This window comes from Tasmannia lanceolata, unplaced genomic scaffold (assembly GCF_043159265.1).
Source record: "Tasmannia lanceolata isolate RefF3 unplaced genomic scaffold, GAP_Taslan_0.1 ptg000037l, whole genome shotgun sequence".
NCBI lineage: Eukaryota > Viridiplantae > Streptophyta > Magnoliopsida > Canellales > Winteraceae > Tasmannia > Tasmannia lanceolata.
Genome location: NW_027518714.1, coordinates 16,774,060 through 16,831,029, shown reverse-complemented (window position 1 = coordinate 16,831,029; position 56,970 = coordinate 16,774,060). Strand labels below are relative to the sequence as shown.

Genomic DNA, 56,970 nt, shown 5'->3' with positions numbered 1-56,970 from the left:
CTCTTTAATAACACTACGAAAAGATGAATGAGTCAAAGACTCTCCGATAGCACTACTAAGCAAGATAACCGAGTCAAAGACTCCCTACTAAGGACAAATGAGTCAGAGACTCTCTAATAACCACCTAAAGACAACTGAGTCAAAGACTCTTTAACAACACTACCTTAAAGAAGGAACGAGTCAAAGACTCTCTAAAAGGAGCTGCTCTAATATAAGGCTGGGTAAGCCTCCTAAAGAACGAAACCCTCTAAATGAGACAAGGCCTGTCTCCAAATAGGGGCTCCACAAATGAGGCAAGGCATGCCTCCTAGGGATACACTATCCATCAAAATCAAGGCAACCTCCCTGAGGGTAGGCTCTAAGCGAGGCATGTCTCCAAAGGAGCACGGCCTAATGAGACATAGCATGTCTCCTAGTAGGGGTCTAATTTCTATCGGTGTCTAAAAGACTATTAAAGTCTACTATACAAAGGAGGGGAGCCATACTTGGACGAGCAAGTCCCCTAAGGATGGGCTTGGGCTATCACCTTCATCGCCCATCAAGGAAGGAAACACAGGCAAAGTCATGCAAATAACCAATATGGTTATATTGATTTCAAATAGAATTGAGAGCTGGAAACAAGCCCAAGAACAAGAGATGAGATAATGAAAACCGGCTGGGCTTCTATATCTACCAAACACAGTTGTATTGAAATTATTCTTAAGAGAATTAACAAAGAATGAATATCCTCAACAACAAATAAAAGGAAAATATGATCTACCTTTTAACAACTCAATCATTGGAAAAAATGAATTCCTATGTATCCAAATGAATAGCAAATTACATTCGGTGTCAAAACAAAGAGAGTGGGCATTGATAAGCTACTGTATAGCTAAAAGATCAAATAAAACGACCGAACACTGTTAAAGCTCTGGTTTGACATGTCAACAATAACCAAAGGCTCTCATGGTAAGAACCACCTGTACTAAACCACTTGGTATGTATAATGGCAAAATCAAGTATTAATCACTAGATTACCCCCATCCACAGATTATATAAACAAACCCAATTGAAATCCATTTGCAGGCACAGGACATGAACATCAAAATCAATATATGAGATCAAATCGTTACCCAATGGATTTGTAAAAAAAATAAAATCAGAGTGAAGCTAGAATTCGAATCAGAAACAAACCCATAGGCCACACGCCATTCAATCAAGAGGACAATCCATGCAAAGTAAAACAATTATACAAAGCGGAAAAATGTTAGAAAATATTACCTGAAGCTTTGTCCAAAGAGAATTCAAGATAGAGAAATTATTTTTCCTGTTCGGAATAAAGAGATTGATTGAAAGGAATCAACAACTTTCTTCTTCTTCCTCGAAGAGATTATTCCGAGATTCACTTGTGATCTTTGGAATAATCCAACCCTCTTCTGCAATTTTTTTAAGCTAAAACCCAACAGATCTGAAGTCCTAGCTTAGATTTTAGGGTTCCATTTTTGGGGAAAAGAAGGATTTAAGGCAATAAAGGAGAGAAACGATGAAAAAAAATCAAAAAAATAAGATTGCAGAGATGTCGGCCGGAAAAATTGATCGGAGATCTGCTCAGAGAATATATCGAAAATGAGGAAATAATGGAGATGATCAAAAATTTCACCCAAGAACAATATTAAATTTTAGATCTGTGAGGATTTGAATCGAATATTAACAGATCTAACGCTTATAAAGCTAATTTCAAGTTATTGAGGAATCATCGGATTCTAATGAGATTAGGTGCAGATCTAAAGAACAAGAGAAGAATCTAAACTGATTATTATATAAAAAAAATGAAAGAAAAGAAGATCTAAGGAAATAAGAAGGGAACACAGACATATTCGCAGTGAAGCGACCGGAGCTCCGGCAATTCAACCAGAGAGGATGATCAGAGGAATATATCTGGAAACTTCCTTCTCTCTCCCTCTCTCTCTCTCTCTGTTACGAAAATTGAAAAACCCCTCTCTCTCTCTCTTGCTCTCTCTCTCTCTCTTTCTCCCTCTCTTCTTAGATCTGAGATCTCAGATCTGAGATTTCTCTGCTGGTGTAGACACCCCATTTTGACCTGACCCAAATTTCCCCAAAAATTGAATAAATCCCGAATTTCGAGTCCTGAAGCCGAATTCAAGGTCCCCAGAATCAAGCTTCAAGTTCCCGAAACCAGTTCCAACATGTCCGGAATCAATTTTGAAATTCTCGAAACCGAGCAATGAGTGCGAAAGAACCTGAGAGACCCAGGAGTGCACATTTGCAGTCCATTTCCGAAATACTCTGAAAGCCCCAATATCCATAAACCCCATTGATATCATCCGTTCCACCGCCCCGACCTTCCCTTTTATTTTTTCGGAATTTACAAAAATTGCAAAATACCCTGAGTTCTGGTATTGGCACCCCTCTACACGAACCTCCCAAGTGCAGATGATGCTGACACAATCTCGCTTTGATATTTTCACTAACTTACCTTGTCTTTTAGTGTTTAAATCATGATTAAATGATCATTACATTTTCATGAGTTTAAATAAGAAAAGACGGGCGAGTTGGTGTCGTTATCAAAATACGAATGTGTCAATATCATTTCCCTAAGAAAAGATACCAGAAAAAGAAGTAATTCACTCTTCCCCTTTTGTTGCTCAAACCACCCCTATAGCTAGAAAATATGCTAAAGAGGGCTGTCCGAGGAAAAGGGGAGGTGTATATATTTTCCCTTGTTAGAAGAGGGGAGCGAAACAACCAAGTAGGAGGGTGCCCATTGATAGGAGGAAAAGGCAAGTAGAGTCTAAGGGTAGGAGGGTGTAAAATCACGTTGTCCTAGGGGTATTTTAATAAAATGAGTGTTGCTTCCTTTGCAAGCAATAAACATGGGCTTTAGGATCTAAAAAATGAAGTGTAGGGCTTGGATTAGATTATAGGCTTGTAGATTTTTAGGGTTTCTAAAATTACCTTAGGGCAAAGACAAGGATCAAGGGCTAGGGGTAATCAAGAAGAATAGGATACCAAATGGAGGGTAGGGATTGAATAAAAAAAACAAAAAAGAATATAAAACCAGTAGAGAGAGAGAGAGAGGGAGAGGAGGAAAAGAAAAGAAAAAACAAAAGCCGCCATCTTCGTCTGCTCCAGCCGAACCCGGCAAACCCATTTTCCCCACCTCCGGCAAGGCGACTCCCCGGCGGCCACCACTACCAAACCCCTCAACCAGCCACCTCTCCACCGGCATCCCCATCTCCTTCATCCACCACCACCACCACACCATAAAAACCTGCAAACCAACCACCATCTCCGGCCGGCCTTCACCCAACCACCATTAAACCCATCTCTCAAACCCACATCAACAGCCGCCATCACCTCTGCAACCTCGCCATCACCATCTTCTCCGGTGAGGCCACCTCCACCCCATCTCTGCAATTTCCAACGAAACCCCCTTTTCCCATCAAAACCCAAACCGCAAACCCATTCTCTGCAACAAACCCCATATTCCATCACCAAACCCATTTCATTTTTCCCATCTCCTCTTCTCCGACCACCTTCAAGCACCTTCCCGCCGGCCACCGACCGTACCTTCACCATCTTCCCCATCTGTAGACACCACCATTAAATAAATAAAAAAACAGGGGAGAGTAACAGACAGAGAGAGAGAGAGAGAGAGAGAGAGAGAGAGAGAGAGAGGAAGGAGGAGACCGGCCGAACCACCATCGCCGCTCGACCCCACCTTATCTCCGAACATCCCCTTCTCTTTTCCCCCTTGAAACCCACATTAGCTAGCCGCCTCCCTTGAAACCATCTCTGCGCCAACCGGCCACCACCACCTTCGCCCAACCACCTCTAGCCACCACCACTTCGAAAACCCAAGCCGCCTCCACCTCCTCCATTACCGCCGGCTATTAAACCCAAAACCCAAACCCTCTTCTCCAAATCCCCACTCCATTACCGTCGGCCATTAAACCCAAACCCAAACCCTCTTCTCCAAATCCCCATTCTCTCCACCATCATTAAACCCATTTCACCCTCACCTCTGCATTTCTTCTTCCACCAACAGCCACCTCCAACAACCGAAATCCATCGCCACCCCAAACCCACTTCGAAAATCCTCTTAAACCCTCACCGTTTCTACCATCAACCAAACCCATCTGATTTTGCTATTAACCCATACCCCAATCTATCCTCAACGAGACTCATTTTCGGTGAAAAAAATAAGAAAAACAGAGTAAGGGAGAGAGCGAGAGCGAGAGAAGAAGCTTGAGGTCCATCCCACCACCATCTTCTTCTTTCATTTCCCCTTTCTTTTTTATGTCACCCATACTACTGCCCTCATTTCCTCCTCCATACCTAACTTCCATCTAGGCCTCTGGCCTTCATCTCGTCCGGACACCTCCACAAGATCCGCACCATTATCGACGCCAATCTGCGGTCAAAGCAAATCCAAACTGCCAAGAAAAAGAACAAGGAAGAAAAAAAAAGAGAAAAGATCTGAAGCCTTGAATTTTTACTTCAGCGGGTAATTTCTAGTTCCTTCTCTTCATTCATGTAGTCTGGCACTTCCATAGTTCTTAGATCCTTTGAATGTTTCTATCCTATTGATGTGCTAGGCTTAGAATTACCAGTTGTGCTCGATTGTCATTTTTAACAGAGTTTGGTTTTTCCGCAAACCTTGATTTACCAATCTTGAATTTTCATTCCTTTTCATTGATTAAGTATCGTTAATTTTAAGGATGAAATGAGCTTCGGATTTTGGTACCCAGTAGCATTTTGTAGATTACAGGTTTCTGATCCGATGTTTTCTCTGAACCCCATTTCTTATAATCCTTGGATTATTGGGAGAATTCAACTTTGACTAGTGACACTCTCATAATCATGTAATGATGATGGTACTGCTCTGTGTTGCCTCCTACTTTGAAAATCTGGGAATACGGATCATTCTCCCGGCGATGACGGGATATTTCTTGAGCCAACCCCTTGCCCTTCCTATCATTTTCTCCGTCTTAGAGTCTTCACAGGGTTCGAGGGGTTTTCTTTCTTACCTTCTTTCGGGACTATTCTCTTCACGTTCCTGGGAATACTCTTTGCATCTCGGGATTCCATCGATTTTGGGAATCTCCTCTCAAATTCAGGCTATGACGGACGGCAACCTCTTGAGCCAAAACCCCCTTTCAATCAAAAGGGATAAAAATACATAAAAATCCAAAAACATCAAAAAACACTCGAAGCGTATTTCGAAAAGCTGTTTCGAACTACGTTGGCTTGATCCCTTTTCACAGGGTACGTAGGCAGCTTGGGATCGTCATCCCAAGTTCATTCAAACTTTTCAATAAAATCATTTAAATCCTTGAAAAAAATCATTTCAGCATCCAAAAATATCTTTCAAGCTTTCTCAAAAATACAAAAACCAAAATGGGCAAGGATGGTGATTGCCAGGTCACTCGGAGCCTTCTTTTCATTTCATTTCCGATTTTGATCATGGTTTGCTGGTTTTATCGGCTTTCCGACGTTTTATCGGGTTTTGGGACGGGCAATGACGTAGCGTGGCCCCTTTACAGGGATTGTCCTCGCTGAGCCCAACGATAGGTCATGACGATCGCGAGACTTGTCCGATCTTCAGCAGATTAGGATCGCTGGGCTTGATTCCTTTTGAATCGCCCTCTGAGCCTATCGTGTGTTCTATTTTCTTTTCCCTGGCATTCTCGGTCCTCATGTACCGTTGATTTTCCGATTCATTTCTTTCCCTGTATCTTTTAGTTCATTGTGTGTTTATCTTCGACTCCTTATGTGTTACTTTAGCTTGCTTACTTTTCTAGCACGAGATTGATTATTATTTTCTTAGCATTATCTCTTACATAGGCTCGCATGCTAGTGTGTTTATTCTATTGCTTTGGTAGTTTACTGCTGTGCTTATCTGTCCTCTCACCTGCTTAGTTGTAGCATTTATTCACCTTATCTTGATTATCTGCTTAGCTGTAGTTGTGCGTGCGGATGTTATTGCTTTCCTAGATGTGATGGGTTAGGATTAGATGCGGTGAGTTAGGATTTGGATGTTTATTTTCTTTTGCCCATCCCCGGGTCATGCATGCTTAGATAGACGTTTCTTCGGGGATACTCGTTCCCTTTTCACATGATTTTAGCCCAAAATTCTTCAAAATTAATTAAAAATGACATAAGAGACCAGGTGCTTGCACTTGGGCGAATTGGGGGCGCTTAATACCTTCCCCATTCGTCATCAGGCACGGACTTTTGTATCTCTGGTTATCCGTTACAACAGAGTATTTCATGGGATCCAGGGCCTACTTCCCTGGATGGCGACTCTTCTTTGTTATAGGTACATCTTGGTTCCGGGCTAGTCCTTGAATCGAGAGGTATCTCATTTGTATCGCCACCCATGCTGTGAGTGGCACCATTTCGAGAGTTCCTTGGTGGAGCTCTCCTTCACATGGTGGAGGTCTCAGAGGATTGAGAGGGGGATCACGCGTCCCTCGCTCACTGTCCTCTCGGGATCGGGGTCCACAGGCTGGCGACTCTGCTGGGGAGTTCTTGAAACATTGCCTAACTCTGTTAAAATGCCATTTTTATTAACTTTGGTGAAATTTGAGCTAAATTCATTTTAAATGGGAATTCTATCGTTAGAATCCAGGGGCACCAGACAGGTGCGTAATTAAAACAAGGGATTCACACACTGCATAGTATGCATTGTCATATTTTTTATTTCTTTCATTGTCTCTCATTGTTTTTCATTATTGGCTCCACGGGATAGATTCAATGCGTGCCCGACTGGGATGTTATTACACCCTGATGGTATTGTTGAATCTATTTCCAAGCTATGCGCCGGTGCTGCAGCCGTAGACATTGGGCGTACTTTTGTCTACAGCAGCCGATGAGCAATGAAGCATACTGTGTATAACATTGGGCGTACTTTTGTTATACATATTAAGTATGATTCATATGCATAGTGCCCGATAGATTGAGTCCGGAGCTCTACTTTGTTCTATATATTATGTATATACTTACTGACTTAGTGAAACCCAACCAGGAAGTACCCGTGTTTATATATATTGCATTCATACGAGGACGAACATGTGTTGCTTACACATGTGAAGCCTAGAGTTAGGAACCTTGTCCCATTTGTAGACTAGGGTAGCTCACCTTGCGTGGCTACAACACGGTCCTAGTACACTCATCAGTCTGTCATCAGTCGAGACCTCCTTGACTCTGTTAGAGCAGACTAGGCTGGTGCCCCTGGTTAGGATGTATATATATGTGTGTATTGATTTTTAGATTAGGGTATATTTTTTTTTACATTAGGTTTTTCTTCCTAACCTAATCTGCTATCCCTATCTATCCGTCTTTCAGATTATGATCAGATCATTGGTTTCATTTCATCATCTTTCTAGCCTGATCTATCTTCTATGAGCCTGATCCTTTGTTTGATCCTCATCAAATCCCATTCCACATGTCGATTGTGAGTCTATCTTGCCATTATCGCTACCAGAGTGTGTGTTCTTGTTGAGAGCCCTGCTTTATATTGACCATGACGGCGTACTCTTCATGTTTAGTTGCTGAGACCCTCCTAGTACAGTCGTTATGCTGCCGGATTTTCGTAAAAAACCTTGGAGTCATCATTATTTTTTATTTTTTTATTATTTTTAGGTTTGTTGACAAACCATGTGCTTACCATACCGCATCTCCTAGTATGGCCGTCATGCTGCCGAATTTTCTCTGAATACCTTGAGTGTGGTCATCATCCTTTCAGGTTTGTTAACAAATCATGTGCTTACGTTACCCTGTCTCCATGTACTGACGTTATGCTGCCGGATTTTAGCTAAAAACTTTGAGGGTAATCACTATCCTTTGGAGTATTGATAAACCATGAGTTGACCATGCCATGACCCTTTTGTAAGACCGTTATGCTGTCAGATTTTTCTTTTTATCCGACACACCTTGAGTGTAATGGCAATTCTTTTAGGTGTGATAGGCCGTCGTGACCCTTCTCACGATTGCTATGCTGGTGGTTTTACCCAGGGAAAGGATGCATCTGTATAAGCTTTTGTTTCAATTTGCATGAAATATTGTCATATTATTACCTCTTATTAAAACCTAGTGTTTGTGCTGTCCATAGCAGGAGTCTTGCCCGATCGTTCAAACATCGCTCCCCGAAAGGTTACCGATTCTAAGCCGGTTTGGTCTCGTCAAACATCGAGACTAAGTCGTTATTCTGCTTCACCAGTATCTTCTAATCCTGACCTAATGGCTGAGTCTACTGAGAGCAGTTTCATGATTGAAATGAGAGAAATGATGATGAACCTTACCAGACATATGTCAACCCTTACTGAAAAGGTGACACGTCTGGAGGGTCAAGCAAATGAGAAGTCTTCAACCTCGAAGGACCCTGTAGTCCAGAATCCTTCAACTGGAGTCCATATCCCAGTCAGATCCATGCAAGTTCCTGCCTTTGATTACGATGATGAGCAGTACCCTGAGGAAAATCTTCCGCCATCTCCTGCTAGAGCCGGAAAAGAGAAGGAGTTATCTGAGAAAGTAGACCAGTTGGCTCTCGAGCTTCTGAATTTGAAAAATCACAATCCAAGGAAAATAGACATGTCTGAATTCTCAATCTTCCCTGGCGTCACTCTCCCTCCCAAATTCAAAATCCCTGACTTTGCCAAGTATGACGGATCTGGGAGTCCTAGAAGTCATCTGAAGATGTACATCAATGCGCTTGAGCAGTACGGTCTGAATTCTCAGCAGATGGCTAAATTGTTCCAAATGTCTCTATCTGGCGTGGCGTGTAAGTGGTTTCTGACTTTGGATTCAGCTTATACCAAGACTTGGGAGGACATTGTTGAAAAGTTTATTGAACAATTCTCTTATGATGACGGGGTTGAGGTCACTCGTCGAGATCTGAAAATGCTCAAGCAGCAGATCCATGAGCCGTTCAGTACCTTTGTTAAGAAGTGGAGGAGAAAGGCAGCTCAGATGACTAACCGCCCATTTGAAGAAGACCAGCTCAGCATTATTGTCAAAAATCTCTCCAGCCCTTATGCGCAGTATATGGCTACTCAGTACTATCCGGATTTTAAGCATTTCATCCACACCGGGAACATGACAGAAGATGCTTTAGCACAGGGTGTAGTTCTGAAGCATTACGTGAATCTGAAGGAGGGTAAAAGACCTATCACTGCTCCCAAAGAAGTGAATCAACTGGGGACTTCTCGCCCGCCTCCAAGAAATATAGTAATGGGAGGAGAAAAACCCATTCAAAGGCCAAAGAAAGAGTTCACTCCGTTGCCTTACACCCCATCATCCATCATGAGAAATCTTGTCAGAGATGGCGTAATTGAACTCTTGCCACCAAGACCTCCCCCAGACCCTCTTCCCAGAGGTTTCAGAGAAGACCAGTTCTGTCAGTACCACCAAGGTCCTGGGCACCATACTGATCGTTGTATAGCCCTGAGATACAGAATCGAAAAATTGCTAGCAGTGGGTGACCTTGTTCTACCTGAACCTAACGTCACTCGAAATCCCTTACCCAGACATACCGCTCCCCCTCCACCTGAGATAGGAGCCATCTCTGATGACAAACCCTTTGTTGATCCAACCTCTCTTATTTGTGCCATAACTCCTTCTTCCTCTCTATCTCGAATTTCTCTGTGAAGGAAAACAAATGAAAATTTTCTTCTCTTCTAATTTTTCGATCTTTTATCTGAAAATGGAACCGTTGATATTGGCACTACAATACTGATGAGTGCACAAAATCTGCTAAGCGCACGAATATGCTGCGATGAAAACGGGCTAATTCACCCCCCTTGCACGCCTTATATTCAATGGCCTGGTAAAGACACCCCCTAGTGCAGATAATTCATCCCCCTTTTCAAACACATTTCCATTCTTACTCGGTGTGCTTGCTAGGTGCAAGCGCTCAGACCTCGACGAAACTTCGCAAGGATCCTGGTGGGATCCTAACTTGGTGATTGGATGGGGCTTCGCACAAACACGGCGAACTTGGGTCCGGTCAAAATGGGGTGTCTACAGGCTGGAACAGAAATCATCCCCGTACCACCAGCGGAGCAGGGTCCTTCAACCGCCAAACCACTCTGGGAAGTGCACGTGGACGGATCTTCGAACAAAGTTGGCTGCGGAGCCGGTCTGATTCTAACCGGGCCGGACAGCTTCACTCTAGACTACGCCTTGAGGTTCGGATTCCGCACATCTAACAATGAGGCTGAATATGAAGCCCTTCTCGCCGGAATGAATCTTGCAGTCCAAACTGGCGCCCAAAGATTGAAAGCCTACTGTGATTCCCAGTTGGTTGCAAACCAGATTCAAGGAATATACGAAGCCCGTGACGAGCGTATGATCAAATACCTCTCCCACGTCCGGCAGTTATCCACCAAGTTCAAAAGTTTTGAGTTCGTCAGAATCCCCAGAACTGAAAACACGAAAGTAGACGTGCTGTCTAAGCTAGCCGCATCCGGGTATACGACTCTCGGAAACATATGTATGGAGTTTCTACAGAAATCCAGTATCGAAAGAAAGGCCGTTGAAGTCATGCAGGTGGAGCACGAGTCCTGCTGGATGGACGAGATCATCGACTACCTGCATAGTGGGAAACTGCCCGAGGCCAAGAAAGAAGCCCGCAAAGTGACGCAAAGAGCAGCCCGGTTTTCACTCGACGGTGAGAACCTGTATAAAAGCTCCTACACCCTCCCATACTTGAAGTGTCTCCAGCCCAGCGATGCCGCGTACGCCCTGCAAGAGACTCATGAAGGAACTTGTGGGGAACATTTGGGGGGCAAGGCCCTGGCGATCAAAGTTTTGCTGAGAGGTCTGTACTGGCCGACATTGAGACAAGACGCACTGACCCTGGTCAAGAAGTGTGAGAGATGCCAGAAATTTTCCCCCACCATTCATCAGCCCGCTGTATCTATGGCTCCAATCATCAGCCTACTACCCTTCGCGATTTGGGGGATGGACATCTTGGGCCCCTTCCCGCCGGCCTCCAGAAGGCGCACCTTCGTAATAGTGGCCATCGATTATTTTACCAAGTGGGTAGAGGATGAACCTCTAGCCCAGATTACCGAGCAGAACGTGCAAAACTTCTTTTGGAAGTCAGTGGTCTGCAGCTTCGGGATCCCTCGTGTCTTGATAACAGATAACGGTAAACAGTTCGACTGCCGGAACTTTCGGAAGTTTTGCTCCGACTTGAAAATTGAGCAGAGGTTCACCTCAGTGGCGCACCCACAGACCAATGGACAGACGGAAGTGACGAACCGAATCTTGCTGCAAGGGATAAAGAAAAGGCTGGACGAGAAAGCGGGCCGATGGGCAGATGAGCTTTATCACGTCCTATGGGCGTATCGTACCACCCCGCGCGCACCAACGGGTGAATCACCATTCAACTTGTCCTTTGGAACAGAGGCAGTAATACCGGTCGATGTAGGCACCCCGTTCCCCAGAGTCACCAACTTCAATGAACAGCTCAATGGTGACGGGCTCCGCGCAAATCTCGACTTATTGGAGGAAGCCAGAGAAGAATCCCGAATAAGAGTCGCCGCCTACAAGCAGAAAGTGTCCCGCTATCATGACTCCAGAGTACGCCCCAGAGAATTCCGAGTAGGGGATCTGGTCTTAAGGAAAGCTGCTATCTCCCAACCCAAGAAGGTTGGAAAACTCTCCCCAACCTGGGAGGGTCCCTACCGAGTAAAAGAGGTGGTTCGTCCGGGGAGTTATAAACTGGAAACGCTCGGGGAACAGCTACTACCCCATGCCTGGAACTCAAAGAACCTTCGCAAATACCACCAGTAGCGAGCTACCCGGCGCAAAAAGGACTTTGTAAATATATACTGAATATGAATGAAAGAAGCCATTTTGCAAATCTCTTCGTACTCATCAAATTGGAAACCCAGTTCACTAAAACTAGGGTACTTGATGCTTGGTTCACGGCTCATCTCCGCAAAGATCGGGAGCCCACTCCTGGTCCGGAACCAGCCCGGATGCAAAAACCAAAGCTCCTTGGAAACCCAGTTCACTAAAACTAGGGTACTTGAGGCTTGGTTCGCCACGGCTCATCTCCGCAAAGACTGGGAGCCCACTCCTGGTCCGGAACCAGCCCGGATGCAAAAACCAAAGCTCCTTGGAAACCCAGTTCACTAAAACTAGGGTACTTGAGGCTTGGTTCACCACGGCTCGTCTCCGCAAAGACTGGGAGCCCACTCCTGGTCCGGAACCAGCCCGGATGCAAAAACCAAAGCTCTTTGGAAATTTAGTTCACTAAAACTAGGGTACTTGAGGCTTGGTTCGCCACGACTCGTCTCCGCAAAGACTGGGAGCCCACTCCTGGTCCGGAACCAGCCCGGATGCAAAAACCAAAGCTCATTGGAAACCCAGTTCACTAAAACTAGGGTACTTGACGCTTGGTTCGCCACGGCTCGTCTCCGCAAAGACCGGGAGCCCACTCTTGGTCCGGAACCAACCCGGATGCAAAAAACCAAAGTTCCTTGGAAACCCAGTTCACTAAAACTAGGGTACTGGACGCCTGGTTCACCGCGACTCGTCTCCGTAAAGACTGGGAGCCCACTCCTGGTCCGGAGCCAGTCTGGATTGTGAAACCAAAGCTCCTTAGAAGCCCGGTCTGCTATTATCAACCTAAGGCCAGGGCGCCTGTCTGGAGCAATATCAACACAGTATACGGCCAAACGGTATAAAACAGAGACAGACAAGCGAAAAGGAGGTAGACAATAAAAGTTTACTTTCCATTCATGAGTTAAGGCCTCGAAGGACCATTACAAGATTAATGCCTCAAAAGGCTGTTACAAAAAGTTGGGCCTCCAAGGGGCCATTACAAAAAAAAATCGCTCAAAATAGAAGGAAGAAGGGGGGATCAAGACGCCTCCTTGCTACCCTCCGGCGCTGAATCAATCTCCGGGACCACGGGTGCTTCCGTGGTGGCCGGCTCATCACCACCAATCGTCGGTGGGTCGGGGAGGACCATTCCCGTCAGGACAACGCCCGGATTTGATTCCTTAACCTGCTCAAGGCAGTCAAAGAACCCAATTTTGTATGCCTCACTAGATAGGGTGACGAGTTCGTCCTCCTTTCTTTGAACGGCCGCTTCTTGGCTCTCTCGGGCTCTCTCCCTCTGGACGTTGAGGGCTTCCACCGCTTTCTCCTTCTGCGCAGTCAGCTGAGCTGCAAAATCTTCTTTAAGCCGCTTGTTTTCCTCAGCCGATTTTTCAATAGTCCTCTGAAGCCCTTCTGCCTCTCGGATCAGCTTCCCATTCTCCTCCTCGGACTTCGTTATCGCCTCCGCAAATTTCTGACTCTTCTGATTGAAGTCATTATAGTATAACAAAATCTGCAGGCAAATCGGCCAGTGTTAGCACAGAAAAGCGAGGAATAGAGCAAAAATAAATAAACACTTGAAAGCCATCTCACCTGGTAAGCTGACGAAAAAATAGCCTCTTCAGCCACGGCAGGAGGTTCGTTGAGAACCTGGAGCTTGTCACTACTAAGAAGGACTTTACTAAGGAGCTCCTTAGCCACCCGGGTCTCACCCAGGCCGGTGTCGTTCTTCTGGACGGCCCAGTTGGGCCGAAAAACATTGTCTCTGGTCCTCACCGCGGGAGGACGGGCTCCAGCTGATACCCCTCCCGACTTGGAAGACTCCATGCCACGGCTATGGGCGCCCACCAACTTAACTATTGTCTTGGCTTTAGCAGGCGGTGCCGTGGCCTGGGATGGCGCCGGACTCGCCATTTCTACGTTCTTTCTTTTCTGGCCCTGTTGGGCCTTCCCGAACACCCCTTTCCTCATTTTGTCTATCAAAGACTGTTGCTGCATCTCTGAAAATCGACACACACAAGCAAAACAAGTCAAAAGCAAGGAAAAGAGGAGAGATAAGTCTTAAACAAGACTAGCCACGTACGTGCCCGGGTCGCAGTACTAAGGCCCAACCCAACCAGAACCTCTTCCCCTTGGAAGTCCGAACAATCAGTAGGTCCCTCACGGTCCAGCACCTCCCGAAGTAAAGCAAGCGTCCTCGCATCCTCACTCTCAAGAAACGGCTTGCGACTCATCGCGACTGTATCCGGGGTGCCCCATTTCAAAGGAACCGGCCAGGGCTCGCTGGACTCCCTGTCCTCGACATAAAAGAACATGTTTCTCCACAAGTGTATCGAGGAAGGAATGCCAGTGATCATTTTCACCTCCGGGCGCTGGCTAATGTAAATCCAACCCCCGCCCTTGTGCCTCTTCAATTGCGCACACACGCGGAACAACGGCACTGACAAGTTCCTCCGAAGCTGGCCCTGAACGAGGTATACGAACCCTCTCAGCAGCCTCCATGAGTTGGGCGCTACCTGAGCTGGAGCCAGCCCGTAGTATTGAAGCACCGAGGCGAAGAACGGGTGCAGAGGAAACCTGAGTCCGGCCCTCAACGACTCATCATATATGCAAACATCAGAGCTTTCGTTACAAGCCCTATCTCCCTCCATCGCCTCCCTCAGCCCAAACCTGGATGGAATGCAGTATTTATCCCTAATCACCGCCATCGCGGACTCATCCAGGTAATTTCCCTCGTTGAGTGCCTGTATGTTGTATTTAGGATTGGCATCCATCCGGGCCCTCGCAACGACCTCAACGGCCCGGCCAGGGAGAAACGTTGTGGACGCCTCGCCGGCGTCACTACCAACACTCCCCTTCACTGGGACACAACTATCCGTCAGAAGCGGAATGGTGTTCAAGTCCAATATCACTTCGTCCTCCACCACTTCCTCATCGCTACCTATGATATCCACACTGACCTCTGGACTTGCCATTTTCGGGGCGGGTGACCAAGTCTGCCTATCCTGGGTCCTTATCGACGATCTAGACCCTGGACTACTAGAAGACGACTCCCCCGAATTGGACTCGGAACTAGAGCTACTACTTGACATGAAAGCAGGAAAAGAAACGAATGAGACGCGCTCAAGAAAATTACCAGTCAGGACTGAAATCCCACGGTACCGAACTGAAGGCTCCCGAATCCACCGCCGTTCACAACCACAAACTATACGAGCCGAACTGGCCTTAGCCGAACTAGCAGAGCTAAAGACAGAGAAAAGAAGGAGGAGGAGAAGTAAAAAGTGAAAAAAAGTGAAGGGTGAAAACCCCCTTCTTATAGGTTTACTTAAGGCGGTGTGCATTAAATGAAGGGCACGCATTTCGAGGGCGTTTGACGATGCCACGTGTCTTTCACTGTGGAGGATAACTCTCAAAACAGATTCGAGTCCGGCGACAAAAAGCAGTCCGGCCCAAGCCGGACTGGATATGACGCGTCTCGCTAAACGATAAAAAGCAGTCCGGCCCAAGCTGGACTGGATATAACGCGTCTGGCTAAACGACAAAAAGCAGTCCGGCCCAAGCCGGACTGGATATGACGCGTCTCGCTAAACGACAAAAAGCAGTCCGGCCCAAGCCGGACTGGATATGATGCGTCTTGCTACGCGACAAAAAGTAGTCCGGCCCAAGCCGGATTAGATATGACGCGTCTCGCTACGCGACAAAAAGCAGTCCGGCCCAAGCCGGACTGACAATTTCCGGACTGATAATTTCCGGACTGCTCCAATTTCCGGACTGGTAATTTCTGGACCGCTCCAATTTCCGGACTGATAATTTCCGGACTGTTCCAATTTCCGGACTGATGATCTCCGGATTGGTAGTTTACGGGCTGCCCCAATCTCCGGACTGGTAGTTTTCGTACTGCTCCAACTTCCGGACTGGTAATTTCCGGACTGCTCCAATCTCCGAACTGGTAGTTTACGGGCTGCCCCAATGTTCGGACTGCTCCAATTTTCGGACTGCTCCAATCTCCGGACTGGTAGTTTACGGGCTGCCCCGATCTCCGGACTGGTAGTTTCCGGACTGCTCTAATCTCCGGACTGCTCCAATTTCCGGACTGATGATTTCCGGATTGCTCCAATTTCCGGACTGCTCCAATCTCCGGACTGGTAGTTTACGGGCTGCCCCAATTTTCGGACTGCTCCAATTTCCAGACTGCTCCAATCTCCGGACTGGTAGTTTACGGGCTGCCCCGATCTCTGGACTGGTAGTTTCCGGACTGCTCTAATCTCCAGACTGATAATTTCCGGACTGCTCCGATCTCCGGACTGCTCCAGCCACCGGACTGATAGTTTCCGGACCACCCCCAATCAGAGATGTACTCACCACATTTCCCCAAGTCATCATAATAACTTGAAGAACTGGGGGGCAACTGATGGGGTGTAAAAAGACCAGCCTATCAACCGCCGACACGTGTCCCGGGGAGGGCCCGCCACAGACACCACAGACCAGCCTATTAGCAGTCGACACGTGTCTCGAGGGGGCCAGCGCAGACCCCGCGTCAGCAGGGGTAGTTTGGTAATTACAGCAGAGTAGGTGAGCTTGAACCTATAGCTGGTCGGCACCTGTCTTGGAGCATTAACTCCCCAACTACCCCATTTTTCCTCTATAAAAGGGCTCCCAAAGCTCATAAACAGGGTAATAACTTCTTCACCCACCACTCTAAAACTAGCTCTGCACTCTTGCTCATACTGACTTGAGTGTCGAAGGGCCTGTCCGGAGTAACACTCCGGTTGGTCATTCTGACCTCGTTTGCTTCTGTGCAGAACGCAGAACGCAGCGGAACTCAGTTCCACAAGACTCATTCCCTTCACTTCGGCTCCTCGAGTCCTCCAGCTCGGCTCTTACGTCACTGTCATATCTGTTACCGATTTTAGGCCTAACAATTCTATCAGTGGGTTTTAGAAGAAGGGTACAGTGATCGGCGCTGTAGCTCTTGGAAAGAGAACTTCTTCTGATATACTCATCAAATTCCCTTTTAATTAAGAAAATTCTGGTTTAATTGGGCAATTCTCATTTGATTCAAAATATTCTAGACGTTTAATTGGTTGAGATTTTTTAAAGTTTAAATCAGGGAATAAAAAATTCAAGATTTTTCAATAATTCCTAATTTGTTTGGAGAATTTTGTAAGATGACACTTCGGCTCTGTTTGTAGTTACCTTGTAGATTAGTGGTATAAGAAGTCAATAAGGAAGAGACAAACATTTGATTTACCTAGAATTTACCCTGTAAAATAGTGATAATTAGTGTTTGGTTGCCAACCTAATATACAAAAGAGAAGAGAAGAAAGGGAAGAGAGAGAGAAAAGGCAAAATTTTCCAACCCAATTTCCACCTTTTTTGAGAAATTTGGCATCAAGGGTATAAGGAGGGAACATGGATGCCACGCCGACATGGAATAATTACTATTATTTTCGTAGGTAAGCTGGGATTGAGCCTCCGACCTCTAGGTTGTAAAGCAAAGCCTTTACCATTGAGCTAGAGGCTCAATCCCTGCAATAGTTACTTATGAATGTTGTATGGTAGCCTGCAGGGATTGTGATGCTAAATTGGCAACCAAACACCATAAAGCTAGAGGCTCAATCCCTACAATAATTACTTAAGGATGCTTTGTTCATTTCTATCTCTATATTCTTACCAGAAAAAATTCTATTTCTATACTGTAGAGCTTCATCCCTAGTGCACTATTTATGGCCACCGCTGTTTGAAGCTTTCTTGCTGGCTGAAATAAATGCGGAGAAGAAGAAGAAGTAGAGGAAGAGATTATCTCAATTAGGACCATCTCTACAAATACGATTACATTTATAAAATATTTATTGGCTACAACAAAATTTGCATTTATGAGGTTTTAAATAATGTGGGGCATGTTATGGCTACCCAAAAGTTGTGCATCTATTCTATACATCGCTCAACTCGTGAGTCGACACAAATGTTGTTATAGGTCCCATCCTGAAAGGACATCACATTTGTAAATTAGGGACTAATTAAGAAAATCAACGGTTTAGGCCTTGTTTTTAAGTCCAATAAAGCCTATTTGTTTAAGATTATGATGACCGATTGTAAGTGCTTAACTAATTATTGGACTCAAATTTAAATGTAATTTTGTGTTCAATAATCGGTTTAGCACTCACAATCAGTTGTCATGATCTTTTAACGATCCGAGCGAGCCTGAATGTGACTTCATGAATCAAGGGCATAGGATCATCTGATCAAGGTGCTCTCAATGTCAATGGCATTACCCTAAAGAGGGTTGCTAGCAGGTTTAATCACGTAAATGAGGCAGAAGTGGAGCCTAACAAGTGTCTTTCTGGAGGGATCGTAAAAGTAACTTTCTTTTTAGCATTTTATTTTTAATGAGTATGCTTGAGTCGCTTGTTCATCAAACTAGTGCACGATAACCATGAGGTGGCCATTTTCTTTTCTTTATTATTGTTGATTTAGTTATCCCTCCCACTTCTAATTAATAATCAAGTTATTAAAAGATATATACCTTATTTTCACTTGATGAATCAACTAAAAACATTAGCAGTTTAATCTAATGTTAGTATTGCTTGATTTTTTTAATGGTAGTAGATTTCATAAAGAACAAGAGAAAGGACCGAGATGGTTGATACAAAGATAGAAAAAGAAAAAGAAAAAATGTAGAGACGAAGCGTAGGAAAAAGAAAGGATTAGGTAATGATTCTCTCCTAGACGTGGAACTCGATGAAAAAGATAAAATTTCAAATTTCAAATTAATATCATGACTCTCCTCCAACAATGTATTGGCTTGGCGAAGTCTTGCTTGTAGATTGTACCATACAATGATCCAAACGGTTCATTTACCTAGCATCCTATGAACGTATTACAGCCTATTTACGTTGTGGCCCAAAAAATAAACGGTTCGGATCATCAAATGAAGTGGGCCCCTCAATAGTTTTTAAAAAATATTGTACTTCAGGCCCACACAACATATTAAATCTCCTTAGGCATTTCCTTGGAAAATGATTGAGTCCAACCGAGACCAACCTCTTTGGTGCCATTTCTTGTTCATACTTCACGGTTTCACCCACTAAACATACATACATGTGGATCTTTCCCTCTCCTCAACCATTCACCCTTCCTTTCATGCGCTACATAAAATATGGTTACAAGTTTCACATGGTCTTGTAGCGTGGGAAAAGTAACCCACATGTGTTTAATTATTACCTAATAAATCGTGTGAATCTCGTGCTTTTGGTTTGAACCAGGGGAAATGTACGTAGACGTATATTGCTATTGCCAATCTCCGAATTGGCAGTGGACCCCACGCACAGAACCTTGATTTGTTGCTGACACGTGGATGGCTAAAATGACCAAACAGCCCACGTTCACCATCGAATGCCTTCCAAAATAGGAATATCTTCTTTAGTTTGCCAAAAGATGCTTCCACGACAACAAAATGTTCACCAGCTATAGGATGATTCAAATCCTTGTTTGACGCTTTTTGACGTCAATTCACATCCAGAGTGGTGCGAATCATCCTACAGGGGATGCGAATTTATGATCTCCCAAAAAAGAAATGCTGTCTACATTTGAGCATTCTATTATTTTAACTGCAATATAATGACGTATTTCTCGTGTCCTAAATTCTAGAACCCTTGTCTTTGGTTGTTTTTCTCGTTGCCCTCCATAAAAAAAACCCCTTTATATTTCCCAAAATCTCGGCATCTGAATCGACACAGATTAGCCCTCTTTTCCCTCAATCTCTTCTTCTTCAGCTTCTAAAGATTCAAGGTAAGCTTTCGATTGAATCTAATATTTTTCTTCCAATTCGAATTCGCTACAGATTTTCCGTTTTTGTGTGTGTTTTTTTTTCTCTGCTTACATACTCGAATCTGTGGTGGATTTTTTGTTTTTTGAGCTTTGCAAAACATACTATGTGAAATCTTTACTGTGAGTGAACTGTTTTTTTTTTTTTTTAAAACCTTTCAACCGATTTTGACAGATTGAGGGTTTTTTTGGGAGCTTTTAGGGTTAGCAGTTACTGATTTCATGGATTCGTAATGGATTTTGTACTTTTTGGGAGATTTTTAGAAGCTTCTATGGTTAGACTTATCATATGTTGGGAACTCGTGACGGATTATTACCTTTTCAATGCTTTTTGAAAGGGGTTGAGATCGTCTTCAATAAAAATTTTGGTCCATGAGTCTAAGAGATAGTGAGATTTCCATTAATGAAAGATGTAAATCCATTTGAAAATAAAAAAAGAAACCTTATATCTCGGACGAAAAGAGGTTATTTTGAGGTCCATGGTTTAAAATTTCGGTTTCGGTAACCGTTTCAGACCCCACCGAAAACTGAAATTTCGGTGAAATCCGAAATTTGGTAATTTGGTTCGAAATTCCGGCCGAAATTTTGTAACACTTTTAAAAAATAAATAAATAATGGCATTTAACCGAAATTTCAGACCGAAATTACCGAAATTTCGGTCTGAAATTCGGTAAATGGTGAAAAATGAAATTTCGGTTTCGGTCCCCCGAAATCCGAAATTTTGGACCAGTTCGAAATTTAAAACCATGTTGAGGTCCTTAGTTACACAGTGTCTATTTTTTCTTTGATAAAATAAGGGTATTTTTATGGTATTTTTTTAAATTATTTTTAAAGCGGACTTTGGAAATGGTCTAGCTTGTGAATTTTTATTCAGAATAATTAATAGTGAATTGATAGTAGTATCTTTTGAAGCTTTAGCTTGTTTAACTGGGTTTAGTTCCATTGCTACTTGTAGAACTATAAAGGTGAGGTTGAGATTTTGGGGGAATGGCTACCACGATGCTCCCTACTTCGTTTTCTGCTCCGAAGGGTGCAGATTGTTGTTTAGGGTTTGGGAAAAGCGTTGATTTTGTGAAGGTTAGATGCTTGCCTGATTTACAGAGGATCAAGTCTAGGACGACGAAGATCTCATCAATAAGGAATTCGACCCCTGGTCCAGAGATTGTTGAATTGCAGCCTGCTTCAGAAGGAAGCCCTCTCTTAGGTATAACTCCAACATTTACTTTGTTTTTTAAACATATAGTTTGATTGGTTACACATTGGTTGAAGGTTACTAGGAAGAATTGATATTAGTTTAGTCACTTTGAAGGCTTTGAATGAGAGTTTCTTGGAAATCCAAAATCTTCTCCTCAAATTTTCACGATTTCGCTTCTCCATCACCAGAAAGAGAGCCTATTTACTTATATTGTGTTGAATTTTTATTTCAATTTTGTTGTTTTCTCTTCGGCAAAGGACTTTTCAAGCTTTGGTAGATGGGCCTTTTGTCAAATGTTTATTTGGGTTCCTTTCTTTGCAGAAACTGGTATAGCTGGTTCCACATGGAGATGGTTTATAAGCTACTATTGCTTTCTTTTGCAAGAAAGGATGTCTTTTTGCTGCCTTAAATATTATTATTTTTTATCTGACAAGGCTTATTCTCCCAATTGTAGTTCCTCGGCAAAAATATTGTGAATCCATACACAAGACTGTCAGGAGAAAAACCCACACTGTGATGGTAGGAAATGTGGCTCTTGGTAGTGAGCATCCCATAAGAATTCAGACCATGACTACATCTGATACTAAGGATGTCGCTGGAACTGTCGAGCAGGTTCATTCGTTTCCATAATATCCTGTTATTGATAATTTGCGAACCCAGTCTTCATAACCAATTATGAGTTGTGAACCAATCAAATGTTACACTATATTTTTCATCTGGGTAAATTTTGAAACATCATGTTGTTTTCAGAAAGCTGCATTTTCTCTTGTCTTTCTGTAGAAGTCAAAAGAAAAATTATGCAGCTTAAGTTGTGAAATCCATATGTCTATCTAAGCGCAACCTTGCTATTCTTTTGGAAAATTGTACTGGATTTGAGTAATTAGACATGATTTTTTTTGGGAAATGATTTCAGCGCTCCATTGTTTTGATAAACATGCGCTCCACTTGTTTGTCGTGTAGCATTTAAAGGTCTTTAAGAGCTTTTTGAGAACCGTAATATTCCTCTGATAGCCCTTTAAATACTACACGATAAAAATTGGAGCGCTTGTTTATCAAAACAATGGAGTGTAGAAAGCATTTCCCTTTTTTTTTTCATTCGTTAGAGTCAAATAGTGATAACTTTAACACCTAATCCTAAAGTGACGGGTTCGAATTTTTGGGTAGGTGATGAGAATAGCTGACAAAGGGGCAGATATTGTTCGGATAACAGTTCAGGGAAAGAAAGAAGCAGATGCTTGTTTTGAAATTAAGAACACGCTCGTTCAGAAAAAGTAAGGCTTAAATCTAATGACTGTCTGGGCCTCAGGAGGAACTTAATTGCCTAAGGTTTTTTTTAAGTTGCATAGCTAATTTTTCTGTTTATGCAGTTATAATATTCCTCTGGTGGCAGACATTCATTTTGCTCCTCCCATTGCCATGAGAGTTGCTGAGTGCTTCGATAAGATTCGTGTGAACCCAGGGAATTTTGGTATATCCAGTTCACCTTTCCTTCATGCTATTTTTTTAGATGGTTTATAACCTTCAAGATTGCTACATGAAATGTTAGTTTCCTGCAGTCACTGAGACAGTTGCATGGTTGCAGCTGATAGGCGGGCCCAGTTTGAGCAGCTGGAGTACACAGACGATGACTATCAGAAGGAGCTTGAGCATATCGAGCAGGTGAAATAAACTAATTTTACCACAATGGGTTGCTACTCATGAAAAGATATCTGAGGCTATTGCAAACGGATTTTTGTGACCATAGGATGGGTAGAAATGGAATAGTCGAATTTTTCCTTATGCTATATCGTGTCAACTTATGATAGTTTTATATCACTAAATATTTCACTTTTCCTTATTAAACAGGTTTTCACTCCATTGGTTGAAAAATGTAAGCAATATGGAAGAGCAATGCGCATTGGAACCAATCATGGAAGTCTTTCTGACCGTATCATGAGCTACTATGGTGACTCGCCTAGGGGAATGGTGAATATACTCTTTCTGTAAAAACTTTTGGGCGTGTGTTCTTGTACCTTGTTCAAAAATTCACGCTGTCAATGTCTTCCATAATCCCGCAACAGGTTGAATCTGCATTTGAATTTGCAAGGATTTGTCGGAAGTTGGACTTCCATAATTTTGTCTTCTCGATGAAAGCAAGCAACCCAGTGATCATGGTCCAAGCATATCGTTTACTTGTTGCAGAAATGTATGTCCAAGGTTGGGATTATCCTCTGCACCTAGGAGTTACTGAAGCCGGTGAAGGTGAAGATGGACGGATGAAATCGGCGATTGGAATTGGAACCCTTCTTCAGGTACTTGCTCTTTGTGAAACGACCAATTACTCCAAAAGCTTAAGCTGTTGGAGAAGGCGTTATTTAATCTTTTGTACTTTAAGACTCCCCTTCACGTGTGGCCCCTCTTTTTAGGTTGACCTGCACGTGGTACATGTGGCCCCTCTTTTTGGGTTGGCCATTACATGTGGATTTTTAATATCAAGGATCTGATACCATGTGAAAAAACCAATTACTCCAAAAGCGTAAGCCGTTGGAGAAGGCGTTATTTAATCATTTACACTTTAACACACTTCATCTCCTATGTAATCGATGTGTAACTATCTCATATAGTATGCTGGCATTATGAATTTTTATTTTGTAGAGGCTTTCAGAGGGATTCTAGTCTTGATTTTGCAAATATGGTGTCACGTATTTAACTAGCCATTCTTTTTTAATTTGTAGATTAAAAAAATCTTTTTTAATTTGTGGGTGAAATGTATTCAAGCCTCACCATGCTGTAGATATTGGTTATGCCACGAGACATGTAAGGCATCATGTATAAATTTAAATTGAATTTTTTTGTAGAAAATTATTTTTTATCCATACCCAGATGAATGATGTCTTTATGATATATTCCGTCATTCTAGCTGCTTCTTATCACTATGTATTGTTGTTGAGAAACTTCGTATTAAGAGATAAGTTATGGCAGTATAATTGGTGAACTTTGTGTGGCATACAGGATGGTTTGGGAGATACAATCCGGGTTTCCCTCACAGAACCACCAGAGGAAGAGATAGGTCCTTGCAGAAGACTGGCTAACCTTGGCATGAAAGCTTCAAATCTTCAGAAAGGAGTGGTAGAGTTTTAAACTATCCTCTATCATTGCCAATTCTAAATGCTTTGACTTCAAACCCTTTGTGAAACTGCTGTTGCTCCCACCTGGTGTTTTTGAACAGGCACCATTTGAGGAAAAACACAGACATTATTTTGATTTCCAGCGGAGGACTGGTCAATTACCTGTACAGAAGGAGGTTAGTATTTCTGCTAATTTCTTTTGATAGTGTAGGGGACACCCTTTTGTGCTGTCTGATTACTCTATTGCAAAACTTAAAAATAATCATTTGTTTGATTATAGGGTGAAGAGGTGGACTACCGTGGGGTCCTGCATCGTGATGGTTCCGTTCTCATGTCTGTGTCTCTGGATCAATTGAAGGTAATATTTAGCTCAGGCCCTGTTCGTTTTAGATTAAATTTGGCGTCCGACAATAGGTGTGGGGCCCACAATCGATTGTCACAATCTAAAACGAACAGGGCCTTAGTAGTTTCTCCTTGTTATTTAATTCTCTCACCATCTACTCTTACTGTCTCATAGGATAACAAAGACCACTTTCTGGGTCCTGTTCAATTTGTTTGAAATCCAATTTAGGTGTACAGACTATAGAAAAACTCAAATTTTTGTCATAAATCACAACATGGGTGAAGGATCACTATGAGGGATACAAACCTGTAAATATGTAAGCCGTGTTTTAGTTTACTCAAAATAGACAGAATAGCCAATCCTCCCAGCTGTTTTTTAATACATGAGGGACAATATGTTACCTACAAGGATCAAGTTTGCTTGAATTAATCTAATTCCTTTGCTACCATTATTTATTGAAATTTTATGACTGACCATTAAGTTCCATTTCCCAGTTGCATATTGACATCTGGTTCTGTAATTAATTTGGCAAATTCCTATTTACTGATTTGCGTGACCATTATTGTTTTGATGGTGTGTTTTATCAGACACCGGAGCTCCTGTACAAATCACTTGCAGCAAAACTTGTGGTTGGCATGCCATTCAAGGTTTGGATGACAATATTTCTCCTTCTGTGCAAGTTTCTGAAATGACATGCCACCTGGGTCCTTTTGTAGTCAGGCTGGGTTTAATAATTTTCCTAAAAATTTCTGACGTGAAATGCAGGATCTGGCAACGGTAGACTCCATCCTTGTGAGAGAGCTTCCTCCAGTAGAAGACATTGATTCTGTGAGGATCTTATCCCTTTCTTTTGCTTTGTTAAATTTATAGACGAAAACCCCAATAAGTTAATTATGATGTTGCTACATCTAAATGAATCTATTACTCATTGATGCCTTTGAAATCTCACACCCATAGTTTATTTCTTGTTCTTAACAATGTTAAAGTCAGTAATTAGAATGGATATAAGGAGGTGACCTTAAAATTTTCTTTTTTCAATGATCAGAGGCTGGCACTCAAGAGGCTGATTGATATAAGCATGGGAGTTTTGACTCCTTTGTCTGAGCAGCTTACAAAGCCATTACCCAATGCCATGGTCCTTGTGAATCTCAAGGAGTTGTCAACCGGTGCTTACAAGCTTTTGCCAGAAGGCAGGTTTTGCTTTTTAGATTTTTCTGGGAGTTGGATAATTAATTACTGAACTTCATTTATATAGTCATCGCATTTATGGTGTTACATTTTGCTCGTTTCCTCTTACTCTCAGGTACACGTTTGGCTGTATCTGTTCGTGGTGATGAGCCATATGGGGAGCTGGACATACTCAAAGATGTGGATATTACACTGCTTCTTCACAATCTACCATATAGTGAAGAAAAAATCAGCAGAGTACATGCTGCCAGGAGGTCATAACATTAGAAATCTTGAACTTTACTATCAGAAAGAGAAACTCAATTTATTGTGCATAAGTTCCCCTTCCTTTCTTCTTGTCTTTCCTTAGCCTTTTTCATTTTTCATTGTTAGCTAGTTTTTTGCTCTATGCCATTGCCTTGTCTTTTCTACCAAAGTCATCTTTCTGCAAGTGTTTAGGCAACAGTAAGTCTGAACTTCCCGTTCTTCTGCAGGCTCTTTGAGTATTTAGCAGAAAATGCTCTGGACTTCCCTGTGATTCACCATATACAGTTTCCTGAAGAGATTCACAGGTAATTACAAATCCCTTTAAGTAGTTTATTAAGCAGTGTACTGAGTATTACTTGGGGTTTCAACGAGCCAGACCCACAAGCTGATTGGATCCATAAATTTTCTTGTAGTCAGATTGGACTCAGATTTGGGCTATTCATTTTTTCCAGCACATAGACACCTTTTTTTTTTATTTGAATGGTTTCACATTGGCACCCCTAAGTATTACATAAGCAGACATTCTTTTTTTCTGCTCATGGTATTTTTGCAATTTGCAGAGATGATCTAGTCATTGGTGCCGGTAGCAATGCCGGTGCTCTTCTTGTTGATGGCTTTGGTGATGGACTATGCTTGGAAGCTCCAGGCCAGGATTTTGATTTTCTGAGGAATACGTCCTTCAATTTACTCCAAGGTTGCAGAATGCGTAACACGAAAACGGTAAATTATGTTACTTTTAAATGTTAACCTATTCTCCAATTAGTGGATGTGGATCTTGATGCATTTGTGAATAGTTGTGGAAAGCCACCCAAGCATTTGAATCTTCTTGCAGGAGTATGTATCTTGCCCGTCCTGTGGAAGGACTTTGTTTGACCTCCAAGAGATAAGTGCTGAGATAAGAGAGAAGACAGCCCACTTACCTGGTGTTTCGGTAATCTTTGAACTTTCTTCAACTATGTGATCAAAAGTCATTGATAAACAGCTTGCTTCCTTAATAAGCTTATGTTTAGAAAATCAAAATTGACTAAAAAATCAATCTTGTGATTTCGATGTTTGACTTTCCAGGTCAGTGGGAAATTGATGAAAACAAATAATTCGAAAAAAGTAGTTCTGAAAATTAGGGAAGAAGAAAAATTAGTGACTGACTGACTGTAGGCCTATGCTGATGGACTTATGTTTTAAGTAGGACATTTCAAACTTTGTCCATGTGCATTGTGTAACGGGAAAAGGAAAATCTAGGGTTAGGAGTTAATGACTAAGGAAGAGAAGAATGATCAATCGAAGGAAGAAAGATCATTAGCTCCGTAGAGATGATATATGGGTTAGGAAGTCTGATCAAGGAATTGTCAAAACTTCTCCATTTTCTTCATAACTCCTTAAAAGCTATGATTAAGGGGCTTGATTCCTAGCTGATTATCACCTGATTATATGTTGGACTAACATAGAAGTTTTGTTGGCGTTGGCAGATAGCAATCATGGGTTGCATCGTGAATGGGCCAGGAGAGATGGCAGATGCTGATTTTGGATATGTAGGTGGAGCTCCTGGAAAGATCGACCTCTATGTCGGGAAGGTATGTTGTTTCTTCCTCTTTACTGCTTTAACATGATATATATTATTTAAGAAACTGTTTTTTTTTTCCTTCAAGAATTTAGTTCTCCTAACAGTTGGTAAAACCAGTGCTAGAAAAGGAAAATGAAAACGAGATCATCTTCTTCCCATGCAAAGAAGAAAGAAGAGCAATGGCTTTTTTATTTTTTGAGACCATGACAAAGCTTTTTTCTTTTTTTTTGAAAAGCGACAAGAATATATGTATTAGCAATATACGAGGATTACAAAGTGAAGGGACAAGATGTCCCTTTGGATACATCATATGGTGACCTAGAGGGTCACTTTAGTCCCCTTAAAAAACAAGAAACAGTAAGGACCCAAAAACTATTCCCCCTACCCCCTTCGCCTTGCATGTTTCACACCCCCAAAACATTTCCAAATTTGAGATCTTCCCGGAAGATCCCTCCCAAAAAACAATGTATCCCAACAATACAGACATTTGAATCCGATGAACCCGGTGTCTCCGCTGTCCCCGGTATCTCCACCGGTCCTAGATCCAGCAGTTGATCCACTTGTGGGTTTTCAGCAGGGTTGTTAGTGGTCCTGGCGGAGACCATGACAAAGCTTTATTAGAAACGAAACCGAATTACAAGAAGGGCTGAGCTTGCCCAACACACAAGGCGTCTCTAGTGGCCCCCCTTCTGCCACAAGGGAATCTCAATACAATAGCATCTCTAAGAACATGTGGTAGTAACTGGTCATCCCATGACAATTGTAATTTCATAGTGGTGGTTATATAATCCTTTCTCTTGATCCCAAACTACCCTTGAGCATTTTGAATCACCATTCAAATTTCACTTCCTAGAAGAACTCCAATTACTGAGCCACTCGCAACAATCCTCAAAGGCTTTAATAACATTCACCAGCTTCCAGGTGTATAAATTCAAAACTCGCTTGGAACTTGAAACTGTCAAGTGCTTAAGCAAGTTGAGTTTGAAAGGTTATTGATATAATGCAAGTTTTTATAGCTATTGTGTACTAAATTTTAGTTTTTAAGAGTCCTTGATCAGGGCTTTCAGTACCTAGTTGATTATTTAGTTCTGGGGCTCTAAGAAGGTTTTATTAGGATGACTCAGCTTGGTGAGATTCTGAAGTATCCAAATCAATTTTGGCCAGCTCATTAAGATGAGATTCACCTATTTCTGGTCATGGAATTATAACACCTGAAAGTCCTTACGCACAACCCTGTCTACCGTCCTGACCTTTTTTAGCATTGTTGAGGTCTGTATTATCCTGAGGCTCTGCTTCTTTCGACTTAAATGGGCGTTAAAATAAATTTTACGTCCATTTTAAACTAAAAAATGAGCATAAAATTTGTTTTAAGTCCATTTTTACGTCGAAAGAAACAGAGCCCAAATGTTTGAATTTTTGTTTGTGAGCTCTCAAACATCAGACGCATTTCTTATAATACTGACACAAATGGGCACTCCCTTTATTCACCATACCCACTTTCAGATAAAGCTCATTCATCATTTGCATTTCAATTCCCAGATAAGACACTTTCAAATTTCAGTAGTTCGCCCATACAGTTACCATAAAACTTTAAGCTCTAACTATAAACTATTATGGTGTCTGGTTGTTTTCCATAGACGGTGGTAAAGCGAGCAATTGCAATGGAGAACGCTACCGATGCCTTGATTCAGTTGATTAAAGATCACGGCCGTTGGGTGGATCCACCGGCCCAAGAAGAGTAAACTCCGGCAACACCAGATTGCTAAATATCATGAAGCTTGGGAAGATCCTCTACCTATTAGTCCTGCACAGCACAAATAAATACTTGGTAAGCAAGAGAAGACCATGGAAGATTCTTCTATGGGAAATTTTATAGTTAAATATATAGTCTGTTCTTCATGATTGGGTAGTATATTATTATTCCCACATGTATATTGTAATTCCATACAAGGAATTAACAAATTGGTCATTTTCTGAAGGAATAAATTATTTGCATATTGAGATAAAAAAGAAAGTTCATAGGAAAAGTATGGAAAAGTGAGGACAAGAAAAAGATTTCTACAAAAAACATTTTCTCTGCGACCAAAGAAGAACCCGACTAGGGTAATGTAGTGAATGGAATGACAAATCTGTGCTCAAACTAAATCAAAAATGAAAAATCACTTTGGGTACGGGGTAAAATCTTCATGGTAAAAGGAATATTCCATGGAAAATTTTCCAGTGTTAAAAAGTTTTATTCTGGAAAAAGTTTTCCATGGGAAACAAGGGAGACACTTCCTCCCCATATACGAAAATTGTCTGCTTACTGGAAAGAAACTCTATTCTGGGTGTATGACTGGCGAAACCTAGGATTCTCAAATTCCGGCCTTTGGTGGTTGTTCATACAGACCTTTGTTCTTGGATAAGATATTTTCAGAACAAAATTGGAGGACAGTAGACAAGATAGCTAATCCCAGGAACAACTTATCCAAGGATTACTATCCCAAGGTTGGAACCTCTTTGTGTTTTTTTCCAACCATTTTAAACAAAATGAAGGGGACTGATTAGGGGTGCAATTTGGGACAGATCGGGTTGAGACTTTGGTAAAAAATGAATTGGAATCGAGTGAAACCCGACCGATTTTATGGTAAAAGCTCAAACAAAATTCCCAAAAACCAACCCGAATTGCATCCTTTGGATTGATGTCTGCACGACCATCTTTTGATAATGGGACAAGCTCACTTTGTTTTACATTATTTAACCAGCGTTTCAGGCTATTACAATTCCCAAACAGCTCTCCGAAGCCAATCAGAGAAGTGTAAAACAAAGGGAGTCGTCCCATTAGCAAAACATGGTTGTGCCGATATCAGTAGCCAAAATAAGAGTTAGTCATAATACCCGGGAATGGTAAAGAATAAGTACTTTTTTTTTAACCCGGAATTTATCTAGGAACCCGGGGTGGCACCTGAAATTTTATCAATAGAAATAAAGAAGTACAAGAGGACATGTAATATTGCCTCTAAAACCCATACAAAATAATAAAGAAACCACGCCACATATACAATACTTATCTAACTCGAACATTAGGAATACCGAGCTGAAAAGAAACTACTTTTTTATCTAGTTTAGTAGTGTTATGGTAGTAGAAATAAAATAAATTCCGGGTAAAAAAAAGAAAAACAAATAGGGGTTCAGCCTCTTGGTCAATCAGTTGGGGCTTTGTTTTTCAACCTTGAGGCCAGATCTCAGTTCTTACCAACGGAAAAATGCGTCCATTGAGAAGATCTCAGTTCTTACTTCAGTTAGCAATGAAATGTAACAAGTGAAACAACCAATTACTCCAAAAGCTTAAGCTATTAGAGTTGGTGTTATTTAATCATTTATACTTCAACACTCCCCCTCACATGTGGCCTATTGGCCCCTCTTTGTTTTTTTTGGGTTGGCCATACACGTGAATTTTTAATATCAAGGACTTGATGGGTTTTGAACCCACGGCCTGCCTTGACGCAATAGCTCTGGTACCATGTGAAACAACCAATTATTCCAAAAGCTTAAGCTTTTAGAGTTGGTGTTATTTAATCATTTATACTACAACATATCCATATAAAATATCAAAGGATTTATTTTGTTATTGTAATTGTTAAATGTTTGATAGCAATGAAATCGGAGTTGTTTTACTTGAACAAGCACAAACCCAGATCAATCATTACAAGCAATATGTGAATCAAATGGAACTAAGCATCCTTCATTGGATGACAACATAAATCAGAGAGAAGTCCACAAGGAGAGATGTTCGGCATACCAGCTTGTACAATACTAAGCTAATTCTTCACAGTTGTCACTTGCTTCAGAAGCATGTGAACAACATCATGTGATATACTAGCCGCCTCAGATTTCAAGTGATGGATCTTTGCCCCAGTTTCTTGCTCGAGACGCTTAACGTTCGAGCCCGAATCACCGCTGCTCTGTTTGATTGTTAAGTGACAAGAGTTTAGTATCTAGGATTGGGGAAATGTTACTAGAAATGGGTTGCTTGGCGATTACCTCGGCGACTTTTTTCTGAAATTCAGCTTCCATATGAGCACGAAATTGGATGATCTCCTTTTCAGCATCTTCCTTTGCCTGCTTCAATCGAGCCATTTTCGCTGGAAATCAAAGCAAGAAAATCAGAAACCTTCTCCAATTTATGGTACTCAGACAACAATTTTTATACAGATATGTGACTTGGATACAAACACGAGACATGAGTGGAAGTAGAATACTCGGAGATTCCAAACTATAAATACACAGAATTGCCGAGATGTTCATATGATGCATTCAGGTGAACAGAAAAACATTCAAAGAACATCTTCCAATCTTGTTGGTGTTTTGACCCCATGGTGTGGTATTATATTTCTTTGAATGTGCCACACACACACACAGGACTTGCTAGGCAATTTGGTAGAAAGCCAATTTGTGGCTCACTTTTTCAAGAGAGAACAGCCAACTTTAGATGAACTAAATGAATAAGAAAAAATATAGTACGAGGTGGCAGCTGCTTGTTCAATGATTCAGCCATTTATCTGCTAGGACTTGTGGATGGGTATGCATGTCTCTAGACTCTACACAGACACACACCTATATTACAAGCATTCTTTTGAATGGAGTAATGGACTAAGTACCCATGTGAGAAACCTGCTGGATTCCAACACTTCACAGACTTGGTGTGACACTTCTAGATCTTTTATCTATTTTTTTAAAATATTACTAGCACAAATTTACAGTTGTCACAAGTATCGACTGTTATCCATATCCTACTAGTAAACTTTTTAAATGAAAAAAAAAATTATATTTACATTACCCATTCCCCCAAAATATTACCTGTTAAAACTTTTATTATGTGAAGGTACTAAAATCTTCGAATTGATTAAAATATATTGCCGAATTCACAAATTCATTATTCCAGGTTTGCTGAATTTTACCCTATTAGCCCTTACTAGTATAGTAAGTCAGACACTCTTAACTTGATAGGGTCCAAATCATGTCCTAAATGCCCCTATTAGCAGTAAGGGTTAGTTAAGAACCCACCCTGACAATGTTTGTTTTGATTTTTGCATATAGCCACTTTTTTTTCAGTTTTGCAGATGCTTTTGCACATGGTAACCAACACATCACACAAACCACAGATGGTCCTGATAACACCATCTATTGAGGAATTTTCACTGCCATGTCATTGATGTGTTTGATACTGAATTTCCTTTAAAGAAAGACAAGTTCCATTGTTCCATAATATCTCATGTTTGAAAATGTTAGAATTCAAATATGTCAGGGAGAAATTACCATTTCTAGCAGCATTGACAATCCGTTGAGCATCTTGCTCGGCAGCCAGCAATAGTTGAATTCCACCTCGACCTCTGTTGGATTCCATGGTTGCCGGAAAATACCTATTAAAAAATCTATCAGTAAAATCAATACATCCAACATACTGGAGAAGGTAGAAACAGAAAAGAAAGAGAGGGATAAACTGTTTTAATTACAGTTTGAAGACAGATGTTTTATTTTTCCATTTGAAGTGCCAACAGATAAAATGCACAGAGAGATAGTGAAATGAGGTATACAGCAGCAGGAACGCGATTCTTTCAACATATGGTCCCTTCAGACGTATATATGTCTAAAAATTATACCTTTTACTCTATGATTTGGGGACACGGACACAAGTGTCAGACACGGCAAGCCCCCAAAATTTAGAAACGGGGACACAGCTAAACCAGAAACGGGGACGCAGAAAAACTAACAGGATACAATGAATATAATATCGGAATACGAGTTTGTTTAGGATTTTAGGTTTAGTAGAGGGGAAATAACAACAAATATTAGTTAAAGGATAGCTAAAATAAGAGTTTATAATATAGGAATTAAGAAGAATTAATGATAAAAGAGATAAACACAATATATAATAATAAAACACAATGTCATAGTTGACGCAATAACAAAAATGTGTCAACACGCCTACATTAAGTTTGGCACTTCTAGCAATACATTTACAAGTGTCGAAAGGAGTGTCAACACATGTGTCGGCAATAAATTCAAAGTGTCAGCTAAATCATATCTTTTACTCGAGGCCATAGTTGCGGCTTTCTCTTATTTGGCCAATATAAGTATTTTCCTCATTCTATTGTTTTCCAATTCCGTATATTTCGGGAAATGGTGACACCCATTATTTCAAGTTAAGTATAATTTTCCTCCTACTCTCAGGTTAGCAGGGCATCAGAATCCAGAGTCCTCCACTTGTTATTAAATCCGAAGTAACGATACAATGGAGAAAAATGAGGAGGAGCTAACACATTGTCTCAACACCCATGAGGAAATTGACTCTTCAGAAAAACAACCGTAGACAATGTCGAAGGACTTTGGGCAATGATGATAAGGATAGAGAACTTAAATCCGAAAAGAAATACAAGAAGAAAATGTAGACACTTTTTTACTTATATTGTCACAAAGAAGATTGAGAGTCAGAAAGCATCTCCGAATTGAATTGAACAAACATAGAAGAGCATTTTGGGATTGGGTCGGGATAATAAAAGCTGAACAGTAAAGAAGCTGCAATGCAACCCTGACAGGAGAACTAAAGGAGGAAGCTAATGTACCATAACAGAGTAGAGTTTCACAAAGCACCACAACTCAAATTTACTTAGCCCTCACAGATGTTAGAGATGAACTTTTAAAGCATAGGCCCAAGTTCAACACAATTAACAGTTTGGAACCTAAACAAAAATGCTCCAAAGAGTGACGAAAAAAGTTAGACTGTTGAATGGATAGTAATTAAGGAGGCCAAGTTGAAAGGTTGAGGCTCAAGATGCATGGTGTTTTTGTACAGTCGGACCGCTCTGATAGCCCGTTTAATCTGACAAGAAAGAAGGAACCAATACACATGAAAGCACAAGTACCCACAGGGAAAAAAAAAACTAATTGCCAGAATGACATGGCAAAGGACCTGTAGTACATACTAACAAAAACTTCACATGAGAACAGGACTCCAATAAAAAAACTTAAGTCTATAATCATCTGATGTACAATCTTCCAATATAAATGCCTACTTCGAAGTCTCTTTATCGATTGTGTTATTCAGGCTTTAGCTGAGCTGAGACTATTCACTAAATTGAACGTTTAAGAAAAAAGTGGTCGCCTAGTAATAGTAACTTTCATGTTCAAAGGGTTCAAAGGACAATTTCCAATATATTAGTTCTGCGTTACTTGGAACAAAAGGAGGCGAAAATGAGTAAAGGGCACAAACTATCTAATAGCAAAATTTTAAACATGGCTACCAAACAAGTTGCATAAGAGCATCCAATCACCAATAAGAGATGCCATTCTTTGTAGTCCTAGGCAGGTTTTTACTTGTACTTTGTTTTCACTAATATTTTTATAACTTACAAAAATAAATAGAAATAAAAAAGAAAAAAGTTTTTAATCAGCTTCTCTGGATCTGATACAGCCCAAAGATCAACCCTGTTTGTCCTAGCAGTCACAAGTAAAACTAGACATTGAGGTCACGGGAAAGATCAAAAGCTTCCTATAAACATAAGAGTGAAGACACCCAAATCTAGTATCTATCTTAAAACTTTCTTGAGGTAAGTATTAGAAATTTTCTATATAATCCTGCAAAATGTAGTTGTAGTTGTAGAATACTAGATGTCTTCCATCCTTTATGCAGAAAAGCATCACTACAAACCCTAGTGAAGGTTTGATGTTTGAATAACAGAAAGCCTAGAAATGATCTATAGAATCAGTCAATCATAATTTACACAAAAATTCTAAGTGAACCCCACATGAAAATAACACATTATACTATTTTTTGGAACCTTAAACATAAAATAACGCAATAAAAAAGAGAAAAAAAAAAGAACATCAGAGAAGTGCCAAGTAAACAGTTAGCAACCCAATGAACATGAAGGAACCATATAAAACGATCATCAAAATCTAAGCTAAAAGACCCCAATCTTCATATAAACCTAAACCCAGTAAGATTTTGGGGAATATTTCTACTTCAAGATCCAGGAACAGCAGTGTTTGATCAGCAGCAGGGGAAAAAAAACTAAAAGCAAATCCAGAAAAGTGTACCATTGTCTGCAACTTTAAACCTAAAATACTACAAAAAATTTAAAGACAAAAGCTACTTCAGAGAAATACCCAGAAAATTGAACAAATCTAGCAGCCTTAAAACTTGAACAGAATCCATCTACAAAGTCTAACAGAACCCATCTGAAAAGGAATTGATTTTTAAAAATAAAAATAAAAAATAGTATCCCAATATAGATTACAAACCGTTCTTTTGCTTCCCCAAGAAAAATGGTAAAAAAAAGACTACAAATCTACTGTAACTTATACAAAAACAGAAACATAGAAGTGGGAGACAACACAAATCAAGAAGAGAGAGATGTTGGGTTTGAAACGTACCTTTAGAAACGGGATCAAACGAGAATTTCAACAAGGGTCTGGGTATATGTAGGTATTGGCTGCAAGGTAGAAATATTCCAGGAAGGAAATTATATTTAAAATGACTGAAATGCCCCTCAAGGGTAGGGAACTAGGGGTATCCTAAAAACTAGGGTTGCAACTTGGATCGGGCTCAACCCATTTTGGCTCGGGTTGGGTTGGCATTTCCTTGGGTTGGGAAAAGCCAACCCGATTTAATTTCAGGTTGGGTTAGGGTTGAGGCCTTTGGGCAACCTGAGTTTGTCCTCTAATTTTACTGTGATACATTTGTTATTTTTATTTTTCTATTTTCCCTTGGCTAACCCGACTCAACGCAACCCAATTTGCTAAAAAACAGGTTAGACGGGTTGGGTTAGGGTTGACCATCGTCAGCCCGAGGCTCAGGCTGGGTAGGGTTAGGGTTGAGGGAATGCTATCTTGAGTTGGGCTAGGCTTGGTCTCAACCTGATCCATGTTGCACCTCTAGTATCAACGGATCCACTAAGATCAGATCCACATATATCTTAGTCACGATCCATTGTCCAGTTACATTAGATTCAGATCTTACTTCCCATTTCTCGGTCAAGATCCATTTCCTATCAGATTGTCTAGCAATGGGTTAGGAACTTAGAGTGAGAGAAAAAAGATCAATTTCATATTAGATCGTCCCGCAATAATATTGGACCATTTGGATTTCAAGAAAAATATTTCTGATGAAAAATTCTTTTTTCGCATGATTTAAAGGGAAATAATATGATGTTGGTTGCTTTAGAGGGATACATTAAATTGAAGGTCCCTCGAAGTAAAAATTGAATGAGGTTGGTTCAAGCTATCAATTTTAGTATGTGAAATAAGTAGGAACATTTAGAAATATTTTTTCTTCCCCAACTTTTCTAGAAAATTCCCGCAACCAAACAAGACCTAAAGTTATTAAAAATTGGACGGTATTTTTTTTTTGTAAAATAGTATAATAAATTCGGATTTAGGACTATCCATCGGGTTTTTGTTAGATGTCTGGATCCAATCAAAAATAATTTTGGATACTATGATAGGGATCTAAAACATGTCCACGGATCCTACTAATGTGTCTATGTTTTGTCTATTTAAGTTAGGATTCGTATGGTCTATCACACGTCTGGGTCCATTGACACCCTTACTCATGGGAACCATGATCTAAGAGAACACATGACATTAATGTGATCCGGACCCTTAATTTGGTAGGCCCTATCATGGAGATGACATGATCAAAAGAGCTCCGTGGCTATCCAGTAAATGGCTTACAGGTGGCCGGTTATAAACAAAAAATAGCAACAATCTAAATTTAAGTTTTATGGGTGAATGCACAGAAAGTGAAAAAAAAAAAAGGATCTGTTTTCTGGCTACTTATATTAGCACCATGTTTTGATAATGGAACGGCTCACTTTGTTTTACACTTACTGTTTGCTGAGAGCTTTCTGGGAATTGTAATATCCCTTTGAGTGATGGTTAAACAATGTAAAACAAGGTGAGATCACACCATTATCTAAACATGGTCGAGCCGATATCAGTCTCCTTCATTTAACATAGGGATGTCCCACCATTAGCTAAAGCTAGAGCAATGCGAGATGCCCGTCGCTACTGTTACGTGCCTAATTGGCTGTAACAATCAAATGGAAAATAGAAAAAGAGGGGGAGAGAGGTTGATTCGAGGCAACCGGACCTCCTAATGGCTCAAATTGAGAGGAGTCATGACTCTCCAAAACAAAGTCTCATTTGCTGTTGTAAAAATCTTCTCTTCTCTCATTTCATTAGATTACTACTACATAAATACAAGCAAGAGAGAGTGCCACATCACAAGCACATTTACCCACTAACAAGACACATCACAAATAACTAACCCCACCACCCTAAACTACATACCATTATCTACAAAACTACTACATTAAAACTACCCACAACGTAAGCACATAACAGCTACAGTGCTTTAGGGATTAGGAATATATGGATTGAATCTGGTAGTCTTTGTCCTTGTCAATATCATTAAAGGTAAATATAGGTGCCCATGGTACACTTATTTTATTATAAAAAAAAATAAAGAAATTGTTATATGCTATGGAATTTGCTATCACTCACATTTGCTGGGAAGGTATGCTTGTAGCGGACAGCTCGGCCAATTATGCTTCCAACGCCAGTTTTAATGTAGTCTTTTTGGGATTGCAGTAGTCACTCCAAGGATTCTAGAGGAGCTGTTAGATGTGATCAACTTCGTATTCCTTATATTCCTAACGAATAATGTAATATATTGTTTTTTTATTGTCCTCCTCTTGTAATTATTATTTTCATATTAATAAAAGAAAAAAAATGTATCCTTCTCATCTTTCAAATGTCTTCAAGAAAGAACTAAATACATATGTTGATAATATTGCATTAAAAAAGAGATTATGTTGAATTGAAATCTATCCATACATCTTTGATCATGAGTTGAAATTAAGCCCCTGTAGGTTTTGAATTTTGAGAACCGATTGTGAATCCAGAAATAATTATTGGACTCAAATTTATGTTTAATTTGGAGCCCAATTATCTAAACCACAGGTTGCGACCAAAGACCGGGATTAATCTAAACCACAGGTTGACGATCGATCACGATCCAACGATCAAATAATGATCGGATTGTGATTACAATGGTATAATAATAATAATTATGAGGCAGATCAGAGTTTAATTCTAGCTAAGTTTGCGATCTGAAGTCGGATCTGCATTGTAGAGTCGCAATCGGCCAGAATCTCATTCTTCATCTCCACCAACCATCACAATCTTTCATCACATTCTTGTCCCTTTATAGGATAAAAATGGGTGAATTCAAGTGCCCTACTCATATCCATTGATCTTAACTTGAGTATCTGACGAATTTGTAAATTTTGAGTAGAGCTAAGTTTGTGCAGAGTCTCTTAGCCCAACCTTGTGTTTACTGGGGTCTATATTTAAAGTTTTAAACATGGTTTTTAACTAAGTAATGCCGGCCCTCACTTTCATCGTAATAACGGATTAAAAAATGAAGATGCTAAGGGAAATGAGTAGTCATTTTCTTTGGACACCCCCTCGTTTAAAGGAGTAGTCATAAATACACTAGAGGTGGGCACTCATTAAGGTGCATTGGAAATGCAAATCAAATGTTTATACTATGCCAATGAATCAACTCATTTAGACCAAGCTAAACAATTGACTTTTGTAGTCCCTTCTTCAAGAAATTAACTTCTAAGTGGCCCCACTTCTGTCCAGTCTATTTGAATAATTCTATTAATCCAAACGATAGGGTCAATCAAATGCCCTTGAGAACACGTTATGATATGCTAAGCCAATGAATCAAGACTCATTTAGGCTTCTCCGAGAAAAGCTAAACAATTAATTTTTGTTGTCCCTTGTAGGGGTGGGGTCGGGTTGAGGCCAACCCTAACCCAACCCAAGATAGCATTCCCTCAACCCTAACCCTAACCCGACCCAACCCGAGCCTCAGCTTGAGAATTGTGAACCTAACCCAACCCACCTCCAAATCGGGTCGGATTGGTTTCGGGTCCATCTACGGCCAAACAGAAAAATACACCAAAAAAACCTGAGTCCTAAGAAAATCATGATAAAAATAGGGGGCGGAGGTCGGGTTCAGGTCGGGTCGCCAAGGCCTCAACCATAACCCAACCAGAAATTAAATCAGGTTGGCTTTTTCCAGCTCTAACTCAACCCAACCCAACCCGGGAATATGACAACCCAACGTGAGCCAAAATCGGGTTTGGGTTGAGCCCGACCCAAGCTGCACCCCTAGTCCCTTGTCTCCCAATGAAAGATAAATAATACATCTACATCAGGAGTTAAGGATTTTATTATTGGTTTTGTGGATTTTAGGACCTAGATATTTTTACAGTAGATTCAATGATATGACTATAGAGATTCTGGACTATACTGAGAGACATCCCATCACGTTTCAACATATTTGACCCCCAGTTAGCTGTAAAATCGGCCATCGAGTCAACCTCCTTCGTTTGGGGTTATTTTTTTTTTAGTGGACGTCGCTCAAATGGTTGAACCCAATCCTGTTTTTGTTTCTTAAAAGTTATTTTCTTTTGCTTTTTTTTTTTGGCTTGTATTTTGACCGAGGTTTTAAATATAGACCGAAATCCGAAAATTCATCTCAGTTTTCGGTGACGGAAACCGAAATTGGGTAAAGTCGAAACTTCAAAATTTTGACCAGGTTTTAAATATAGACTGAAATCCGAAATTTCATTTCAAGTTTTGGTGACGGAAAGAAATTGGGTAAAGTCGAAACGTTACAAAATTTTGACTGAAATTTTGAAATTTAAGGAATATCTCCAAAAAAATCAGTTTTTATTCATTATTTAATATTATCCCAAAATTTCAGCCGAAATTACTGAAGGATTTCAAAATTTGGTACGGGATAAAATATTACTTTACTTAATTTGGAAGGTGATTTCAAAATTTGGTACGGGATAAAATATTACTTTACTTAATTTCGATCCATTTCGTCCGAAGGTAAGGACCGAAACGCATTCTGAAAACGAAATTTAAAACCTCTATTTTGATTTTGACTACCTCTAACCCGGGCTTTGCCTCTTTTTTTTTCAAATTTAAAAATTATTTGCTATTGAGAAAAAATTTAAAATATCCCTAATTATAGAAGGACTCTTCAATCTAAAGACCCATTTGGATTGCAAGAATTTCAGGGAAAAGTTTGGAAAGTAAAAATATTTCTAAAATTTCCTACCTTTTTTCTACACATGGAAATACAATTTGAACAAATTCAATTCAACTTTTATTTAGCAGAACCTTCCATTTATGATGATATCCCTCTAAATTAGCCATATTCATATCATCTCCCTCTAAATTATGAAAAGGAACAAATTTCCAAAGGAATTTTTTTTAATTGGGCTGTTGTTTACAGTGTGTGTGTGTGTGAGAGAGAGAGAGAGGTTAAACATACAGTAAAATACCATCAATAGAAGAGAGAGAGAGAGGCTAAACATACAAGTAAAATACCATCTATATAGCAGCTGAACATGAAGAAACCCTATCTTAAAACCCTAACAAATGAACTAAGCGTCGAATGGCTCTGATATAAGAGTAAACAAAATAAAATCCAAACCTCTAGGAATCTCAATTCCAGTACCAAGCAATTACTAAAGAACCCCATTACCAGAAAATAATGGAATGAATATGCGTGGAGACCCAAAAAACTGAAAATCTCAGAGCATCTCCCTCCTAGCCGCATAACCGTACTGCGATCTTCGAATATTATCCTTCCTTTTCTTGTAAATCAATCCAGCCACGCCTACAGCCCCGACACCCAAAACAACTCCGATCCCGATCCCAGCCTTCTGCCCGCCGCTCAATCCACCTGAAGACGTTTTCGAATCCTCAAAACCTCCTCCTCCTCCTCCATTGTTGGATTCATGGTTTAAGTTACTGTTATTCGGCGCCGGAGCCGGAGAAGAAGGGGAAGGGGAAAGTTTGTGAGTAGGCGGTGCCGGAGGAGAATTTTCCGGCGAGTGTTGAGGAGAAGGTGCGGGAGATGGAGAATTAGGCGAAGGAGAATGATTTAGTGGAAAATTCACTCCGTTTTTAGGAGAAGGTGCTGGAGAATGATCAGATCTGACAAAAGTTGAAAGATCGGTGGAGAGAAGTAACAGTAGAAGAGGAAAACAGAGTGCAGAGAATCTTGCCATGGCTTGAGCTTCTCAGATCTGCCAAAACCTGTTGGATTGTAAGAGGAAAAAGAGAGATCTAAAGATTTAGAGCAGTAAAATGGCGGATTAGAGTATTCTAGATCCAAAATTACCAAAATCTTGCAAAATCGATGAAGAAATGAACAGATCTACGAATTCGAAGCAGTTAAATGGAAAATCAAAGGTACAAAAGCTTTAAAGAAAGAGATTTCAGTGCAAAACCCTAAATACCTACCAGAATCAACAAAAAACAGCAGGAGAATGCAGAGGAACGGATTTAGAGCAGTGTAAATGGAGAATCGAGAGATTTGAAGCAGAATGAGGTTTAGAAGCACAGATCCAGAGCTCTTATAACCTAAATCAAGGAGAGAGAAACTGGATCTGAGAAAGTGTAGATCTGAAACGCTATATAGAAGCAATGCGGGGCTTTTTTGAGGAGTAGAAGAAGGTTTCGGAGCGTGGAAATGTATGGGAAAAAAGGGGAAACCCTAGATTGAAGCAAAACTCGTGTTTAAGGGGGTTAGAAAAACGCACAAGGAATTCCTTAACCCTGACTTTCTCGTGAGGATTTTCAAAGTACAAAGAGAAAGTTCCGCTAGGAAGATAAGATTGTTGCGGGGACTGGAATTTTGTGGAGAACGTCGCGGCGGAGTAAAAGGAAAGTAGAATAGTAAAAGTTGTTTCCTGGGACTATGAAATTCCTCCGTCTATACGCCTCTCAGTGGACTCCTTTATTAAACTCGGGGGAATATAAGACACGATAAAGTTGTCAACGGATACGATAAAATACGGTTAAGGTGTCCGTTAATAAAAAAAAGGATAAATCGGTTGCATAAAAGTTGGATGATTGAATGGCACTCTCTTACGTGCATAACAGGCAAAATAGAAAAAGAGGGGAAGGGAGGTTGATTCGAGGCAACCGGACCTCTAGTGGCTCAATTCGAGAGGAACCGTGACTCTCCAAAATAAGGTCTCCTTTGTTGTTGTAAAAATCTTATCTTCTTTCATTTCATTGTTAGAGAGGGACGAAATGGGGTTATCAAGTCTCTAAAAGGAGTTATCAAACTCTCAAAAGGAGGTTATCAACCCTCTTTAACAAATTTTCAAAAGTCTATACCCCCGTTGGCAATTCTCTTATTTTGATGTGTCCCCCGTTTGGCAACTTTTTGTATGAGATGAGTTTTGAGAAAAATTTAGGGCTGGCAATTTCACCCGTGAAAAACTGGGATCCGCCCTGCGCACCGCGGGGCGGGGATCCCCCAATTTGGGTGGGATGGGGGATTCTCCAATTTGGGTGGGGACAGGAATGAGGACAGGGATTTAAAAAATTTCCCGAGGACGGGGATGGACCTAGGCCGGGGCGCCTGTTTAAATATGTAAACCATTATTAATACCATCTTATTTAAAATTGTTTTAGTGTTTTTTTTTTTTTTTGGGAAGTGAGATATCCGCCCCTTTTGATTACTTGGGACACCCAGTTGCAGTGCATCAGTGACTGCATAGAGGCTGATGTACTTCACGTTAGAAAGATTCAATGGGTCTGATTGCCACGTACACTACTGCTGCCGGGTGTCCCAAGTAATCAAAAGGGGCATATATATCGCTTCCCTTTTTTTGTGAACAATAAACATTTCTTTTAGGCTAGTGATATCGGCACGACAATATTTTGATAAGTGCACTAACATAGCTTGTCTTTTCTTCGTCATGAGCATTAAAAAGCTTGTAGTGTGCGGGGGTGGGGATGGTGATTCCCCTCCATCCTTGAAGCAGGGACGGGGCAGCGATGAGGAATTTTACTTCCGATGGGGATGGGGACAGGGAATGCAACATCCGGCCCCACCCAACCCGTTGCCAACGCTAGAAAAATTCACTGGAGTGCTATAATTTGGCATAAAGCCATTTCACATATGGTTGTTGCATGAGAGAACAGCCACGTCAGATGAATAAAATGAACAAGACAAAATCTGCTGAAAAGTGAGCCAATGCAGCTCCTCTCTCATGCAAGTCTACAACAGCCAGCAGCCGCAAAATGCCTTTCTGCGAAAGTCCCTAGCAAATCCCATTTATTATATCTGTACTCATGTTTCTAAATAGGGATTTGCTAGGGACTATTGTAGAAGGCATTTCACAGATGGTCTCTTGCATGTCAGACCAGCCACTCATGAATGATGATAAAATCTGCTGAAAAGTGAGCCTATGTGGCTAGTTTGACATGCGACAGACCCTCTGCGAAATGCCTCCTGCGATAGCCCTAGCAAATACCCTCTAAATAATACTCGACAAAAAACATGGTAGAATGGTCGGGAAGGGTGTTGATTTGGACTCACATCTAAAACCAAAATATGTGTGATTTTTTTAATTATTTGGGATTTTATAAATTTAAGAAAAATTATCAAAAATTATTTTTTTCATAAATTTGGAGAAATTTTAAACTATGGGTATAAGTCACAAGTGCATACATATGGCTGGTATATCAAGATCTATAGCAATATAACTTTATTATAATAAAAAGTCATTTTATTAGCAATATAACTGTAAGTTCCCAAAGCACCTTAACGAGTGCCCTTAGGGCCAAGGTTTTAAATTTCGGTTTCGGTGCCCATTTCGGACCCCACCGAAATTTGGTATTTTGGCTCGAAATTTCGGACCGAAATTTTGTAACATTTTTTTTTTAATAAAAAATGGCATTTAATCAAAATTTCGGTAATTTCGGCCGAAATTTGGAATTTCACAAAATTTCCAATTTCGAGAAATTTCAGATTTCGGTCGAAATTGAAAACCATGCTTAGGGCACCCGTTAGCCAAACCCTTCAAGAAATAGCAGAGATAGATAATGCAGTTCATCATACTTTATTAATCACCTTTCTTACGTGTTGTTAGCTGATTTTTGGAAATTGTAACAGCTTTAATAGCTAATTGCCAAGGTGTAATCCAAAGAGGAGAATGCGGTTATTAAAAAATGTTGTGCCGATATCAATTCATTTTCAACCTGTTTTGTTTTAAAAAGTCAAACTAAAAACTGGTTATGATCTCCATCTGGATCAATGGATCTGATCACATAAACAGGGCAAAGGTAGGGCTCAATAAGTGTCCTCTAGCAGGGACATTCAAAGTGGAGCCTTGTTGGTATTTCAAATGTACATTTACTGGTGACTCATCAATTACAGTAATGCTTTAAATTTCGGTTTCGGTTTAAATTTTGGAAAAATAGTAATTTTTTGAAAAAAAAAAAAGAAATTGAATTTCTCGATATTTCGGAAAATTCGGCCGAAATTTTGGGACGGTTCTATCCCAACCGAAATTCGATATTTCAGATTTCGGACGAAATTTAAAACCATGCCTACAGTTTACCCAACAAATGAACTGTTGCAATCACTGAATTGGAGAATGGAGAATGGAGAATGGAGCAGACTACCTGAATTGGTAGTCCGAGGACTACTTAAGCCAAGAATGTTACAAAAAGAAAATATCGCCCATTGAAAAATCTAATGAAAATAAAAAAGATAATGATATCTGCACTACAATATTTTGATAATGGCACTGCTCACTTTGTTTTACAATCCTTCAATTAGCTTTTCACTGATTGGACAATACTCAAGATGATATCAACATCCAGTCAAAAAAGTGTAAAACAAAGTGAGCAGTGCCTTTAACAAAATATGTTAGTGCAGACATCAGTCAAAGTGAGTAGTGCCATTATAATAAATATGGTAGTGCAGACATCAGTCACGGAAAGGAAAATCAGTACAAGTTCTTCAACATAGATCACTCCCAAATATATTTATTATCTTCTAATAATCTATTTACTCAATTACAACAAGTGTTTTTTGGAGGATAATAATAGTTACAATTAATCAATCCAATGAAAGAATGATTAAAATATAATGAAGGAGAAAGTCACTTGAACAGTTCACTCCCAAGAGTTACAACACCAATATCCTCACTGGTACCTGTATTGTGTTGAGAACCTATTTCTGCCTCTTGAATCACTTCCAACTCTCTAACCACCTGCTTCATCGTCGGCCTTCTCGGGCCAGTTTCTATGCATTGCAATGCCAGCTCCATCAATCGTTGCATCGCAACCCCCACATTCGCTATCGTTTTATCAAGAAAACCATCAAGATCATTGGTACTCTTTGCCTTCATTATCCAAAAAAGAAAAGGCTAATGAGCATTAGCCATAGATTTGAATAGAAAAGATAAATAGTATTCACTCATCAAAACAAGCTAATAAGCATTTTTTTTTTGAATGATAACAAGCTAATAAGCATTAACCATAGATTTTTTATTTTTGGTTCGTAAGCAGGGATTGAACCTCTGACCTAAACTAATTGAGGAATATTGTCTTTACCAATGAGCTAGAGGCTCAACCCCTCGTTAACCATAGATTTGAATAGCAAAGACAAATAGTTTTCGGTTATCTGATTCAAGTTTCATCCATACAATGGTGAGTGGTGGGAATCAAACCTTGAAGGTTAGGAGCTTTCAATATGCTACTTTATTGCAATTTCAGAATCAATAACTACAATCTGTAAAAGTATGTCATGCTATATCTGTACTTTATAGATATACAAGGATTCCTAGACCGTGTTATGCATGTGTAAAATGGAAGGGGAGCGAGATTTGAGTGTTTTTCAGGAGCAGTCGCTCGAGGGGGGGGGGGGGGGGGGGGGGGCGGGCGGGCGCTGTCTCCGTGATGACAAGTCAGGAAACCAAATCTCGGAGTCTCCGTCATGAGAAATTGCTAAAAATCCAGAAAATGTTGATCCGGTTTTAAGCAAAGTTTTTTGTTTCCGATTTTTATCAACTTCTCATCATGGAAACAACCATTTCCGGGATCTTGTTTCCTGATTTTCAGGATCTTCACACTTGAAGATGCCCGATTTATCATGAAAACAAATTCCTGGCAGCCAAACGTGCCCCAAGTGATCTACTTTTTCCTGGTTTTTAGCTGCTTCTCAACCTCATCTCACTCGCGCCCCTCTCAACCTCTTCTCCCACCTCCCCTACCCCTTTCACCACTTGGAGACACTGATTTATCATGAAAAAAAATAAAATCATGAGAGCCGAACATGCCCAAGGTGTAAAAAAGTTTCATGGAAAATGACATTCCATGGAAAAATCCATGGTCAGCTTCTTCTTTTTTTTTTTTAAAAAAGGAAATTTTTTTACTAGCATCCATCGCAAAAGGCATTTTGCGGATGGTCTGTTGCATGTGACAGCAGCCAAACAGGCTCGCTTTTCAGCAGATTTTGTCTTCATTTACGAGGTGGCTGCTGTCACATGCAACAGACCATGCAGGAAATGCCTTTTGCGATGGATGCTAGCAAATCCCTTTCAATGTAAAATGAATTTAGAAAAAGCTATAATTTTTTCTGTGGACAGAAAATTCCAATAAAAATTTTCCATGGAAAAAATTTCCAATATAAAATTTTCCATAGAAAGATAATGAATGACAATGGAAAAAAATTGAATGACAATGGAAACTTTCATGTTTACTACATATTATAGATAGATATATACAAGAAATTATATGATGAATAGGCGGACAGACTCGAATTCATCATCCCACCCTTGATATTTGATCAAACAGCAGTACACTGTTTAAGATGCTGCTGTCGGATCAAATATCAAGGGCGGCACTTCCGTTGTACCACGAATACGAGTTTGACGAATATGAGTTTGTCTGCACACTACTTTGCACATACATACATGCGTATGATTTTCAGAAAACATTCATAAATTGGTGCAGTAAGAAAGCTCAACTACTAGAGGTAAGTTGGCTAATCATATAATATGGTGATCAGAAGCAAGAAAATAAAGTACCTGTTCTACTAAATTGTGTTTTGTTTCTGATCGATTCCTGTTGACAGCTTCACGTCCACTTACTAGCTCCAGCAAGAAGACCCCGAAACTGTAAACGTCGCTTCTTTCAGGAAACCCATTGGACATTGATAGCCTGAATCAGAATTTCCATCACTCTCATGGTAAACGTTAAATTAAAATAAACAGTGATCACAGCCTAGAAACACGATTTACTTGAAAACTCATTGAATTAAGGAATAACTTAATCTTTTAAAACCAGAGAACCAAGCTTTTCAGTACTGGATCAAATGCTCAACCGAGTACTAAACCTGAATCAAGTACTTGGACAACTCACTTAACTTTTTACAGCTCAATTGAGCTGTATGCCACAACTCTCAAGTACTTGAAAAGTTTTATGACTGATGACTATAGGCTCCAGATTGAGTTGATTTTAAACATTAACAGAGACAATTTATGCAATTACTATGCTGATATCAATGGAAGCCTCCACTAGATAAACAAAAAGGGTAAAAGAGCATACTCTGGATCAAGAAAGTAGTAATCAGTGCCCGATGATGTTCCAGCACGGTAAACCCCAATTAGTAACTTGGACAGTCCAAAATCAGCTACCTTAGCAGTATAGTTTTCATCCACAAGGACATTGCTGGTTTTGAAGTGCATATGTAGGAGAGGGGGCATCAATCCATGCAGATAATCCAGTCCTGATTGCAACGAAAAGATAGAAATGGTAGTATTGTCAATTAGATCCACAAAAGAACAATTTCTTTCTCTTGAAATTTGCATGCCGACTAAGTGACACATACAGGAAGCTAAATGGAAAGAAATTCAGCGTCATAAGATATATACATCAGGGGCATGATCAGTCATTGGTACAAGAGAGATAAAAATGAATAATAAGGATTCACTGGTACAAGAGAGATAAAAATGAATATTAAGGATTCACTGGTACAAGAGATAAAAATGAATATTAAGGATTAATTGCTATGACTCGACATGGACACGGGGTGTCGGACACGGCAAACTACCAAAATTTAGAAACGGGGACACGGCTAAAATAGAAAGTATATATACTCATGATTTGTGAACACAGATTCGTGTGCCGAGTTTCGACCAAGTTTCGACACGGATCCGAGGTATCTGACATGGAAACCCCTAAAAAACTAGAAATAGTGTCACTCATACACATACATACATATAAAGTTGCTAACACTTCTAGTAGTACATCTAAAAGTGTCTAAAGGAGTGTCGACACGTGTGGACACAGGTGTCGTGTCGGACACGACACGACACGTGTGTCGGCAATAAATTCGAAGTGTCGGCCAAATCATAGATTAATTGGTACATGCATTTCGAAAAAAAAAGATTAATTGGTACAAGAGATAAAAATGAATATTAAGGATCTATTATACAAAACACTTACCTTTAGCTGCACCTAAAGCAATGGATAAACGTTGGCGGATGTCTAGCTTTCCGATGGGTAGACCGTCAGCATCTGCAAGAAGACAAGAACAGGTTAGAGAGAGAGAGAAAGAGAGAGAGAGAGAGAGAGAGAGAGAGAGAGAGAGAGAGAGAGAGAGAGAGGCGCACCATATAGATGACTCCCAACATTCCCATTAGGTAGATAGTCATAGATAAGTAACTGCTGATGGCTCTCTTGGCAATAACCAATAAGCTTGACAATATGCTTGTGGCGAACACGGCCTATGTTTTCTACCTGTAATTCATAGCAAAACACGTGTACAAATCAACCAATGTAACAGGTAGACTCCATTCTTTCAAGGAATACTGTGACACATCTCAGACATGTTAACATGGGTATTAAGATAAAACTTTGAGTTTTTTTTTTCTTAAATTATTTGTATATTGCATATCAGTTGTATAGTTGTGGGGGAACACTAGCAGTCTAGCACTATTCATGCAAGCAAAACAGTTCTGCATTGCTTTTGCACTAAAAGACTCCTAAATTTAACGAAATCAACCAAAAACCCTCTTCATGTAAGTTTGTAAACCAACATGCCCTTACATTTTAGTCAATAATCAAAATCATCTCCTTGCCCGATAAATGGCACTACCTTTTCTAATTGTCATTTCTTTAGAGCTTATCCTCATATTTTAAAATCAAAAGAATATTTAATTGCAATAGAAATTATCTCAAATTGTATGCATTCATCATTGTGGACTCCCCCGAGTCGAGTCCCTTTTTCCTTGGCCGCATTCTGTGTTTTGCCTGACAAAGTCAATAAAAACTCCTTTGCCTCTCCCAAGTTATGACCGTATCAACTGAGTACTCATCCGCATCAACTGAGTACTCATCCGCATCAACCGAATACTCTACCGCGCCGTGCCGACTCTACATTACCCTATCTTCTATTCAATTGTTGGGAAATGTTAAGAGTTATTTCATCTTCACCATTGTGATTCCCTTCATCTACTTCACATCCTTCTTCTTAGATAATTTTTACCGAAGTTACTATCCGTTCATATTTCGATAGCTTTGAATTTGGGTCAAAGTTCATTGAAAGCCAATCCAAACGTTGGATCTTGATATTTAAATATGGCAGTTGAGATATTTTCCCAAAAAAAATGAAATTTGAGAAGGGATTATGTCAATCTAGCTGTTGGGTTTTAGATCAAAATGGTGCTGAATAATTCCCTTGGAGCTTTTAGGAAAACCCAAGTCTGTTCAGGAACTTTGAGCTGAAAATCTATAAAATAAGTTCACTTAGACGAAGGTTAAGATCAGCCACTCTGGATGTTTGGTTTCAGATCTGTTTGATTCAACTAGGTTGCCCAAGTTGGATTAACAAAACTACAAAATATTTCTGAATTTTGAAAAGAGGAATCAAAATCATAGCAATGATTTTCTTTTTTTGAGAACTATCAAGAAATTACTACGACGAGCAATCACGAAATCACTTCAAGATCTAAAGGAAGAAATCACTTCTTCAAAAGCTAGAAGCACTGGATTTCTTTTTGTCCAGCACTTTTAAGCCATTATACACCGCCCTAACCTCTGCTTCACCAATGGGGACTGCGAAAGCCCATATCACCTCCCCACTTTTATTTCTTAGAACACCCCTACAGGACCAGGGTTCCCCCAACTTGAACATCAAAATTAAATTTCAAAAATTCCGGCTCTGGAGGCTCTCAATCCTGTACAATCTTTTCTTGCACCTCCATACTATAGCATATCTGTCGCCACCTGAACCACAAGTCGCAGGCCGACACAAATCTGAAGCTAGGAAGATTTTTTACCCAAGAGATAATCAGGGCCACTACTTTACAATATAAAAAGTGAGATCCCTTGGAAATACCTTTAAACATTCTAGCAATACACACTTTCCATAAGACTCATATGGTAGCTAAAAAAAAACCTCCCACAAGATCTTCCCTTTTTTCTTCCAAGGCACCAAGGGCCAGCCAAGAAAAAATCCTCAAGAGTGGCGGGGAACACCCAAGCTATACCAAATCTAGCCAGGATTTTGCTTAAAACCTCCCTTGCGACTTTACAATGGATGAATAAATGGTCAACAGCTTCCCCTGCTTCAATACATAAAAGGCAGTGGTCGATGATCATAATCTCCCGCTTTCGCAAAAAAGTCGACTATTTGAATCTTGTTTAAAAGCACCGCCCACCCAAAAATGCAGACCCTAGGCATTTTGTTGGGTTTGGAGTGGACAATGGATTTTCACTTGACTTTACAAAATGCCCAAAATACTTGTCGCTAAAAACATGAATAAAAGACTCACCTAAATCCCTATAACTATTAGAAAAAAGACATCGCGAGACACATGATGGGTCCCTCCATCCTACATAACTTCTTGATTCTTGGAACAGATGGTCCCCCATCAACTATGTTGCATGGGCATGTTAGTTCGCCCGACATTCGTACCAAATTAAAGGGCACTTGTACGGGTACAACACTAGTGGTGGTTTGGAACTGTATGAGCACATTCTCCTATGGTTACTTGTATTGTATGAGCACGAGAGCGTTCATTTGTATGCTACAACACTATTAGGCACTTGTACGGTACCATTACTGGTTGTGTAACACATTCCTTAGCAATTCCAAAGGAAGACCCTAATCTTTAGAAGGTCAAGTCTATTTTCTTGGCAGGAATTCCAAATATACTTGTGTGCATGTTTCTCATGGGACATCAAAACAGGCATGTCTCCATAATCAAACTACCATCTTATCTATATGCCCATAACCTATACAATGTAAATCATATATGTACTTTAATTCGTGCGTCAGAGAGTGCGGGTCTCTGTGACCTCATCCATATGCTAACCATTAGCAACAAATCAACCATTGTTTGTTCTGAGCAGGCAAAGTTTCAACTGTTTCACCCGTTTCTTAATCTCTAATATCATATATTTTCCTGTAAGTAAGTTTTGGATATGCAAAATCTTTCTCTATGACGGAAGACAAATGGCCAACCATATATGAAGACATCTCCATTAACTAAGCCCCAGAAATGTAAGGCATCATGTAGTCATGAAACATTATAGTAAAACTGTAAAACTACTTAATCGAGTTGTCAATTTACCTCTTGAACAAATAAATGACTTGGGTTGCATAAATGTCGTTTGATAGCCACAATAGATCCATCGTGAAGCAGTCCTTTGTATACTAAACCAAACCCACCTTCACCAATGACGTTACATTGACTAAAGTTGGATGTGGCATGCACAAGCTCTGCGACTGTCAACTGCCTCAGACTCTGTGTCTCAAATGGAGAGAGGGCTTCAGCATGGAGTGGTCCTCTCCCTCTTGCCCACTCCACTGAAAGAATGCATGAAGGAAAAGCAACCAAGATCTATGAAGCTAACCACAAATGATCATCAAACTACAATAGACAAATCCGTACACTAATTTACTATTATTTTCTAGGGGTGCAACTCGGGTCGGATTGAGGCCAACCCGAACCAGAACCGAGAAACCATTTTTACTCAACCCGAACCGGGCCCAACCCAAGTTCCAACCCGAGGAACCTTTTTTCCAACCCGAATCCAACCTGACCCGAGTTCCAACCCAACCCAACCCGAGTTTTTAAGCTTTAAAAACTAAAAAAAATGTCGGGTTTCACTCAAGTCGGGTTGCCCGAGCCCTCAACCCAAACCCAAACACACCCCGAAAGATACCTAACCCGACCTGACTTTTTTTTCAGGTTGAACCCGACCCGAGTTGCACCCCTATTATTTTCAAATCATTGCAGATTAGCCATAGACAAAGCATTTTGATGAGCTTAAGGTTACCTTGAGATGATGGGTCAGAAGATCCAGTCTCAGATGCTCTCCTTGCAAGTCTTTTGGCACGCATTAAGCAGAAATACACAACCACTACCACTGTAGCAACAATCACAGTTGCACTAACGCCACCAACAATAATCGCCATCATTCTTTTTTTTCTTGGCTTTCCAGCATCAGTGGCTTGTAAAGGAGTAAAGGTGGGACCACCTAGATCCCCAGCGGTTGTGGCGGCTTCACTTGCTTTTCTTGACTTTACGGCATCAACAACTTGTAAAGGAGCCAATGTTGGAGAGGGTGAGAAAGTAGAATCACAGGCGGGCAAATTGAATATTCCACTCTGTGAACAAGGCGCATTGTTCCCATGCAACCTGTGGAACAAGGAATGATGCTTAACCAAAATTTCAACTAAGTAACAAAAGGCAGAAATAGAAAAAGAAAAAAACAAAGATATCACCCAAATCTTACGTAACAAGGCTATTCCATTTTCAAAAATGTTTCCGTCACACACATGTAGGACTTGCGTGATGGACAAAAATTGACACGGGTAATATGGCGCAAGACCTTAATTTTTTTTTCCTTTTTTTTTTTGGTGCCATCATATAATAATAATTCATCGACTCAACTCAACTCCACTCAACTAAGCCTTTGTCCCAAACTACTTGGGGTCAGCTAATGAATCCTTTAGAAAATTTTCATCAAGAAGGTGAAAGAATCTACCCGGCTCAAATTGACTAAGTCTAATCCTGACACTAGTCGGGTTTGTCTTCATGGATCATTTTCTTCCATTCTCTCCTGTCCAAGGTCATGTTCTCTGTTATGTTCCTAGACATCAATTCTTTCCTCACTATTTCTACCCAAGTTGTTTTCTGTCCACCCCTACTCCTTTTTACTCCATCAATTTGGCATGAGTCACTTCTTCTCACTGGAGCATCCAAAGGCCTACGTTGGATATGCCCAAGCCATCTTAAGTGGTGCTCTCTCATCTTCTCCTCAATTGCTGCCACCCCCACCTTTTTACGGATGTCTTCATATTTAATTCTATCTAACCTTGTGTGGCCGCACATCCATCTAAGCATTCGCATCTCCGGTACACCCATCTTATGCACATGATGCTTCTTGGTGGCCCAACATTCTGAGCCGTACAGCATGGCTGGCCTCACAGCTGTCTTATAAAACTTTCCCTTCAACTTGGTAGGTATATTACGGTCGCACAGAACTCCTGAAGCATGCTTCCACTTCAACCAACCCGCTCTTATTCTATGGTAAACATCCTCTTCAATCTCTCCTTACTTATGTAGGATTGAATCAAGATTGCAAAAGATATCCCTCTTAGGTACCTCCTGTCCAGTCATATTTACTACATCATCGCCCCGCCTCGTTACATTACTAAAGTTGCACTCCATATACTCTATCTTAGTCCTACTCAGTCTAAAATCTTTGGATTCCAAAGTCGTTCTCCATAAGCATTAACTCCTTTGGTTTCATCAATTAATACGATGTCATCTGCAAATAACATACAACACGGCACCTCATCCTGGATACCCTCTGTAAATTCATCCATAACTAGCGTAAAAAGATAAGGGCTTAGAGCTGATCCTTGGTGCAGTCCTATTGTAATTGGAAACTCACTAGACGTGCCATCCGTAGTTCTGACAATAGTTACTGCTCCATCGTACATATCCTTAATCACATCAACATATTTAGTAGGTCCTTTTTTCCTTTCACGAACCCACCACATAACACTCCTGAGAACCCTATCATATGCTTTCTCCAAATCAATGAAAACCATATGAACATCCTTTTTATTTTCTCTAAATCTCTCCATTGACTGCCTAATTAAGAAGAAAGCTTCCATAGTCGATCGTCCGGATATGAAGCCAAACTGATTCTCTAACATTTTAGTCTCTTTCTTAGTCTATGCTCAATTACCCTCTCTTGTGAAATGAATCCTATATAATACTTATTCGTCAAGACACATTTTATTTATTTTAAGACCTAAATGAGACATATAAGAGTACATTTTGAAACATTATCACATAGCTGTATGAGCATTTCAGGCTGGAGTGTCTAATGCCTTGTGTGTGAATCTGACATTGTTGTGTGTTTCTATATCTGGATTACATAACTCAAGAATAAAAAGACTTTTATAATCTGAATATAACCACAAACATATGTGCAAGGGCAAAGCATGGCAGGTATGCAGCATAACAAACACTTTTGGCAACCTTTGTTAATGTTTTGAATCTAAACCAATAAGAAATCATTCGCTACAAAAGATAACTACCACAAGAAGATTATCTACGACTGAAAATCCACAGCCTACGACTGAAAACCCACAGCTCGCTGCAAGTGTAAAGACTTCAGTCACATAACCGATTAGTGTAGCTACATTCCAGACCAGAAACCATCTTTAATCAAGCAAGAATGGAGGCCAGTCAAGAGAAATGTGGAAGCCGCCCAATTCCAAGCCATTAGAACCCAGACAATCAAAGTAGGGCATAAACAAGAACCCACAGGAGGGAAAAGTCTGGATCAAGAAAACAGATTCTCAGCACTAGTAGATCTTGATGAAGTATCCTAATCTGGAGGAGAAACCAATAATATGGAGGAGGCTCTTGAAAATATGGATATAAATGTCATCAAAGGGGACTCTTGGCAAAAAGTCCAAAGGAAAAGAGGAAAAACCTCCTTCCCTGTCTGCTTTGAAGAGAAGGCACAGGAAGCTGGTAAAGAAGAACACCCCCAACAAAAGAACGCAGAACTCCTCCATCAAAGAAGAACAGAACCCCCAAAGATTCAAGAGTTGAGGAAGAGCCAGAGAATAAAGAAATCTAGCCAGAGAATAAAGAAATCTAGCCAGAAGATGATAGACTCTCTGGATCATAGTAAAGATGGCTTCACCTGAGAATGGGACCGGATTTAGGGATCACGCGTCTCCCAAGCCCCGACAATTACACAAATCCAACTCGAGCACTATCTTTTTGCTTTGCCTGTTTTGAGTATGTTCTTAGGGGTTTCATAACCCTGGTTGTACTGCCCTCTTCCTTAGACACTGTTCAAAGGATTGGGTATTGATCTTGATCCTGATATTGTATCATCTTTCTTTATCCAATATACTGGTAGGAGCCCGCCTAACCCCAGCTTACCCATAAGAAAAAACTGATAACACTCACCTTCCATTGTTTGGTCCCGATGATTTAGAGAGAGGGTCTGAGAGCATCAAATGGATCGATTACTTTCTTTTACTTTTTCTTTTTTTGAATGGTAAATGGATCAATTACTATTAGTCTATAAGCTGTGTTACGATCTCCACTTGGATATAAAGATGAGATTAGGTGAGCACATACCAATCTTGTAGATTTTATGTTAAATATTATTATACAAAGATAAGACATCGGGATAATTTGCCTCAGTTTGCTTCGATTTGGAATCATGTCCCATTCACTAGAGCAGTTCCCTTCATCTGATTAGTGTTCGTGGCAAAAATTACTTGCAAATCAACTTGAGAAAATAAAATTTAGAGAAATGGCTGATTCAAAATTCTGTGGCCACATTGAGGAGGACCCATCTCACCTTTTTATCCGGTGTCTGTGATCCTCCTTAATTTGGTTGTTTTCTTTTTCTTATTCAGTACTTTTTAGTAATCTTTCTAACATTGGTAGCATGAGTGAATTTTGGTCGTGGCAGTGCCTCTTAAGCTTCTCTACAGAATAATTTTCCTTCTGTATTAGGTAGATAGGGAAAGGGCAGACTTGAATGTGTCTGCTCGATATTTACATCACAATCAATAAATTTGAAATGAAGGATGAGGTGCTTCACAAGTATGTTCATGGAGACGGTGTGCTTGATTAAAGACTAAGTCGTGACATCATTCTCATATTCATCATGAAGGAAATCCACTGGCTGACTGATTTAGCTACTTTTGGCATCTGTTGTAGTAATATTATCACATGGCTGTATGTGCCAAATCTGATTTTTTTTGTTGGGTCCTCTCCTAAGCCCTTGATTTCATCTTGTATCTTGTGTCTTTCCTTATTTTGTATCTTTGCCTTACTTTTCAATCAATTTTCATTTTCTTAAAAAAGAAAAAGAAGAATATATATATATATATATATACACACACACACACACACACACACACACAGAGATACATATACATATATATGTGTGTGTGTGTGTGTGTGTGTGTGTATTTATAATATTTGTTTACTATGTCTTTAGAGCAAGAGTAGAGATTGTTATATTAAAACGCAGAAAAGGAGGAGTAACGGTAGACAGGAGATAAAGGATAGGTTCTACTTACAAAGAAATAATGGTCCAATCCGTCGATCTACAACAACAGCTAACACCAGTCCATGGTCTCAAACATGGGTATTTCCCCTCCCAACTACTTAACTGCTGAGGATTGCCAACAGCACTTTTGAAAGAAAGTAATGGTTTG

At 40.4% G+C, this 56,970-nt stretch overlaps 4 protein-coding genes across 8 annotated transcripts in view; 2 read left to right on the top strand and 2 right to left on the bottom strand.

Annotated features, from left to right (window-relative positions):
• Positions 1-10,014: 10,014 nt before the first annotated feature.
• On the top strand, positions 10,015-11,802 carry LOC143861275 (uncharacterized). Its single transcript, XM_077372217.1, has 2 exons — positions 10,015-10,800; positions 10,912-11,802. Exons 1-2 carry the CDS (start codon positions 10,015-10,017, stop codon positions 11,800-11,802), a joined length of 1,677 nt encoding a protein of 558 aa, XP_077228332.1.
• A 7,670-nt stretch (positions 11,803-19,472) lies between these two features.
• LOC143860060 (4-hydroxy-3-methylbut-2-en-1-yl diphosphate synthase (ferredoxin), chloroplastic) lies at positions 19,473-29,319 on the top strand. Its single transcript, XM_077370574.1, has 20 exons — positions 19,473-19,629; positions 20,621-20,869; positions 21,315-21,472; positions 22,025-22,131; positions 22,228-22,328; positions 22,443-22,519; positions 22,706-22,825; positions 22,921-23,151; positions 23,852-23,968; positions 24,069-24,143; positions 24,248-24,325; positions 24,898-24,957; positions 25,076-25,138; positions 25,356-25,500; positions 25,614-25,752; positions 25,972-26,049; positions 26,305-26,464; positions 26,577-26,675; positions 27,211-27,315; positions 28,943-29,319. The coding sequence occupies exons 2-20, from the start codon at positions 20,653-20,655 to the stop codon at positions 29,045-29,047; spliced, it is 2,235 nt and encodes a 744-aa protein (XP_077226689.1). The 5' UTR covers positions 19,473-19,629; positions 20,621-20,652; the 3' UTR covers positions 29,048-29,319.
• A 1,563-nt stretch (positions 29,320-30,882) lies between these two features.
• LOC143862592 (V-type proton ATPase subunit G 2-like) lies at positions 30,883-35,852 on the bottom strand. Of its 4 annotated transcripts, none has more exons than XM_077373655.1 (4): positions 35,721-35,852; positions 32,604-32,707; positions 31,329-31,429; positions 30,883-31,249 (listed from the first exon to the last, which is right to left on the bottom strand). In XM_077373655.1, exons 2-4 carry the CDS (start codon positions 32,689-32,691, stop codon positions 31,106-31,108), a joined length of 333 nt encoding a protein of 110 aa, XP_077229770.1. In that variant the 5' UTR covers positions 32,692-32,707; positions 35,721-35,852; the 3' UTR covers positions 30,883-31,105. The 4 variants fall into 4 exon arrangements, with proteins under 4 accessions (XP_077229770.1, XP_077229772.1, XP_077229773.1 ...); XM_077373657.1 differs by lacking the exon at positions 35,721-35,852 and adding an exon at positions 35,589-35,618; XM_077373658.1 differs by lacking the exon at positions 35,721-35,852 and adding an exon at positions 35,454-35,473.
• Positions 35,853-45,210: 9,358 nt separating this feature from the next.
• Positions 45,211-56,970, bottom strand: part of LOC143862006 (putative serine/threonine-protein kinase PBL28) — a 16,899-nt gene continuing 5,139 nt past the window's right edge. For both annotated transcript variants that reach the window (XM_077372998.1, XM_077372999.1), the window contains exons 4-11: positions 56,833-56,970; positions 52,536-52,897; positions 51,827-52,062; positions 48,863-48,989; positions 48,696-48,767; positions 47,796-47,976; positions 47,276-47,408; positions 45,211-45,589 (exon numbers count right to left, since the gene is read on the bottom strand). The exon at positions 56,833-56,970 is cut by the window's right edge and continues 1 nt beyond it. In XM_077372998.1, coding sequence (XP_077229113.1) covers positions 45,347-45,589; positions 47,276-47,408; positions 47,796-47,976; positions 48,696-48,767; positions 48,863-48,989; positions 51,827-52,062; positions 52,536-52,897; positions 56,833-56,970 — 1,492 coding nt within the window. In that variant the 3' untranslated portion in view covers positions 45,211-45,346. The remainder of the gene's footprint in view (positions 45,590-47,275; positions 47,409-47,795; positions 47,977-48,695; positions 48,768-48,862; positions 48,990-51,826; positions 52,063-52,535; positions 52,898-56,832) is intronic.

Excerpts from the sequence above, each read along its gene's own strand:
- LOC143861275 (XM_077372217.1), top strand. The coding sequence starts at position 10,015 with ATGGGGTGTCTACAGGCTGGAACAGAAATCATCCCCGTACCACCAGCG. Across the intron at positions 10,801-10,911 it reads ATTTGGGGGGCAAGGCCCTG|CCCGCTGTATCTATGGCTCC; the intron begins GCGATCAAAGTT and ends ACCATTCATCAG.
- LOC143860060 (XM_077370574.1), top strand. The coding sequence starts at position 20,653 with ATGGCTACCACGATGCTCCCTACTTCGTTTTCTGCTCCGAAGGGTGCA. Across the intron at positions 22,329-22,442 it reads TGTGAACCCAGGGAATTTTG|CTGATAGGCGGGCCCAGTTT; the intron begins GTATATCCAGTT and ends GCATGGTTGCAG. Across the intron at positions 26,050-26,304 it reads TTTCCTGAAGAGATTCACAG|AGATGATCTAGTCATTGGTG; the intron begins GTAATTACAAAT and ends TGCAATTTGCAG.
- LOC143862592 (XM_077373655.1), bottom strand. The coding sequence starts at position 32,691 with ATGGAATCCAACAGAGGTCGAGGTGGAATTCAACTATTGCTGGCTGCC. Across the intron at positions 31,430-32,603 it reads TGTCAATGCTGCTAGAAATG|CGAAAATGGCTCGATTGAAG; the intron begins GTAATTTCTCCC and ends TTTGATTTCCAG. Across the intron at positions 31,250-31,328 it reads TTCAGAAAAAAGTCGCCGAG|AGCAGCGGTGATTCGGGCTC; the intron begins GTAATCGCCAAG and ends ACAATCAAACAG.